Genomic DNA, 72,089 nt, shown 5'->3' with positions numbered 1-72,089 from the left:
TTGTAACTCGATCCCTCCTCTCTCTATATAGATGGGCTATGGTACATTGCAATGTATAGCCATCTTTGTACATTGGACTATAAATTACGTGATTCAAAGTCCAAATAACCGATTCAAACCGTTCATCTTCTTGTCCATATTAATATGTGTTTGGAGACCAAATTTTATATTTTTGAAATTTTTTTACTATTTTTTTAGATTTATTGAAAATCACTGTTTTCAGACAAATCTGGACTATAAAAAAATAACGATTTTCAATAAATCTAAAAAAATAGTAAAAAAATTCCAAAAAATGTAAAATTTGGTCTCCAAAAACATATTAATATGGACAACAAGATGAACGATTTGGATTGATTATTTGGATTTTGAATCACGTGATTTATAGTCCAATGTACAAAAAATGCTATACATTGCAATGTATCATAGCCCATCTATATATATAGAGAGAGAGAGTAATGCTACACTACTTCGCGAATTAAAATGGCTATTTTAATTCGCGCTCATATCTCTAGTTTTGAAGGCCAAATAGCCGATCCAAACCGTTAGATGTTTAATCTATATTAAAATGTGCTTGGAGACCAAATTTTCCATTTTTTTGAAATATTTTTACTATTTATTAAGATGGTTTGAAAATTGTTGTTTTTATTAAAATTCTGCACCATTAAAAAACAGCGATTTTCAAACAATCTTAATAAATAGTAAAAAGATTCCAAAAAATGTAAAATTTGGTCTCCAAGCACATTTAAATATAGATTAAACATCTAACAGTTTGGATCGGCTATTTGGACTTCGAAACTAGAGATATGAGCGCGAATTAAAATAGCATGTTTAATTCGCGAAGTAGCGTAGCCTTACTCTATATATATATATATATATATATATATATATATATATAAACAAGTATGCGGTAATGTACGATATTATACAAATAAATATGTTATAATATGTGGCCAAATTTTTAGTTGAAAATACAGAACTGTATTATTTGACCAAATACAAATTTTTTATTCATATTGCAACTGAATAAGAATATGTAGCCACATAGACAAAATTTTAATACACTGCCTATATATACCATACTTGTTAAATTCACGAAAAAAATTATTATCCATACTATGTCTTATCGAATACAATACGGATCGATCGAGTAAACACATAAATGGGTTTGGTTGACATTTCTAAACACGCATCGATCAATTTTTCTTTTTTTGGTAAATGTGTTGTGTTAGAGTACATTTAGTTGTTTATTTTTGGATATTTACAAATATTGTATATATAAACAGGTAATTAGTTGTCTTTAGTTATGTTTGATATTTAGTAATAAAAAATGATTAGATAACCGTGTGTTTTTAAATTAAATATGTAATTCTAACAAAAAGAAAAGTATTGAACTGAATACGAAAAACAAAATACAACAAATCTTTAAAAAAGAATGAACTAAATACGTTTAGAAATAAACATATGATGAACAAGGTGGCCCGTTTATAAAATTTTCATTGTCTTGAGCCTTTTGTAGATGCGGCACTCAAGATATGGCCCATTATAAATAGCTAGAAAAAACATATCCACTATAAATACTCAAGCTCATACCAAAGGAGGAAGTATCTCCTCCATCAGTTAACCAGATTTCACTCATCTCTTGACCACTCACTCATACTCTGTTTGTCTCGGCAATTAAATATATAGATATGAATTCTAACTGCAATTCCCTTCTTACATGCTTGATCCTTCTAATGGCACTACTAAATTTTCAATTGGTTTCCTTTAGTCAAGCTAGGCCACTTATAGAAGGAAACCATAGCATTAGTAGGAGATCGTTATCTGTACAAAATAGCTCTGTTTCGAGAGGTGCACTAGAAGGCATGGTTTCACCAACTCCATTTGTCGGTGTAGAGGATGCTCGGCCGACACAGCCAGGCCACAGCCCAGGTGTAGGCAACAGAAGAAAGTGACAGAGACAATAGTTAGTTCTTTGTATGTTGAAAAAAGAAGGCTTACAAATTAATCGTAAATTATGGCCATGAAACTTGTGCTCATAGTACATTTTTTTTTAAGCCATCCCGGCACTTGATGGGTTGAGAATGAGATATATTTTTGTGCGGAAAAAATTGCTTTGCCATTATGGTCGTTTGTAATGCTGTTTCCGTCGGACTTAAATGCAGAGTTCCTTAGCTTCTTCGTTTGTTATATTTCCTTGGGTAAAATTGTCTTTGTTTTAGATAGCAATGAATTCAATTTTTTTTTTCTGATCAAGTTGCCTTTGTGTTAGATACCAATGAATTCTGTTTTTCAAACTTTCACCGCAACATATTGCTTTGTTTAGTATTTTGCATTATTATCAGTTAATATTCTCCATTAAAAGATCTAGAATGGTGATAAAGGAACTATTTCATTTGAGCAAAGCTAGAGTGTGATGTGCTCACCAAAAAAATTTAGTGAGCACAACTCTAAAAATATATCGGATCGACTTCAAATGTAAAATCCAAACGTTGAAATTCATGTACTTCATCAGTGATGCATGTACATGCGAAATTTGAAAGTTTTAAATTTATTTGCTACAAGGTCAAGCAGTCAAAGAAATAATTTTTGTATAAGTTAATTTATAAGTTGTTTTATATATTCAAGTTTTATCATTTCTTTGACTGCTTGACCTTGTAACAAATAAATTCGAAACTTTTAAAATTTTGCATGTACATGCATCACTCATGAAATACATGGATTTCAACGGTTTAAATTTAGCGTTTGAAGTCGATTCGATATACTTTTAGAGTTGTGCTCACCAAATCCTCTTGATGAGCATATCACACCCTAGCTTTACTCATTTCATTTTATACTTATATAGTGTGTTATCAGCAAAACACAAGCTGTGAAGTGCATGTGCCATACTGGTCCATGGTATGGATTGGTACTACCTGGACGGTTATCTTATGATAGTTTTGTTCTTTACTTATTCTTTTATTTGATCATTCAAGTGGCCACTTGTGTGTCTGTTAGCACAAAAAGAATATCCACTTCTTAATGTAAGATAATATATAAATGTCCTCTGTCCTTTTCATCAATCCATCTAGCCAGAGACATTTGTCTTTGGAACAGTTCGGCTTAAATTAATATGTTGAACCTGAGTCTATTTATTTCTACAAATAAAAATTGGTTCTTCATTGGAACAACTATGCATTTTTTTGGATATATAACTAATTCCAATTCGGTTGCTCATGATCACAATACATGAGGTTCCATTGCTGCCCATTAGCCAAATTTAAATTCATCACTCTGTCGTACTTCAGACTTGGAATGAGTGGCGCAATGCAATTTTAACTATGGCAGTATGGCATGCACCTTGTCATTACAAAAAGGGTACAAGACTGACTTGCTAACAACGGCCTGTACCTAGGGTCAGTTTTTCTAAAATATCCCTGTACCTAGGGTCGGTTTTTCTAAAATATCGATCCTGATATTAGTATTAGGGTCAGGACCGACCCTGATTCTAATTGAATAATTTCGAAACTATATTAGTATTGGGTCAGATCAGATTTTGGCCGAGCGGATTAGGCTGATCCTTCTGGTCGGATCAGATTTTTCCACCTCTACTGATACCGGTGCTGATCACAAATCAATAATATTGAAACTATATTGGAAGTTGTAAGCTGACAATAATAACTCACAATATACCAGAGTTATTTGTTAAATATTAGTTAAACCTGAACTGCCAAACTTTCAGAAAAAAATGCAGATTAGCAGAAGTACAGTGAGCAGGATATCAAATTATCAATACAGATTCCCATGCTGGAAGATTAATTAAGAGACTTCGAGAAACCAAAGCCGTTGACTGGTACAAAATTGGGAGAGTGACTAATATGCTTTCGGTAGCATATGGGTTGAAGTGTTACCAATCTAAATTTGAAATTTCAAAATTCAAAAAGTCGATATGAACCATTAGATGTGATCTCTATATTGAAATGTGCCTGGAGACCAAATTTTACATTTTTCTAAATTTTTTTACTATTTATTAAGCCACTTTGAAAATCGCTAATCCAACGGTGGCTTCTGATTTTACTGTTTTTTTAAGCCACCGTTGGATCAGCAATTTTCAAAGTGACTTAATAAATAGTAAAAAAAAAATTCAAAAAAATGTAAAATTTGGTCTCCAAGTACATTTCAATATAGATATCACATCTAACAGTTTAGATTGACTTTTTGGATTTTAAAATTTCAAATTTAAACCGGTAGCACTTTGACCCATATGTTACCAAAAACATATTAGTCACTCTCCAAAATTGGTACTTTAATGCAACCTTGTACTGTTGTAAATTTATAGATTTATATAGAGCAGCGTGTCTTCTGTTGTAAATTTTAATCCCATGCAAAAAAGATCACAGACATGTTACAATTTAGAATTTAAGTGGAGCAGAGTGTCTTTTGTTTTTTACAATAAATTCTAAAGCCCGTTGAAGCCCAAATCAACTCTGAAATGATCCAGGTATAGCACCCGCTTGATTTGGGTTCAAATAACGGTTCCCCAGGAGTGGGCCGAACACCAATTACCATGCCGACAATTGGATAACAAACTAATAACTGTGGTATAATGATTAATGAACAGTTTTTTTTTTTTTGGGCTTTCTAGCAAAGGGAATATTTTTATGTTTCTAAATGTAGTTAGAACAATTGTCATATAATTTGCAGAGAGTGTTAATTTATGTTATACGGATTTTGAAATAGTGAAAATAGTGGTTGGATTATATAATTGGAATAATACGGAAAAAATAATAAAATAATAAAATAATAGTATATAATCGGGTATTTTTCAATAAAAAAATTGGATTAGTGAAATAACCAAAGGTTTAAATAGCATTTATCGTGTCATAGCGGACTGGCTAAAAAAACAGTGCTATACCCTAATAGCGCCGCTATAGCACAGAATAGCGTGCTATAGCGCTGATAGCGTCATAGCTTTTATGGTCTGGAAACGCTATAGCGCACTAGAACATTGGAAATAACACTAACACAAACTATTATCATTTTTTTATCAGGTGTTTGAGTTATAAATAATTTGTTAATCAATGGAGTTTTAACTATCATGACATTGATGTTATTTTAGCTATAGTGACACTGATTTTAAAATCTATTAAATAGACTTGAAACAAAAAAATCAAACTGTTCAAACCAATTAACATTACGAGTAAAGCTTTCACATGCGAAATTTATAAATTTTCAAATTTATTCAGTATGAAGTCCAGTGATCAAAAATGATGAAAAATGAATGCATTAAAATTAACTTGAAAACTTTCTTTTTGGTCCGCTTGATTTCATATGAAATGAAATTGAAAATTTATACATTTTGCATGTAAAAATCACTTGTACCGATTTTTTTCATAAATATCCAAAAAAATAATTAAATTTCAAAAACTAACCAAAGTTGCGGAAGATTTCGAAATCTACCCAAACTACAAAAAAATTTTTTGCTGTAATTCAGTCTAAAATCGCAATTTTTTTTGCGGTTTTAGAATTCCAAAACCATGGTTTAAAAAAAAAATTTGGCAGTTTTAGAATTCCAAAACCAGCTGTCTAAAAAAACAAAAAATTTTGCTGTTTCAATTTTTTTTCATTTTTCAGATATTTTTTAATAGAAATATTTATAATTTTTATTGACAGATTAGAAATACTTAATATATTTCTTGGAAAATAGATGGAATACTAGATAATTTGATTTATTAGAAAGGCTGCTACAAATAACCCAGATCAATATTTTTCGTGCTGGATTTTTTGCAGATGTAAGAAAATTAATATATTTCTTTGTGTTATTGGAAAAAAAATAAAAATGCTTCTATTCTCAGTTATTGATCCATGTTCAAAAGTCACTTCTAAGTAAATATAAAAAATATTGTGATCCTTCTAGTGCATTTAATTTCTAAAATGTTATATCTATTTTTGAAAAAAAAATTTAAGTTATTTAATGATTGTTATTAAAAAGATTCTCAAAATAGATACAACTTTTTATAAATTAAATGTACTAGAAGGATCACAATATTTTCTGTATTACCTAGAAGTGAAATTTAAACTGGCATCAATAACACAGAATCCAAGCATTTTTTATTTTTTTTCCAATAACTCATAAAGAAATATATTAATTTTTCTTACAGCCGCAAAAAATTCGGCATGAAAAATGTTGATCCGAATTATTTGTAGCAGTCTTTCTAATAAATCAAATTATATAATATTCCATCTATTTTTAAAGAAATATATTAAATATTTCTAATATTTCAAATTAAAGAAATAATAAATTATAAATATTTCTATTTAAATAAAAAAAAATTGAAAAATGAAAAAAAAAATTGAAACTGGAAAAAAATTTGCAGCTTTTTTTTATTTTTTTTTATTTTGGAATTCTAAAACCGCAAAAAAAATTTGCGATTTTTTTTTTTTTTTTAAACCGTGGTTTTGGAATTCTAAAACCGCAAATTTTTTTTTGCGGTTTTAGATTGAATTTCTGCAAAAAAAATTTGCGGTTTGGGTAGATTTCAAAATCTTGCACAACTTTGGTTAGTTTTTGAAATTTAAATATTTTTTTTATATTTATAAAAAAAATCGGTCACTTGTAAGATAGATCGGTTTGAATTCATTATTTAAAGTATATTTTGGAGTTAGTGATGCTACAACTGAAATAATACTGATCTTATTAAATAATATAAAATGAAATGAGAAGAAGAGAACATAGTGAGGCTAAAGAAAGAAGAGAGAAGTAGATGATGTTTAATTAGATGTTATTAATTGTATGTTTTCCGGTAAGGATAAATCTAAAAGTAAAGTGGTCGATTCCCCAAATAACTAGTACCCTTTGAAAGAATCTACCAATAATTAACTTATCATCGGATATATGCTTTTTTTGACCAAAATGGTTCTCATTCTCATTTTGTATTTTTTACATTTTTTTTAATGATTTGATTTTTTTTATTATAAAATTCATGGACAAAAGATGCGAACAACCTTTACATCATTGTTATATTTTCAGTCTTTGTCAGTGATCCAAATGGTGCTTTGCGTTCATTATCTGCAAATTTTCTAATTTTGAAATTTACACAATTTTTCGTTGTTGATTTATTATTTTTTATTTCACTTTATTAAATAAAAATGTCTCATCGGGTGTAAATAGAACAAATCGTGCTTGGTTTTGTGCCCCAACCATACTCTACGTCTCTTTCTCCGTTTATAAAGTTCAAACAATTAATCTGAACCACTCAACATGATATACATATTAAAATGTGCTTAGAGACCAAATTTTATATTTTTTGGAATTTTTTTACTATTTTATTTAGATAGGTACAAAATCACTGTTTTTGGATGATCCAGATGCAGTGAGTTTGTACCTATCTAAAAAAATAGTAAAAAGTTCCAAAAAATATAAAATTTGGTCTCTAAGCACATTTTAATATGGAGATCATGTTGAACCGCTCGGATCGACTGTTTGAACTTTGAGAATAGAGATAAAGAGGTAGAGTATGGTTAGGGCACAAAATCAATGGTGCATTTTAACCCTACTCTTTGATTAAATCAGTTATACATTTTTTTTTTATAAAAATTCGAGATGAAAGTCACCTGACTATTTAATATCTCTTTTATTATACAATAAATAATTTCTTTCATTTAAATTTCTAAATCATAGTCTCCTGCATTAAAGACCATGCTACTGGATCAAAGACTAAGCTATACGTATTTATTTACCGATGTTTCGCATTTACTGAGTAAGGGAATTGACCGATTCAGCTTCTTGCTTGTATATGTGACACATGTTTATCAATTGCAAATCCCTCCTGATCAAATTATTCGTTGCAAGTATTTTGTTAAGCAAAGCCAACCATGCAAATAACTTAATTAATTCTTAGAGGCGAATTAAATACTGAGATATAACCAAAACAAACAAATTTCAGAGTAATTGCAAAAAGATGAAAAAGTAGCATGAACCCATTACCCATACTTTGACAATTCAGGATTACTTTGAGACTTTCGTCAAAAAAGAGAGAAAAAAAAAAAAGTTGCATCTTTATATTTCAGGAAGAAACTACTGTTGCGTAGAGTTGAAGCCATAATATTCTAAAAGTGTTCATTTTACAGAAATTAATAAATTATAAAGACTAAGTAACGAAATTAATTGGTTTGAAGGCCACGATAGACACTAATTAGGTCCACTTAGGAATAATACTTTATCAAATTTACGAAGGGCAAGGCCTAAATAACAAACGAATATATACCCCGTTAAATGATTTAACAGTAATGGCTGAAAAATAAATATGTTGAAAAATGCTGATATATTTTTTATAGTTTAGAGTTTAGACAATCCGTATGTTAAATTTGGTGTATTAAAAACTATTTAATCCAACGAAACATTTTAATTAAATATAAAATTTAAGTTTTCTAATACTTAATTTGTAACAAAAACAATTTTAAATTGTAAAAGTTTTGTTAAACATTTTTTCTAATGATAAACTACACTTATATAATTTTATATTTTGGTCTTATGACTCTTATCGATTGATGTCAGTTAATTGTCGTGAATTTAAATGTTGTTTAATTTGAAATACATTTTTACTGCGAAGATGGGTGCATTTCTTATGAAACATTTGGCGAAATTAAACTTAACAATTTTAATATAATATTTCAAGAAATACACGTTTTAGGTTTATATTTTGAAATTTTGGACCATTATACTTGTTAAATAATGAACATCTAAATTGTTGTTGAGAATGATAAATTAAGCTTCAATTTGAGAAAAACTATTCAGGAGGATAGCTTTGTACGGATATTAAATTTCAAAAAGTTGAAGACTGCGGAAAACAAAAATTAATACATCCAATTAATTTATTTGTACGACCTCTAAGTGTATTCAAAAGGAACTCGAAAATTTTTTAAGTTTGAAAATAAGCTTTGGCATCTAAAGAAGATCAAATCATGAACAACTTGAATTCATATATTTTCAGTCAATATTTTTAAGTTAAAGCTCACAAACCTCTCTTCCTAACTTTAATTTATTTTCATATACTTTTTCATTAATTAAGTAATCTTTGTGCTGAGCTGACACGAAAGCATGTTAAAGCTCTCCCTAACTTTACTCCATTTTCTTTCATATACCTTTTCATTAATTAACCTTAATATGTGGTGAGTTGAGCCTTCAGAGAAGCTATATATGCTGCACTATATGACCATTATTTAATTGGAAAAAATGAGATGTCTATTTTAAGTCTCTCCATCTATGAACAACTCCATGCCAGTTACAATAATAGCACATCAAATATTAGGAATAACTAAATATTAAGTACGGTTAGTTAATTACTGAATCATCCAATGAATCCATCAATTATATAGTAGCTTAAATTTATGACTTTAAAATCATACGTACTAAGTAAAATAAAAAATTGTTGCTAACATCAAATGACTATATGTGTGTAGTAATTAGGGGGTGTTCAAACGGTTTAATTTCTTTGGTTTTCAACCAGATTGAAAATTTTTGGTTTAAATGGTTTGGTTGTTCGGTTTAAATGCATAATTTTGGTTGATTTTTTTAATTATTTCGGTTTAAATGGATCGGTTCAGTTTAGACTTTTTAAAACCGACTAAACCGAATCGACCAAATTATAATCGTTCAAGTATGGTTTATATTTTGTTTGGTTCAACCATTATTTTCTTCCTTCTATTTTGGTATGTTTATTTTAGAATATACACAAATTTTGTATGAAATTGAATAATATGTGCAATATTATATGAGGAGGGATCCGATTACCACAATTTTGAGTTACCACAATAATTTTTTACATTTTCAAAGTCCAAATCGTCGATTCAAACCATTCAACATGATCTCCACAATAAAATGTGCTTGTAGATCAAATTTTACATTTTTTTTTTAATTTTTTTTACTATTTATAAAGTAATTTACAAAAACTAGTCAAATTCATACTATTGAATTTTGTACCCATCTTAATAAATAGTAAAACAATTCAAAAAAATGTAGAATTTCATCTGGAAGCACATTTTATTGTGGAGATCATGTTGAATGGTTTGGATCGACGATTTGGACTTTGAAAATGTAAAAAATAGTTGCGGTAATTTTGTGGTAACTCAAAATTGTGGTAATCGAATCCCTCCTCATATTATATTGTTATTTATTTATATAAAATTACTAATGTATCGAATTTTGACTTTTTGAAATTTAATCTTTAATCTCTCTTATTCGGTTTAACCGAACAAATCAAAATTGGTCTGTCTATTTGATTTTGGTTTCAACCGAACTGGTCATTTGAACTAGTGTATTGATTAAACCCGCCTAGGGCAGCCCGTGCCCGGTCCGCCCGTGCCCTATGCCCGGGGTACCGGTGCCCGAGCCCGGATATAGGTCAGGTAAACGGGTACACGGATACGGGAAAAAACCCGACCATACCCGGACCATACCCGACCATACCCGGACCGAATTATACCCGTACCCGACCATACCCGTGTCCGTACCCGTATACCCGTGTACCTTTTTAAAAAAAAAATTTCAAAATTCAAAACAATTTCCCCCCACCCCCTACAGTATATGTATTATAGATATATGTATAGGTATGATATATGTGATATATGTGATGCAAGTCCAAAATAATAAAATTTAATAATCAAGTCCAAAATTACAAATTAATATTATAGGTATGATATATGTGATGCATATATATTATATCATGTTTATAAAAATAATAAAATTTGATGTGTGTTTTACTGTTTATAAAATGATTTGAATCTTTCAATGATATAAAATTGATGGTTGTTATTATGTCACCTAAGGATACTTAAATTGTATAAAATTTGATCATGGAATTATTTATATGTCATAACATATTTCACTTATTAACATATAATATTTTTTTTCACTTATAAACATATAACATTAGCATTCATCTTATATGTATATGTATATACATATATTATACATGTATTATATTATATATACATATACATATACATATACATATATTATATTATAGGAATATGCTAGCATGCTATGCATAGCATAGAACCCCTCCATGCAACGCTTTGGATTTCGAGTTTTCAAAATCCTAATGGTCGATCCGAACCGTTCATCTTGTTCTCCATATTAATATGTGTTTGGGGAACAAATTTTACATTTTTTTGGAATTTTTTTACTATTTCTTTAGATTTATTGAAAATCGCTGTTTTCAGCAAATCTGGACCATAAAAAACAGCGATTTTCAATAAATCTAAAAAAATAGTAAAAAAAATTCAAAAAAATGTAAAATTTGGTCTCCAAACACATATTAATATGGAGAACAAGATGAACGGTTCGGATCGACCGTTAGGATTTTGAAAACTCGAAAGCCGAGCCGTTGCATGGAGGGGTTCTATGCTATGCATAGCATGCTAGCATATTCCTACATATACATATATATATGTATTATATTATATATACATATACATATATTATACATATATTATACATATATTATACATATATTATACATATATACATAGCGCATGCGTCGGGCATGCGGCGCATGCGGCCGCATTTTAAAACAATGAATATATGTATATGTATATGTATATGTATATGTATATGTATATCAAATTTTAAAACACTGAATATATTGTACAAAAATATAAGTTATATATAATTATATGTAAATATATTATATATACATATATTATATTATACATATATTAATTAAATTTATGCAATTTAAAGTAATTGATTTAAGCAACATTGTTTTAAAATAATTAGTAATTAATTTAACCTATTAAAAATAAAATGAACGTTTAGAAAATATATTATCAATTTAAAATGTAAACTAAAAATTTCGAGATATAATTAGAATCTGACCTACGGGGTTTCAATAAAAAAAATAGTACGAATCTGTATCACCCCACGTGAGGTGCAAGTACTAAATTCGAACCGTTCTTTTTATTTGACACAAATCTCAAAGCAGACACCCTACAGACTCCATATACACCGGATTGAGTTTGACCCAGCTGAAATTAATCTGAGCCATCGGTTTTTTTAGATTGAGCCACTAGTTCTTTCTATAACTCTGTATTAAATTATAAATGTAATATAATATTAGTTCAAATATTAGATTAGTATTAAATAAAATATTAAATTAGCATTAAATAAATATAATATCAGATTTAAATAGATTAGTATTAAATAAAATATTCGATTAGTATTAAAAAAATATTCGATTAAATGTAATATAATATTAGTCTAAATATTAGTCTAGATATTAAATGTAATATAATATTAGTTTAAATATTAGATTAGTTTAATCACTATTTTATTTATTCTCTCCATCGCTATTCCAAACATACAATCCAAACGACATTTTTACTAATCTGAATAGTCCAAAAGTTAGTGTTATTCTCAAACCATTCGGGTTAGCACTATTCTCAACCACTAATCCAAAAATCACTATTCTTGCACTAATCCTTGCTCGATCCAAACCTACCTAACAAGCGACTATTTAGTCATTAAAAAAACCAATATATTCGTTAATAACATATACGTCTCATTTTTATTAGTACAACTTTTGAAGCTGAGCATTGTATTATTATAAATAAAAGGTTAATATTTTTAACAATTAGTTAATTGCTCCTTTTTAACATTTAATTAGATAGTCTTGGCATTTAATAAGTAACAATATAATATTGGATAATCCTCAAATAAACAGACACTTGTTTAATTTCGGTACATGCAGAAGCAGAGACATACTTTCAACTTAGAGAGAGGGGGGAAGGCATAGCATTTTACTTTAAACTATATAATAAAATTATGTCCAAGTATTGTATTTTTAAAATAAATAGAGGTCACTTGACCTTCTTACCACTTAAGGTGAATCCGCTCCTGAGTACATATTCCAGGTTCTATGTCCTATTATCTCAAAGAAACATATCATGAGCCTAAACCCCTCTATAAATAGCCATGTTTATTAAGGGAGACCAAACAATCTCTTGCACTAATCTGTTTGTCCCTCTGAAATATTAATTAGATGGTAGATGACTACTATACATTTTCCTTCATCATGTGCTCCCTCCTTCTATTGGTCTACTAAATTCTCAATTAGTCTTCTTTAGTCAAGCTAGAGCAAACGTAAAAGAAGGATTTATATCTGTGAATTTAGTAGTGCCATTAGAAGGATGGAGCATATGTCATGATATCCAATGGAGCGATCGATCAACTTTGTCTTGTTATAGGAACCATACAAATGATTTGAAGAAGAGGATCCATGTGACCGTGTAAGTGTGAATATTAATTAATTACATGGATCGATGAGCTAATAAACCAGAACTAAATTAACATTCACCTTCCCTTTATTATATTTTGCTTATTTACTTTATCTTATATTTTTTTATTGAGGAAATAATAGGGATGTTGATCTTATGATTAATGAAACCACCATCATCATTTAGTACTCTGAGAATTTGAACTTCTTAAAAAAAGAACAAATTGAAAACCCAACATAAAATCTGCATGCTTTTGTTAATTACTTAGAAACTAGAAATAGACAACCAACCGAATGGATTGAACCTAAACACCCTTCTTTCAACTATATACTGTTAGCATGCATGTTGCCTGGCAATTGTGTTGGCCCTGAACTATTAAAATAAATCAAATTTATAGCCAGTCCCCAAATGCCCAATCAGGATCTCCCTATATATGTACCAGTCCATCCTCCTTAATTAGGCTTGCACTAATAGCAGTGAAAACTGAGCAGAGTTCCGAGCTATTTTCATTTGCATAGCATCTGGTAGTATGCCTATCCAGATAACATGCTAACAGTAGCTCTGTTGTGTTCTTCTTCCCTTCCATTATGTGTTCTTAATTCTTTCCATATTCCTACGAAAACATATAGTTGTTTTTCCTAAGAAGAGCAATTTCTTTGGGATTGAACTATACCATTAATTGTTATCTTTCTCGCTTCATCATTCTAAGCCCGAATATAATTTTGAGGAACCCTGCAAATGCAAAGAAACTTAAAAACCTTCCTAAAAGCGGGCCGATCAGTATTCAGACAATAAATTGGGTATCAAAGAGGTCCTTTAATCAAAGACTAATAGGCCCGTTTACTATTTTCAGCCTTTCGTAATATTCAATTGCTTAATTAGTTAATTGCTGATTGCTGATTCCAATCCCTACTGAAATACATTTTTTTTCTTAGTTTTTGATAAATTAAATGTAATCCAAATTACCAAATTACCTTTTTATTCTAGTCTCTTGGATTTTAAATTTGTAGTGAGCATATCTCGCTATCATATTCGGTTAGGCACTGAAATAAATTTAACTTTTCGGTACGTATTGGAATATACGGATATTACCTTTTTTGGTATGCTGCGATAGTGTTATGTAAACGGGTCGGTTCTGTCCGATCCGGTCTAAAATCTTCCTGTTCACGGGTTCTTTTGGTGTACGGATATGTACTGTTCGGATTAGGCGGACCAAATTTGAAGAAAATATCTCAAACTCGGGTCAAAAACCATGGTCTAGACCCGTCTGGTCCTAAACGGGAAGGATCCGATCTGATCCTGAGTGGTCCTACAGGTGGTCTGGTAACTCTGGTTCAAGACAGGTCGGCAGGTGATTCGATTCAGTCCTGGACTGTCTGGGTTTTTTCAATACTGCGATATCGCGATGCCAACTATTTTTTTTGACTGGTCGTATTTTCTTTTGCGTTCTCGACGTCAAAGACGCCCCCACCTAGTTTACTGATTAAACAGTTTTTAACAATAACGATAATGTAAATAACAAATTACGAAATGTGAACAATAAAGCGCTTTAACTCAAATAATAAAACACAACAACCAGATTTGTACTCTGCAACAAATTTATCTTCGTACCAGACACGTACCAAGTTATCAAGAACCTAGCTATAAACTTGTTTATTTTATTGATTTAAGATATTTACTTCAAATATATGTCTTTAAATTCTTCAACATAAGCAAAATTACCCACGACAATGAGTACCAAGATCGAGGATTAAAATCAACAACAGACTTACTCCGGTGATTGTTTGTTAATATGAATAACAAATGGAAGTAATGAGAATAAATATGTATTCAACATGAATAATAAAACAAAGCAATCAATGTAAAAAAAAATAACAAGGTGAAAAATAAAATACAAATTGACTAATAAAATACTTTCATGTGAGAGATCATGCATGAATTCATCAAAATCTGGATAGAAGAAATTCTCTGTTTTAATAACAGTGGTTTTAAAAAAGAGTGTTGTTTGACTTGACTGCCAGTCAGAGACGTAGCTTATTTCAAGCTCAAGGGTGCTAAGCAATTCCAACATTTCAAAAAAACTTTTACTAGGTCTGGAAATTTATCCTGATTTTCTTTTTTACATGCATTATACCCCCTATAAATAATATAATAAGCTTAAAGGGTTGAAAGGAAAAAATTAAAATCAAAATCGCGGATGCTACTTCATTAATTAAAGGGTAATTATAATATCCCCACCTATCAATCTCCAATTTCATCCCTCAACTAACTTTCTATTTTAACTATAACTATAACTACTATTTTTAACAACCTTTATTTCTTTCCTCTTTCTCCCTTTCTCTTCCACCTCTATTTTTCTCTTTCACCTCCATCTTCTTCTCCCACCTCCGCCTCCCACCTCCCTCTCTCACCTTCACCTCACCTCACCTCCGCCTCTACCTCCCTCTCTCACCTCCGCATCCCACCTCCTCCTCCACCTCCATTTTTCCATTGATAAGCTCCCCTCCCTCTCCCACCTCAAAATGATAAATACAATAAGCTCCCTCCTTCTTACACTTTCGCCTCGGTTTTTTCCCTCTATGCCTGTTATTCCTGATCTAGCGAACGTTCTGCCGGAGATCATCCGTCACTCCATCCCAATCAAGCACGCCTCTGCCAGGAATGAATACTTCAACGTGTATGAATGAATACTTCAATGTGTTTGAATGAATACTAGAGACGTCTCTACCGGGTCAGATCCGTCACTGTCGATCGTATCAAAATAATTTTGTATATGTATATGCAATTAATCTTTTTCATGTTTATGTTTCCCTTCCTCATGAAGTAGCGAGTTTTGCAAAGAACAAAGCTTTATTAATGGTGAATTAGACCACTGCGTATTAAATAAATGACATAAAAACAAATTTTGAAAAAAATAGAGATATATGAATGAATACTTGATGTCTTAGATATGAATACTTCAATGTGTATAAATAAATACTTAATATCTTATGTATGAATACTTGCGTGACAAGATATTAATACTTGTGCAACAGACAACTCGAAAGTATATCATCATGGATCTCATTTGAAAGATAAAATTGTGTAGAAAACGTTTGTGGTTTTAGATTTGCAAAATTCTTCCCAGATCGTCAGAAATATTGGTTAGATTGAACGGAGAAAAAAAAATCCACCTCTAAAAACATGTAAAAAATGGATGAGTGATGTGTCTAGTTTTTATATTTACACTTACACGATGAGGATTAATACTTTCTCGATAAGAGATGAATACTTGTATAACGGACAACTCGAAAGTATGTCATCATGGATCTCATTTGAAAGATAAAATTGTGTAGAAAACGTTCGTGGTTTTAGATTTGTAAAATTCCTCATAGATCGTCAGAAATATTGGTTATATTGAACAGAGAAAAAAAACCACTTCTAAAAACGTGTAAAAGATGGATGAGTGATGTGTCCAGTTTTTATATTTACACTTGCACGACGATGATGAATACTTTCTCGATAAGGATGAATACTTGTACAACGGACAACTTGAAAGTATATCATCATGGATCTCATTTTAAAGATAAAATTATGTCAAAAACATTTATGGTTTTAGATTTACAAAATTTCTCACCGATCGTCAGAAATATTAATTAGATTGAACGAAGAAAAAAAATCCCACCTCTAAAAACGTGTCCATTTTAAAAAAAAAATACTTGATATATTAGGTATGAATACTTGATGTGTTATAGATGAATACTTGATGCATTATAGATGAATACTTGCGCGCGCCAGTTGTAAAATCTTTCAAATATTATGTGGTCCCCAAATAGTAAGTGGTCCCCCTAAGTAGTTAGTAGTTATTGAAGTAGTTAATGACTGGAGGATGGGATGGGAGATTGTTACTGGGGGATAGCTAGATGCTTTCTTAATTAAAAGGAAAGCTAAAACTCGGAAGAAAAGAAACAAAAGTAAGAATCAGGGTGTTTCTAAGTTTATCGAGAGTCTTTGTGAACTTTATTTTAAAATCTATCATATTTATTTCAAATGGAAAATTTGAATTGTTGAAACCCATCTACTTTACGAGTGATGCGTCTACATACAAAAAATATTAAATTTTCGAATTAATTTTATATGGAGTCAAGTGGTGAAAAGACGTTCAAAAAATAAATGCATTAAAATTAATTTATGAACTTTTTTAAATTTGACCGCTTGGTTTTATACTAAATTAATTCGAAAGTTAAATTTTTTTGTATGCAAACGCATCACTCGTAAGATAGATGAGTTTCAAGTTTCAACTGATCGAATTTGTTATTCAAATTCAATAATAGATTTTAGAGTTTTAGTTTACTAAATTTTTCTGTTAAATTAGGAACATCCTAATTCTACTCAAAAACAAAATATCGAAAGTGGTGAGTGTCCACAAAAATAGAAAAATGTCTAATTTTCATTCTCCTTCACCACAATGAAAAAAAAATATAAGATATTCAATTCTCCACAGTTCAATGAACAGGTAGTAAAGTAGCAAAATAGAAAACAATAAAAAAAAGTGTCCAAAGAAAAAAAAAACATCTTCCTTCAGCAAAAATAGTATCTCCAGTACAAGAATGTGAAATTTACATACTCACCTTTTAATATTAGTTTACTTTTAATATCAATTCACTTTTTAAATTGAAGTTTGTATTTATTTGTAAACTATATTTTAGTTTGAATAATAATTATTATTCATTATAATTTTTAAGTAGATTTCACTTTCAAGCTAAATTAAGAAAGATTGATTTCTCAGAGACTATATAATATTTTTGGTCTATTCGGCCGAATATTCGGTTGAATATTTCTATTTGGTTGCAATCCGAATAGAAAATTTATATTCGGTCCGAATATGCAGTTTAGACCATATTATTGGTTTAGAGTATATTAACAGTAATAAAAATACTGGTTTAGAGTATTTTTAAAATCCGCATATGCAGCCTACATACATGCGCGCAGTATGCGGTGGCTTTCTGCATATCGCATATAAACTGAATATTAAAACACTGCATACATGTGTATATTGAGAAGGAGATAACTCATATATGACACTTTAGATAACTCATATACAACGCATATATGAACTCATATATAAGATTATTTTAGATGAGATTATTACTGAATTCTTTTTTTTTAGGAAATTATATGTCAAATTAAAATACAAATATGTGAATTATGTTTATAATTAATTTTGATAAATATGACACTTTATTGATATTAGTTATCTATTGTATTTTTTATTTTTTTATGATATTGAATAGTGAAAGATTCTATTATCTTGTGTTATATTGTGTAGAGGAGGGTTCAAATGCCTCCATGTTTTTGTGCCTCCATCATGCCTTCATCTCCCTCCATCATTTTCAAAGTTCAAACAGTCGATCCGAACTGCTCAAGCTAAACTCCATACTAAAATATGTCTGGAGACCAAATTTTATATTTTTAGGAATTTTTTTACTATTTTTTTAGATAGGTAGAAAAATACTGTTTTTAGATGGTTCAGATTTACTGATTTTGTACCTATCTAAAAAAATAGTAAAACAATTCCTAAAAATATAAAATTTGGTCTCCAAACATATTTTAGTATGGAGGTTAGGTTGATCGGTTCGAATCGACTGTTTGAACTTTGAAAATATTGGAGGGAGATGGAGGCATGATGGAGGCACAAAAATATGGAGGCATTTGAACCCTCCTCTATTGTGTAATATAAAATTTATCTTTCATTAAATAATTTAAAAATAATATTTAGTCTCCTTATTCTAAAATTCTGGTTCCGGCCCTCACTCCAATCCTCTCATTATAAAAAGAAAAGGAGAAAAAATCCAATACAAATCAAAGCCGTAGCAATAACGAACTTCTCTTCAAAGTTCAAACTAAACTGGTACCAAGTCGTCAAGGATATTTAAACTTATTTCTTTATCAATCTAAGGCTGTTTTTTTTTTTTTTTTTTTTTTTTGTGATTCAAAGTAGAACAATCTAAGGCTGTCATTTAAAGTAGAACAGAGTTACACACAATACTAGATTGATAAAAAAAAAATCTCTTTAGATTCAAACAAAAACTTTTAGTTTCTAATGCTTTCTCTCACACTAATTTTGATATTCGTTTTACTAGACAATTAACAGACATTTTTTTAACAGAATTGATCCATCTCTCTAACTCTTTAGTTTATAGCAATTTATTTACTGATCCAACCTCTTCCGATAAAATTTCTTAGCGATGGACTAATTCTGGTTTATTCACTGTTCACTCTCTTTATTTGTAGTTGTCATTTACAGGTATTTCAAATAAATCGTATTTTAATTTATGGCATTAAAAAATTCCACTAAAAATAAACATTTTAATTTGGTTGCTTAGACAAGATAAAATATTCACTAAATATAACTTAGCTAAAAGGGGCTGGCAGGGTAGTGTTAATTGTCATTTCTGTGATGAACCTAAGACCGTTGACCATCTTTTCTGTGACCTGCCATTATATTTCTTTGCTTTGGTCATGGATAGGGAATTACAACAACTTTCATTACAATTGTCGTACTATTTCTGACTTGTGGCTTTTTGATAACTGAATTCATTTATAGAATTCATTACTTTTTGAATTAGTTCGTGTTGCCACTTTATGGTTGGTGTGGCTTACCAGAAATAGGTTCTATTTCCAACACGTACCAGTCCCCAATGTTAGTTCTGTAGGTTTCGCTATTATAGCTTTAACTTCTTATTAGTGTAAGGCGAGACTTGATGATTCATACTTTAAATTAATTCTCAATTTATCTATGGATACAACTTATTTGAATCAGGCAGGTCCTCTGATTATACTCTTGGATACAAGCACTCAAGAAAGGGGAAGCTCCATGGGGGATTCAGACGATGACGTTTTTCTTGGTTTAGAGGAGTTGGCCCTATCTAACTATTTGCGTGATAGGACCGAGTATGACTATTGATAGTTTCCTCAATGATTCTTCTAATGATGTTTTCTAGTTCTATGAGTGCTGTGGTTCAAAGTGATACGTCTTAATTGCTTTAGTTGACTTAGTTGTTATTAGTTGTAAATAATAACATGTGTGACACAATACTAACATGTGGCTTGACCTCCAAGTCTCCAACCTTTGAATAATGAACCAAACAATGTAAATAATAAATCATCTCAATAATAAAATAAAATAATTAATGTGAATAATAAAAGCTAACAAACTAAATAATAATGCATTCAATATAAAAAAATAAAATTGAATCAAATACAGATAAATACAAAGCAATCAAGATGAATATTAAAAAAATAAACGAGAGAGATGAGAAAAACAAAAACAAAAAGTTATTGCTTGACAAAATGAGAGAAAAGTGGTTACCGGTGAAGAAAAGAGAGAGATTGTATTCTAGATATATAACTGAAGATTTCAGTTTATCTAAAGTCAGACCATATTCAATTTAGTGTCAATTCAGAATATACGGACGATATTATTGTTACTTTGTAATTTGTGAATAAAGAATTTGAACAGTCTAAAATTTTCATAGATTAACTCGAAATTTGAGATATCTCAGAGGATGCGAATTCATTGAGAAATGGGAGAACAAATGATGGGTCAAAAATTAAAAAATTGGGAAAACGAAAGAAAAATTGCCCGGTCCAATTAATAATTCGATTCAAAATAAAGACAGCATAATACTTTTCCTTTGAATTTCAAGATCGGAGTTGTTATTGTCAGATATATTTTAAAAGATCTTTTTATCCTATTTGAGTTTGGCTGTCGGCCTTGTCTCTTGGATTGGGTTACAACCGTGCTTCTAGAAGAAAGAAATATTGTGGATAGAAAGAAACACCGAAGCTAAGATTTCCAAATGCCATCGTACAAATTTATCTGGAATTATCAAGGTTCTAAATAGCGTTTATCGCGTCATAGCGGGAAGCCGAAAAAAAAAGCTATAGCGAATAGCGTCGCTATAGCGAAAGCTATGCCACATAGCGTTTTTTTATTTTTATAAAAATTATATCATATATTTGTACTAAATATCAACATTATCTAAGTCTCATAGAATAATAAATAACATCAAATTGATTAAAAAATTATAGTATTCATATTGAACCAATACAAAGTCCAAATTGCCACTCAAAATATCCATAGTATTACTAATATCATAAACTATCGATCTTTTTCTATTCAAAATATATTCAGCATCATGACATAATCTATCTTTTTTCTATTTAAATTTCAAAATAACCTAGACATCATGGCATAATTAATTATCTTAATATATTCAAAATATTCAAACTACCATATAGTAAGTATCATTTTGTTACTTCAAGAAATATATTAATATATTTAATTTGAGCCTTTATTTAAAGCCCATATAAATTAAAAAAAGAAAAAAAAAACAGCTCATGTTGCATAGCGCGCTGTAGCTTCCTTATTTGATCTCATTTAATAATTAATAATTTTTTAATCAAAATAATAATTAATAATTTAATATAAAGCTTAGTATGTCAATTATAAAAAAAATCACGGTTAAAATCCAATCTGAGCCTTTATTTAAAGCCCATATAAATTGAAAAGAAAAAAAAAACAGCATGTTGCATAGCGGACGCTATTTGCGCTACACGCTATGTGCTATAGCGGACCGCTATTACCGCTATAGCGTCTGTAGCTCAAATAGCGTGTTTTAATTGTATAGCTTAGCGTTTTGAGTCCAAAAACGCTATAGCGCGCTATTTAGAACACTGGGAATTATATAAGCAGGATCTAACAATAATTCAAACATGGTGACATCACTTGACTAATCAATCTGTCCTTTTTTCTTTTTTTTTTTTCTATCAATCTGTCCTTGAGTGAGAAAACTTTCTAGCTTTTTTTTTTTTCGGCTGTATTTGGGTTTAATTAAGACAGCACATAGATGTGACAATATGTGCCAGGTCAATAGCAGATTGAGTTGGTAGAATCTATATATCAAGATAGATTGAAAATTATTTTCTCATCCCATAATTAACATTTTATTGTCTGTATATTGTTCTTCCCTCCAATACAATTGTTCAGAGCTGTATGTTTCTTATTCAACTATTAATTTATTTTTTTCAAAAAAGAAGTTATAATTAGACAATTCACGATTTGTTATCTCATCATTAAAATTGTAACTAAATTAATGCTTATGATTATATTAAAAATGATAATTTAATTATTCAAAATGCAATGCTTCGGCCTCTAAATTTACTTTTTCCTATAAGTGGGCCGAACAGTATTCAGACAAAAATTTGGGTATCAAAGAGGTCCTTCAATCAAAGACAAATAGGCCCGTTTACTATTTTCAGCCTTTTGTAATATTCATTTGCTTCTTTGCCCGATTTTTTTTTTTTTTAAATCAATATCCTCAATTAATTAAAAAAAAATACTGAAATGCCCTCGATACTTTTTTTTTTTCTTTTTTAAATACTCCAACTGCGGATATCTAGTAGTTGTAATCCCTAGTGAACAACAAGGAATCCTGACTGTTTTATTTTTTTTTCTTGAAATTATTAAAATAAAAACACTAAATTAAAATTTTGATAAAATACTAAACTAAATCTCACCGATTATTTTCCTAGATCTAAATACCAAAAACGATAAATTAAATTTCAAAATAGAAACTTTTGAACTAAAAAAATAAAAAACATAACGAAAAAAACTCTAGAACTTAGAATTTATACATTTACATGAACAATGTGTAAGAAAGAGTATGGTAGAGAACAAGAAAATCGAAAATTAGATCGAAAAAAACTTAATCAGAAACTTCAACTGAAGTTTTGAGGCTCTTCCCTTTATTTTGTACAATTCAGACTGAGCCAAAGCGTCAAGATACGTCCGTTTGAAGTTTCTTCGTCAGAGATTGCCTTCTCGATGAAGATATCATCTATCTTGCCATATCCCTCGCCCTAGCCTCGTCCGTTAGGAGGATTGTCTCAGAGAAATACGTGTACAACTAAGATGATTTATTATAACAAGAATGTACGAATCGATGATGTGCAAAAATTTATATATTTTTTTTTATCACACACGGATTATATAGTAAAATCATGTACAATTATTAGAGCATTCATATACGCTCATATGAAAGAATGATGCTCCTCATTGAAATAATACATTATTTCTGTTTTGCCTGTCATTTAGTCAGAATTTTATATCGCGAGTTGTTATTAATCTTTAAACGTTAATTGCTGAATAACGTTACTCAATTACCTTAATTTTTTTTTAACAAAAAAAAAAACTGAATTGTCAGGATTCGTGGCAGTTCTGTGCTCGGGACTGAACCGTCAGAATTCTTGACGGTTGGAACATTTTTTTAAAAAGAGATTCGTGGGCATTTCTATATTTTTTTAATTAATTGAGGATATCAATAAAAATCGGCCTATTTGCTAGTTTCATACCCTACTGAAATTCTTTTTAATAGTGATATTCTGTTAATATTTGTTAGATTGAACGTAATGCAAACTAACTTTTCTTACTTTAATCCGTTGGAGTTTGAATTTGTAGTGAGCATATCTCGCTTTCTTATGCGGTTAGGCACTGAAATAAATTTAACTTTTCGGTATGGAAGCTGATATACGGATATCACTTTAGATATCATATTAATTTGACCTGTCAACTTCACTCCCGCACGATTTCATTGGTATGCTGCGATGCCAAATATTCCAGTAAAATTGATGCTTATTGGATCCATCTCTATATATACGTTTACGATCTAGCTTGACGGTCATTATAAAAATATGAAAAGTAACTGAATTTTAAGAAGACATGATTTATAATTTAATTATGACTATTTAAATCAGAGATATAAATTGATAACGGATGGATCGGAGGACAGAAATTTCTGAATCCGTATCACCCCAGCCCTCAGGTGCCGGAGGTGCAAGTTATAGATCCGAACTGTTCATTCAATGTGACACGAATCTCAAAGTAGACCCCCTACAGTCTCAAAAGTGTTCGGATTGAGTTTGAACTAGTTGAAATTAATCTGAACCGTTCGTTATTTTCAATTGTAACTCAGGTACCTAGGGGACACGGACTTGAAATTTCTTACCCACATATGAGCAGAAAATTCTGTTCGTCAAAGATGCCCTCACCTAGTTGACTGATCATGTGTTTGTAACAATACTGATAAATATGAAAAAAAAAAAAAAAAAAAAAAAACACTTAACTGGAATGATAAAATACAACAATCTGATTTGTAGTCTGTAACAATTTATTTTCGTTCTGGATTCATACAGGTCATTGAGAACTCTAGACTTGTTTCTTTACTGATTTAAGGTATTTAATCCAAATCTATGTCTTTCAATTCTTCAAAATAAGCAGAATTACACACGACAATGATGAGTACTGAGAGCAATGAAATTTCAAGCTGGTTGATGATGAGTATTTTGGAGTTATGAAATTGTGCTTGACGTATACTCTTTTTATCTTTAAATTTATTACATTTTATACTCAAAGAAAAGTTTGTTGTAAGCGCATAACCTATCAATGTAGTACTTAGAGTGTCAAACCACAGAGAGTGTGGTAAATACTTAGCTTAAACTTTGTCAATTAATTTCAGAAAATAAAATAGAGTAAAGTACAACAGAGTAAAATCGGGGGGTTTTGTTCTAATGATTCTAGACTTGGGTTCAATACCCGAAAGAAAAGAGTTTTAAACAATAAATTAAAATAAAATAAAGAAAAGAAATATTGGTTTCCTTTCAAGTTGAGGAGATCTAGGGATATTCGGTCTACAATCTCTTGATAATTTTATCTATTCGGTTTTGTTTAAATTCATGTATGATTTGATGAGGTTTCTAACCTAATATGTCATTAATAGTCACTTTCATGAATTAATAACGTGTCTAAGTAATTCGGACTTCACAGTTAGGTCATTCACCCTAGCTACCTATATCATAAGCTCTTGTTAGTCTCTCATCTCCTCAAATATTTGTACTTCACAATTAAGTCCATCATACTAATATCCGATTCGATTTGAGAAGTCCTAATTAGGATTTGACTTCACGGTTAAGTCCTTCACCAAATCCCTAATCTTAATTTCTATAGTTCCGGCTTAGATTACAAATTGGTTAGATCCTAATCTAAACCTAAGGTATTTGCATTTATAATTTAGTATTCTCCTCTCATCCTAGCAATATTGGTTCTTTTGAATCCAACACGGGACTAGATCGATTTCAAATACCAATTATGTAATTAACACAAATGATAAATCACAGAAATTAACAATCAAATTCCATAAAACAATTATAATAAAAATAAATATCCAAATAAAATAGAATTAAACAAGTTCATGCATTGACCTAAACCCCTAGAGAGAAATCTACTCTCTCTTGGAGAGATCTAGTACAAAAAATTGGTAAAAATAAGAAGAAATGAAATAAAGATGATTACACCATTTCTTGAATCAAAACTCTCAATCTTGCTGACTTCTTGCTCGGATCTTCTTCTTCTTCCCCCTTGAAAAGCTTCTTTAGCTGCATAATTTTTCGCTAACTGTGTGGTGCCTTGAATGGGAATGAACCCCCTCTTTTATAATAGAAGACCATGTCCAATTTAGAGGCTTGAATGTGGGGTTAGTGGGTGCTATCTTTATATTATTTCTCAGACTGTCATGTCTAAATTTGGCCTTTAAAACGCGTCCCCGATTGCGCCAGAAATAGAAAAATTGTCGAAAACGCATTTTTTTGCTGTCTACGGGTCCAGTGCGGATGCTCCGGGCAGCACTGGAGGTGAGTGCGTCCGCACTAGACTCGGACTTTTTTCTGTGAAGTGCTAAGATGCTGAAAATTCATCTAAGTACTGAGTGCGTCCGCACTGGTTCCCAAATTTTCTTTTTTAGTTTCTCATGTTATAGATCATCTCGCTAGCTTTCCAAAAAGTTGTCATATGCCCAAAACGGAGTTACGAGTCAAAAGTTGTGGCCATTTTAAGTTCAAGCTCCATTTTTGTTGGCTGCTATAGTGCTACAGTGCGTCCGCACTGGGCTCATTTTCTTCGTTTTTTCTTCATTTCTTGCAAATTAGAATTGAGTAAACTTAGTAACTTGATTCTAGATGTATTATATTCACTTTATATTCAAAATACAAAATATTTGGTGTTATTTTGTGATAAAAACTAGATCGAATATGTATATAATTTAGGTCTATCAGTTGAGGATTAAAATCAACAGCGGACTTACTCCGGTGATTTTTTTTAGAGACTTGCAAGTTTTTTCAAAAAAAAAAAAATGTCAATATTGTAAAAAAAATATCAATGAATATGAATAACAAATGAAAATAATGTGAACAAATATGTATTCTAACATGAATAATAAAAGAAAGCAATCAATATGAATAATAAAAAATAACAAAATGACTAATAAAATCAATAGTTTAAATAATACTAATCGCGTCATAGTGAAATGGTTAAAAAAACAACATTATATTCATATAGGAGTTAGGCTGGGGTGCTATGGATAGCATAGTGGCCTCTATGCTACGGCTCAATATTTGAGTTTTCAAAATCCAAACGGTCGATCCGAACCGTTCATCTTATTCTCCATATTAATATCTGCTTGGAGACCAAATTTTACATTTTTCTGAATTTTTTTACTATTTATTAAGTATTTTACAAAATTGTTGATCCAACGGTGGCTGCACAAAACAGTAAAACCGTTGGATTAGCGATTTTCAAAGTGGCTTAATAAATAGTAAAAAAATTCAGAAAATTATAAAATTTGGTCTCCAAGCAGATATTAATATGGAGAATAAGATGAACGGTTCGGATCGACCGTTTGGATTTTAGAAACTCGAATATTGAGCCGTAGCATAGAGGCCACTATGCTATCCATAGCACCCCAGCCTAACTCTTCATATAGTGCCACTATAGTGCTAAATAGTGTTGGTAGCGTCATAAATTTTATAGTCTGAAAACATTATAGTACCGCTATAACGGTGCTATAACATGACTCTAAATAAAATACAATAATTAATTAAAACCGTAGTAGTAGCAAACTTATCTTCATACTCAATTGGTACCAAGTCGTCAAGGATATTTGAAACCTACTTCTTTATCAATCTAAGGTTGTTACTTCAAAGGTATATCTTCCAATTCTTTAAAATAAAACAAAGTCACACACTACTAACATGTGAATAATGAATCAAACAGTGTAAATAATAAATCATCCAATATGAATAATAAAATAAAATAATTAATGTGAATAAAAAAGCTAACAAACTAAACAATAATGCATTCAATGAAAAAAATAATATTGAATCAAATACAGATAAATACAAAGCAATCAAGATGAAAATTAAAAACATAAACGAGATATAGATGAGAAAAAAAAAGTTATTGCTTGACAAAATGAGAGAAAAGTGATTACGGTGGAGGGAAGAGAGAGACTTGGTATTCTTGAGATAAGTATAATCGAATTCAAAAATGCACGGAACAATATTATTGTTGCCTTAAAATTTGTGCAAAAATAATTAAACAGTCTGGATTTTTCACAGATTAACTCAAAATTTGAGATATTTTAGCGGATGCGAATTCAGAGAGAAATGGGAGAACAAATGATGGGTCAAAAACTAAAAAAAATGGGAAAACAAATAAAAATTTCCCGGTCCAATTAATAATTCGATTCGATGTTAGTAATAAAGACAGTATAATATTTTTCCTTTGAATTTCAAGATCGGAGTTAATTGTTGTGACTTGTGAGATATTTTTTTCAACCTCTTTTTTAAATCTTATATTTGAGTTTGGCTGTCGGCCTTGTCTCTTGGATTGGGTTACATTACAACCGTGCTTCTAGAAGAAGGAACAATTGTGGATAGAAAGAATCCCCAAAGCTAATTAAGATCGTGGAAAATTATCTGGAATTATATAATCATGATATGACAATTATTCAAACACGGTGACATCACTTGACTAATCAATCTCTGTACTTGAGTGAGAAAACTTTCTTTCCTTCTCTGTATTTGGTTTAATTTTTTTGAAACCTTGGCAGTGGGTGCCAAGTTTGGTTTAATTAATAGCATGTGTGCAAGGTCAATATCAGATTCTGTACAAAATAAAAGTCAGAAAGTTTAGTTCGTAATTTAGTTGGTAGAATGTATCACGCGATTCACGCTACATTATGAATTATTTTATCACCCCATAATTAATATTTTATTGTCTGTATGTTGTTCTTCCCTCCAATACAATTTTATTATATATCAAGTTTCAAAAATATAAGAAGTTATAATTTGGCAATAATTGAAGAGTTCACGTTCGTTAATTTACTGAAATAATGTTAATGATTGTATTAAAACTGAAAAATTTAATCAATCAAAATACTATGCTTTGTTTTCTTAATTTACTTATTTTTTAACTTGTGTTCCATGAATTAATTTATCAAGTAAAATTAAATAAAAAAATAAAGCAAAAGTGATATGACAATCATAATTAAAATACAATAAAGCATGCACACAGATAGTCCTTAAAGTATCATTCTATTTCATTTGGTCCTTAAGCTTCAAAAAATATCATTTAGGACTATTTGTGTACTTTATTATTTGTGTAGAATGGTACTTTAATGACTATTTTTGATTTTTTTTTTTTAAATTGTACCAAACTAGTCTAATAATGCTTAACGTTAATTGAATAAAACCTGATATAATCAGTTGTTAGCTTCACTTTTAGGACCAAAACTAGTGCCGATGTAGTTATCAAGAAACACAAATATAATAAAAATAATATTTACATTACATCAAATAATTGTTCATGATAAGAAATATCAATAATGTTTGTGTCATCATATATTAGTTGATATTAATCTTTAATCTTCATCTAGCTCTTTAACTAGTGATAATGACAAAATTAATTTGAAATTAAATGGAAAATATAAGGACCAAATTAATACTCTTAAAAGTTGAAGCTATAAGAGCCAAAATAATAATCGACCATTTGTATAATTTACGCTTAATTTTTAAATATCAAACTCAATTGTGTATAACTCAAGTAACTCAAAATACAGTCACGAATTCCCAAAATTTTTATTAATACCCAAAATTATTATAAAATTACGCAATCTACCCACTTTTTCGGAGGATTTTGAAAATTGCCTCTTCTGGTTACTAAATAACCGGACTAAGGCATGCTTTCCAGTGATTAAATCACCGGACCAATTTTCTTGGTCCGGTTATTTAGTAACCGGAAAGCATATTTTGGCCTTCAATAAATTCATCCGGTTATTTAGTAACGGTTTTGTTGTTTTTTCTTTTTTTTTTTTACAAAACAAAATTTTTTATTTTTTATTTATTTTTTGTATTGAAATATTAGAAATGTTGAATATATTTCTTTGAAAATAGATGGAATATAATATAATTTTATTTATTAGAAAGACTATAACAAATAATCTGGATCAACATTTTTTAGACTGGATTTTTCTCGGCTATAAGAAAAATTAATATATTTTTGTATGTGTTATTGGAAAAAAAAATGCTTTGAATGTGAGTTATTGTTCGCGGTTCAAAAGTTACTTCTTGGTAATACATAAAATATTGTGATCCTTCTAGTACATTTAATTTCTAAAAAGTTGTATCTATTTTGAGAATTCTTTTTGAATAACAATTAGAAATTAAATGTACTAGAAGGATGACAATATTTTATGTATTTATCTAGAAGTTACTTTTGAACCGGGATCAATAACTCAGAATCCAAGCATTTTAATTTTTTTTCCAATAACACATAAATAAATATATTAATTTTTACAGCCGTGACAAATTCAGTCTGAAAAATATTGATCCGGATTATTTGTTGCAATCTTTCTAATAAATCAAATTATATTGTATTCCATATATTTTCAAAGAAATATATTCAACATTTATAATATTTCAATAAAAAAATTAAAAAAATTAAAAATTTCTGTTTTGTAAAAAAAAAAAGACAAAACAACAAAACCGGTTACTAAATAACCGGATGAATTTATAGAAGGCCAAAACAAAGATCCGGTTACTATATAACCGGACCAAGGCATGCTTTCCAGTTACTAAATAACCAGATCAAGAAAATTGGTCCGGTGATTTAATCACCGGAAAGCATGCCTTGATCCGGTTATTTAGTAACTAGAAGGGGCAATTTTTGAAATCCCCTGAAAAAATGGGTAGATTGCGTAATTTTATAATAATTTTGGGTATTAATAAAAATTTTGGCACGAATTCAGTATGAACGAATTTTATCACATAATACCACACGATGTAAATTAACAGAAGAACTATGGTACGTTTAGAGTTAGCATGTGGCACTCGTTTAATCAAATCTGCACCTGACATTTGTTCTATTCTTCTTTGTTTATCTTAAATCTCCCCTACTCTACTCTGTCTTAAACGGAAATAAATCTGCTGTGATTCCAATGGGATGACAGGGTCCTGTTATTCCGATCTTAACCATTCAAAGTTTTTCATATGAGAATCTCAATGAAAAAACTTCCTCATACACGAATCTCAACGAAGTTGAATGGTTGGGATCGGAATAACAGGACCTGTTATTCCATTGGAATCACAGCAGATTTATTTCGGTCTTAAAAGTATCTCATATCTATCTCCCAACTAATTAACTCATCCCAACAGGCAAACATCTCATGATAGCCTCCAAATTTGAAAGCCAGCCACCTATAATCCTATTTGCTCTCACTATCAAAGCTCTCTATAATTTATTCATTAATTAATCCTCCTATTCATGCACATTGGTCAATCATTTCACCTCTCAATTCTCATCCTACCTTCCTTACACTTTCCTCCCATCCCACCAACTCACTACTCATGCCTTATTTCCTTTTCATTCTCCCCCAAATGATTTAAAACTCTCAAAAAGAGAGAGCTAGAGAGAGAGAGAAATAGCAAGAGCAAGATGGAAGTGATGGTGCCTACTGTGGCAAGCCAAAGCGTGCACTACCTAAGTGCTCCTTCTAGCCCCAAAAGATTCGGTCATTCATCCTCCGGTGAGGATTGCTACTATTACGCAAGCGCTCCGGCGAGCCCATCACGCACAGAGTTCTCCTTTGATAAGGCCTTCGGTTTCAGTGGCCAGCTCAGGAGCGATGACTCCCAGCCAGCATTTGCAGCTGCTGATGAGCTTTTCGAAGGTGGAATGATCCGACCAATGATCACCAATTCATCCCAATTTCATCAGCCATCTTTGTCTTCTCCTCTGCTTGATTTAGGAGAGGAACCAAGGAGTGAAGAGAGAGGGAGATCTGCTTCACCTCTCTCTGCCAATCATCGCACGGGAGCAAGATCTCTCTCGCCGATAAGAGGAAATGCCCAATTTCATCAATCACAGGCTCCTTCTCAGACGAGATCACTCACAAGGGACGGTGGAGGTAGCAAGAAATGGAGGCTAAAAGACTTGTTTCTTTTTCGGAGTGCATCAGAAGGTCGAGCCACTGGTGGAGGAAGCAAGGACCCGCTACGCAAGTATACTTTACTTTCCTCTACATCATCGTCTGACATCAAGTACAGCAATACCAGTAATGGATCCACGGGGAAAGGAATACGTGAGAGGCACTATATGATGAACCGAGCAGCTACCGAAGAGATGAAGAAGAAAACTCCGCTGCCGTTTCACCGGAACACACTGTTTGGATACTTGCGGTCCAACCCGGCAATTCATAGCATCAGTCGAAGGTGGAACGGTTGCTATTCCAATCAAAGCCGGCCGTAGGAGATGAACTAGTAGCTTTTGTTGATATTTTCAGTAGATATAGAGAGAATTTCATTGTCCTTTCTTGTTTCATACACAATATAAATATGTCAAAATTTTAAAATTATTCTTTACTTTTTTTTTTATTTGTATAAAACAGAGTGTGAAATCAGACACATCTCTGGCCATCCTGTTTATGAGTTATGACTGTATTTTTGTACTTTTATAATCTTGAAAATCTATAAATGAAATAAATGATTATACCAAGGCACTTCTTCTTCCTAGAAAAATACAATTGATTTACTTTTCACAAAGATATCATTTGGGCGCTATGATCTATCAGGATTCCCTGATTTCTGTTTACAATTAATTTTGGGCCTTTTACATTGAAATAATTGCTTAAATACTGGACATCTTTTTAATTTTAATTTTCAAATATTGATTTAAAGTATATGAATATCTTTCTATTGTATTGCCAATAATCTGGACGGAGCATGTATATATATAATATCTAACTAGCAAATAGCAAGACTATGTTTCTGCTCACGCAGAGCAGTTTGTTCAGTAAACAATTTTTTCTTTCAAATTGTGCTAATCTTTTTCTGAAATTGGTATGTAAATCAGTAAATGGTATTGAAAATTATATTCTTCCAAACATTATTTGAGAATCTTCTGTAATGGTGGAGTTCTAACTAGATGTGTATATGAGAAAAAAAAAATTATCGGAGAAATTTACAAAATAACCTTCCTCGGTTCCTCCCAAAAAAAAATCTAACAAAATATCCTCTTTTTTTAATTTTTTGACAAAATGATCAAGTGGAAGTGTGGAACCCACTAAAGTAAATGTACTCCCTTCTCTAAATTTACTCCTATCCATTACTTCTCTTGGCCTCCTTCAAAATTTCGATCCAAAATGAAAAGGTTGATGTCAGTGTTAATGGCGTACTAATAGCAAAAAATATGAGAATTTTCAAATTTATTAAACAAAAACGCTTATATAGTGAAAAGATAAAGGGGCTTTCTTAAAGTGATGGATCATGGATAACATAGGAATTTCATGGAATAATATACTATAATTTTGAATATTAATTGTGTCGTGATGATGTTTACTATAATTCTAATAATTAATTTCTTTTCATATTGGATGTTTTGTTAATCACAGCAATATTAGACATTGTTGAAAGACGAACCAATTTTGGTTGGCGACATATGAATAGTAAACTATTTTGTTGATTGTCTAGAATTTAGTAGTTATTATTTGATATTTTTTTAATGTGAAGTTGTCCACTTCATTTTATTACTTTTTAAATGTATATTTTTTATTGCAAAAATTTAGAGAGTTTGAGACAAGAATAGAAGGTTAAAAGAAGGCTACGAAAATAGTTTATATTTATGATTTTAATATTTTGTAGTGATATTTTATGTTTTTGTATTCTTTTTTGTTTTGTTGATATAGTAATTAGTAATATTTTTGGGTTTTATATATATGAAAACAGTTGAAAACGTGACATGAATGCTTACTGTATTTGTCCTATTAATACAATTTTTGTACTCTTCTAGTCTTCTTTTGCTTATAATTAATTATGCGCATGGAGTTGCACCTGAATCCTTCCAATTTTAATACATGAACTAAAATTTTGTGATTCTGCTATATTTAATTTCATTCATAATTAGTCTTTGAATGCTCGTTCTTTATTTAAATTTATTTAAATTTAAGATATCTTGATTTGAGCAAATTAGCTCGAGTACCCTTAAATAATCAAACTCAAGCTAGTTTACAAATTTGAAAATTAAATTTTATTTGGGCTAGCACGATTGGATAAAATTATGAATCAAACTAAAATTGATCATGCAAAGATAGGTTTATATTAGAGCTGACAATTTTGAGATTTAAACATTTAAAATCAACGGTGAAGATATTGCTCACCATTATAGGGATGCGAGTCGGAGAACACTGGAACGGATTGGAATTTTTTTTTTTTCTTTCTGAGGAAGAACATATTGGACTTCATCCTTTGCTGGGGAAGGCGAAGAGAGAAAAGAATGGAAGTAAACTCAGGGGAGGAAATACTTTTATTTTGGTGGATTTTACAAAGTTATTTTGTCAAAAAAAAATTTAAGAGAGGGTATTTTGTTAGATTTTTTTGGAAGAAAGGTTATTTTATAAAATTTCCCAAAATAATCCGCTGTTCTAGGGATGTAAACAGATACAGATAATCCGCTCCGTATCCGGAGATTATTCAAATCCGGATTAAACATATACAAATAATTGCGGATACATATACGGATATTTTTTTGCATATGGTGAAATAATAGCAGATACAGATACGAATAATTTCATGAAAGTGAATATCCGTATCCGCAATTATTCGGATCCGAAATTGCTCCTAACCAGTTCTGACTTTACTGCTTTGGATAGAAGTTGTTATATAATTATCACATATTCATTTCAGTTTTGGTTGTGGGATAAATGATAATACGATACGGTTTCCAATTTAATTTATTTTTCGTTAGTGATGGTGCTACAATAACGCTATTTTCTTTCATTTTTACCTCTATTTTTTCACTCTCAATTCTTTTCTATTAAAGACTTTAGCCCATGAATGTAGTATGTTTTTAGTCTCTGTTAAATTAGTTTTAGCCATTGTTTCAAAACAACAACAAGACACTCCTTTGTATCTTAAAATGTATAACTCAATTATCCGACAATTATTCGTTTCGTATCCTTATTTGTAGATTATTTACTCTGTATCCGTATGCATTTAAGACGGATTTAATTTTAAATTTTGATATCTATTTACTATTGTATCTGCTCATTGAAAGATGGATATAGATATGACATTAGTATTATTCGCTCCGAATCCACTCCGTTTACACCACTAGCTGTCTCTGTTATCCTAAATTTTGAGAACTATATCTAACTGTATATCATGGCATGTGTTTCGCGTTGTTTACTTTATTGGAGCGTTAGCCTCAGGCCACTGTTAAGTGGAGCAGAGTGCGTATCCTCTGCATTAACTCAAAAAGGAACCTTTTGAGTTAATGAATCTCAACCGTCTGATTTTAAATGGAGCTAATTCGGTCCTTGCTCATGATATATGGAACCTTTAATATTAGTGCATATCTTATTTGCACGAATCTTAAAATAGATCGAATGGTCAAGATTCATTAACTCAAAAGATTCCCTTTTGAGTTAACGCAGAGGATACCAATTCCTGTTAAGTGTTAGTTGTTATATCATATTTTTGGGGAAAAATGCGTTTAACGGCCGAACAGGGGACGATGGAAGCAGAGGGAAAAGGATGGTTAACTAATTTTATAAATTAAAAACTTGCATTTTTATTCTTTAATGTTTTAAATTTTTACAATAATTAATACCAATTTATTTTTTAATAAAGAAAAAAATATTAAATTTTCAATCTCGCTTCATAATTAACCCGTGCTTCTTCACTTCTAATAATATTTCTATTGAGGGGGTTTAGTAAGTAGTTGGGCCCACCTACCAGAAAAGGATAAATATTTTAGCTGGTAATTATGAAGGTACTTGCTTTAATTTCTTCAATTTAAAGCTCTGTTATTGCCGACATTTTTATTTTTACCCCATTAAAAAAATATTTTAATAATAATAACCAAAGTTTAGTAATAATTTTAAAAATACCTCACCCGTGGAATTTTAATTCCAATTTTTTTTTTATAAAACAGATTTTTTTTTTTTGTATTGAAATATTAGAAATGTTGGATATATTTCTTTGAAAATAGATGGAATACAATATAATTTGATTTATTAGAAAGACTGTAACAAATAATCTTGATCAATATTTTTCAGGCCGGATTTTTCGCGGCTGTAAGAAAAATTAATATATTTCTTTATGTGTTATTGGAAAAAAATAAAAATGCTTAGATTCTGAGTTATTGATCCCGGTTCAAAAGTCACTTCTATGTAATCTAGAAAATATTGTGATCCTTCTAGGATATTTAATTTATGAAAAATTGTATCTATTTTTGAAAAAAAAACAAAAACTTTAAGTTATTTAATAATTATTATTCAAAAAGAATTCTCAAAATAGATACAATTTTTTATAAATTAAATGTCCTAGAAGGATCACAATATTTTCTAGATTACATAGAAGTGACTTTTGAACCGGGATCAATAACTCAGAATCTAAGCATTTTTATTTTTTTTCCAATAACACATAAAGAAATATATTACTTTTTCTTACAGCCGCGAAAAATCCGGCCTGAAAAATATTGATCCGGGTTATTTGTTACAGTCTTTCTAATAAATCAAATTATATTGTATTCCATCTATTTTCAAAGAAATATATCCAACATTTCTAATATTTCAATACAAAAAATAAAAATAAATTTCTATTTTATAAAAAAAAATTAGAATTAAAATTCCAACCCGTGAAAAAATTCCACGGGTGGAGTATTTTTAAAATTATTACTAAACTTTGGTTATTATTATTAAAATAATTTTTTAATAGGGTAAAAATAAAAATGTCGGCTGTTATTGTGATCGTATATTTTTAGTTCTCGTAGAAAAACAAAGATCTGCTCTTCCTCTATCACACTAGCACCTAGATAGACGCCATAATTAAATAACAAACATCAGATTCAGACCTAGTTTTCTCCTTCAAATATATCAGACGAAAGAAACTGCCTAACCTTAGAAAAACAAGGTCAAAAGGCTATCATATGCTGGTGAACTTCATGTGCCTGGGTCAAAGAGCAGAAATTTGACAATAAATTATGGATCTTTTCATCAACTCCTAGTCTCCTATTTATCTGCAGAGTGGTATCATTTTTCTGCCACCAATATACGAAGTAGATGCCATATATTCTCTCAAAAAGAAAATGCCATTTATTCAATTGAATTTTGTAAACAATAATATAATATTTGATAATATTATATATAAACTTTCTTCTTCTCTTTTTTCAAAGCCTTTATTTTCAAACAAGTTGGGTAGGTTAGAAATGAAACACAACCGGAATTAGCAACATATGGACTTCTTAGAAGGTCACTCATCCTATTATTACTCCTACCCAATTCGTGAGGATTTCATTTCCATAAAGAGGCTATTTTTTTTACCACTGGCTCGTCAAGTCTATCACGAACTCTCCTTACTTTTCATGACCTGGAATAGGTTGTGTAGAAATTACACAGACGGAGTTAATATTATATATAACTTAAAAAAAAAACGTTCAACCGTTATGACGGATCAATTAAAATTGTTTTTTTACAAGTATCAAATGATGAAATTGAACGCATGCTAATAAAATTCTCTAAAAATATGTTCAGACAGAGACAGTTCGTTTATAGGCAATGCACGTGTTAAGATTTATTTTTCATTTAATACTTAGAAGCTTTTTTTTCATGGTCTTAACGCATGCCAACTGAATGCAAGAATAATTTACCAAGTCCAATCTACAAGTCTCATTGAAAAGTAGATTTTTGTGGTTATAAAAAGGACAAGGCTCAGTAGTTGGATGTACAAGGTGAGAAATATCTCAAAATGTATCAAATAGAAAAAGAAAAAAATAAAGTAGAAACCACATTATTCTAGAATGTAGATTGTAGATGAAGCAGAGATATTGTGATTAATGATTAGGACATGGAAAAGAGCAAATCATATGAAAAATATTTAAATAAAAGTTGTTAGAATGAGTGAGATAAATAAAAGTTTGCAGGAACAATTTTGACGAATTGAGGTTTATCTTCTTCTTCTTCTTTTTATTTTTTTATTTTTTTATTTATTTATAAGGTTAGTGTTCTAACTAACGATTGTATTAAAAAATAATTTTTTTTACTGTACTCTAAATCTGCTAATTACAAGTTGTCTATATATTAAACAGAATAATTGAGGCTGCCCTTATTAAGGAAAAATCCGCGATATGATGAGTCATTTTTAATAGTTATATTTTTTTTACTCGTTATAAAGGATGAAACTGAATACTAAGTAGTACTCACAATCCGGCCTCGTAATTTGAAAAAAAAAATCATAAATCATCTCTTTGTCAAAAAATGTGTGTGTGTGTTTTTTTTAAACTTATGAGCGGACCTACAAAGAGATAAGCGCCTACTCTTAATTTTCAATATCATATTACTTTATATTTAACAAATTTAAATTAATAATGTTAAATGATTGTGATTATTCGAACACAATTATGAAATTAAATTTTAATCTAGGATAAAGAATTCATGTTCGGTTATTTTATTTGTGGGTAAAGTCTAAAGATATTTATATAATAAAGATACAATTCAGACATAAACTAAAATTTCAACCGAAAAATACCTAAAGAAATTTAAATTAGCGTTAAGGAATCGGTTTTCAAAAAAATAAGCAATTAAAGAAACTAAACAAATTTACGGAAGTTAAAAGAAAATGTTAACGAACAACATCTCTAGCTAGGCTTAAATATCTAATGAAAAAGGAAACGAGCCCATTCTTAATTTTGTGCACATATTTGCATGACTTTCTACATTCGAACTCTTCAATAGTCTAAAAAACCTATTAATGTCGGAATTGTCCCTCCCATAGTTAACCTCTAAACATGCACCTCCTAAGATGCAAACTCAGCCCAACTCTAGAATTAAATTTTAAATCAAACTGTCAATTACAAATTAGTACGAATCTTAAAGCTATCCATTCCTGTTCAAGTTGCCTCATGAATTTTAACCACACTCCTTGACTCTTACTGCCCAATTTTAAACCAAATAAAAAAAAATTGAGTTACTTTACCGGATCCGAAACATGGCATTGACAAAATAATGCTTTGGTTGTGAAAGCGAAGGCAGGTTGTTACAGAGCAGCATTTGTGAGAGAAAGTCTTTTATTTAAGCTGAACTTAAGACTGAAAATTGAAAATTGGAGCCCACATTAAATGTACAACTTTGGAGACGAATGATGGTTTGAACTTTGAAGGGGAAAAGTCCTGTTACGACTTACGACAGATCTATTCTCAGTTTTCGGCCCAAAGCGAAACCTAGCAATACACACTAATCGTATCTATTTGCTAAATCTATAGCATTTAATTAGGATTTGGTTCTGCCTTTTTCCTCTTTCTCGTGTGTAATGTTCTAAATAGTAAATATTTACAATTATTGTAAAGTGATATATTTTAATTTGTATTTGTGAGCGACAAAAATATATTCGTTTACGTAATTTGTCACAAATAATGAAGGGAAGGTATGTTAATTATAATTTTTGAATTTTAAATTGTTCATTGAAATTTTGAATGTTAATAAGTTATGGAAAAATTGTATAAATATTGTAAACTGAAAAAAAACATAGGGGAATTTTTGTTATGTCATTTCAAAAATTATAATTGTAATTTTTTTTGTAGGAATTTTGAATTAGTGATTGAAAAATTGGAATTTTTTTATTAAATTGTAAAAAAAAAAAATTCTAAAGTGAGAAAAATGTTGAAATTTTGTTTGTTATATTTTACTTTCGTAAAAAAATATAGAATTTTTTTGTTGAGCCAAAATTTGAATTGTATGACAAAATGTATATAAAATTTCGAATGTGTTTTTAAAAATGGTGAATTTTATAAAATAATGGTTAGCTAGCTGTGACGTTCATTTTAAACATTTTTTTTGGAAGAACTATTCATTTTCAAACATACCCACCTAATAAATTTATCATGGTAGGGATAGGGGTCGTCCATTAAACAAATCTGCATCCTCTGCATTAATGTACTGGTTATAATTCAAACAAATCTGCAGCATGTTTATAATGCATGGGGCCTTTGATATTAGTGTGGATTTAAACTGAACGACCCAAATTTAAACTCAAAATTTGTGTTGATGCAGAGGATTCAAATTCCCATTAAACTAGGTGTCCATAGATGGCCATATTGTCCCATGCACTTTTTGTAAATTAAAAGCCGAAAGAAACATATTCATATGTTTTAGAGTAAAGTCAATATATATTTAAGTTCATTGAGAAGATTTTATAAGCTTAATTGGGTATTAAACAAAGAACTCGACTTTCTAGATTCAAGCTCACAAACTAAGTGTTTCAATTTTATTTTATAGGAGATCAAAAGATTGAAAATTGAATTATTCTGCTTGATTCCATAATAATTAGTTCAATATATAAATTTAAATTTATCATTTAAAACCAATTTAATGATATTAAGGTTAAGCATATGAATCATTTCGTGAGCTTGCTATTAGTTTTACTTTGTGGGCTTAATAGTTAATCTTTTAATGATCCAAACGTTGGGCTTTCAAAAGAGTTGGTTTCTGCTTTGGTTATGTTATTTGTTCTAGGCCCATTTGTTTTGCTTCTAAATTAGTATCAATGCTAAAACTGATAAGTCTATATATGTTTTTTCACTTTGAGATGTGGGAAAAAAAAGGAAAAAGATGTGGATTATGGAAAAAGGTGGAATTTCGTGAATTTAATCTGTTTCGGAACTGATGATTTTCTCTTCAAATTCTAAAAATCATATTAAAGGTTGAGTGTTTTTGAGTAAATAAAAGTTTGAGGTTTTTCTTGTATAAATTCTAACTGGTACCAGATTTCGAACTTGCATCTACATTGTCTTAGCCAACTATGCTAAACTTAGCCAAAACTATAAAAACACAACTTATAATCCTTTAAATATTTGTCAATCAACTTGTAAACCTAGCATAATAATTTCATCCCATCTAATTTTCTTTTGGCTCTCGCCTTTCTTCTCATGCACTCAAGCTCCCAATTATAGTTCTTCTTTAAATAATTATTATCTTGTGCCTCTCACTCAACGCATTCTCCTTAATTTGTACAACTATTAATGGGCTCAATCAAGACATGTAATTAGTACATGGCCGGGCAACAAACCTGGGCAGGGCACTGGACTCGCAATAGAGAGTATAGGTGCCAATGTTATCCATGTACCTGATCCGTACCATATTCGATAAACGGGTACGGGTAAGAATTTTCTCATTAGCTTATTGTGTACGGGTCAGTATATAGTTTCTTTCTTTAATTTAACGGGTAAGTGTATGATAATACTTTCACCCGATTCATATCCATTGACACCCCTAATAGAGAGCACTGATCAGGGTCATAACCGGTTCGATCAAAATTCATGGGGCTGAAAGTTTTGAACTTATCAGAATGATTGTTTCACACAAATCTATTCATATTATATATCAATTTAAAGCTCTCTCTTAATTTCTCTCAACAATACACAAAATATATCCAAACTTCCAAGATAGTGATTACAGAGAAAGAAACAAGAGAGAGAAACAAATATCTTATTTGATTTCAAGCGAGAGAATCAGTTCTTTAGTCGAGATACTAGATTGCTAAGGAAATTTGAGTTGCATGGGCAAGGAACCGCAAAAGATCTTAGAAAGACGATTTTCACTGAATTCTCGATTTCTTACACTTCTAAAAAATAACCACTCTGATTTATCTTGGCTGCTTTAATGCTGCCAACTTTATATCTGGGAGGTTATTAACTATACCACTGTAAAAAATTAATGCCTCTGAAAGCAGACAGAAACACAAACACACACACACACACACACACATATATATTTTTTGAGAAAAGCCCGTAGGTAGAAACATAAATATATAGGTTTTCTTTAATGAAAGTCACAAGTACAGTACTCACAATGTCCAAACACAGCTGTTACCTTAATTTAGAGCAAAAACACACGCATAAATATGAAAGGAACAACTGAATCCCACAAAAGAAAATCCCACAAGTGCAGTACTCACCCTGTCCAAACACAACTGTTACCTTAATTTAGAGCAAAAACACACGCATAAATATGAAAGGAACAACTGAATCCCACAAAAGAAAATCCCACAAGTGCAGTACTCACCCTGTCCAAACACAACTGTTACCTTAATTTAGAGCAAAAACACACGCATAAATATGAAAGGAACAACTGAATCCCACAAAAGAAAATCCCACAAGTGCAGTACTCACCCTGTCCAAACACAACTGTTACCTTAATTTAGAGCAAAAACACACGCATAAATATGAAAGGAACAACTGAATCCCACAAAAGAAAATCCCACAAGTGCAGTACTCACCCTTATATCTTGCTGTTCATTTTTTTAATCCTTAGCTGTCTCTCGCTGGACAATTTCTTGGCCAATTCCTCAAGTGCTTTTTCATTTGTTTCACGACCGTCAGCTGGCTGGTATATCCCCGTCCTAACATCGACTTCAGCCACTTGCGACTTCAAGAGTTTTTTCCCAACTTCGATTAAATTTTCCAAATTCGTTTTAGTTGAGTTGTCTACAGATGCAGTGTCACCCGTCAATGCATTCGTCTTTAAAAATGAATTACCAGAATATAAGGTCAGATTCTTGCTTTTATAAACTCCTGTATATTCTTTGTGGAAGATTAATATCACTTGAATTAAAAATAGATACCTGTATGCGTAGGTAATTTTTGTAAGAGTCAACTTTTGAGTTGTCTACAGATGAAGTGTCACCTGTCAATGCATTCGTCTTTAAAAATGAATTACCAGAATATCAGGTCAGATTCATGCTTTTATAAACTCCTGTATATTCTTTGTGGAAGATTAATATCACTTGAATTAAAAATAGATACCTGTATGCGTAGGTAATTTTTGTAAGAGTCAAGTATTGTAATGAATACAGATAAGTTTGCATCAACAAGAGCGGAGCTTGCATGCAAAAAGGAGTCGATCAAGGGGTTCTTTCCGTTGTGGTACAGCCATTGAAGTTGACCCCATTTGGCAGTATCGTTTGCATTGTATGTACCCTCCTCCTTAGCACTGCCTGTACCAAGTGAGATGATAATGAACTTGCCGTAATCCTCGGGTGTGATGCCAGCAAAGTAGGGATTTTCCATGAATATTTGTTGTGAAATGTGAGAGATTGCTACTTCTGTCTGTAATCGTGTATTAGAAGCTTAATTAATAAGTACTTAAGTAATTCGAAACAATTGATTTTGATAGTAATATATATAAATAACACAATAAAAGCTCTAACAGTTTCAAAGTATGGTTAATCTCCCTTAATATGAAATTAAATAGAAGCATTTGAGTTATCAAAATTATCTACATCATCTAAATTATATAGATGTAACACAAATTAAACATCTGATAAGTTTATTAAGGCCATGTTCGGATGTTCTTAATCATTATATATGCTTGATAAATTATTTGAGTACCATTTTTTATTGTAAAGTGTTTCAAAGGTAATGAAGTCTTAATTAATGCTGTACGTAAGGTTAAGTTCCACGGGTGTGTTAAGTTGCATATACAGAGAGTGTCTACTCTGAGAAAGTTGTATTCTTGAGAAAATTGAATTGAATAGTGCATGCATGTTTACTGACAGGATTATTAGCAGCTACGCCACCATCAATAAGATTATAATCTTGAGTATTCCCCTGATAATCCCTTGTCTGGAAGTAGTGTCCTGGAAAAAATGTCGGTGCTGCAGAAGTACCGATACACACATCCGATAGGAGTGCATTCTTCAAGGAATTTTCCTTTCGTCCCTGTACGTACACAATGTATATATTAAATTGGATATTAATCAGGTACTTGTTCTTTTTCTGTTTGGATTAGACATGAATTTTGCTTATCATGAGTCAATTTGGATCAATCTGAGATATGGAAAGGAAAACAATTGAATAAATACACTCACATCGATGGTTGTGAAGATGACTTGTTCAAGATCCTTGATGTCAAATGTTGGGATGACTAAGTTGGTCAACGTTTCACTTATGGTAGTTTCGTTCAATATTTTTTTTTATTTCTGAATGCAAATCAGTGCCATCATATTTTGGCCCTGTGAATTTTCTTTTGAACGGATTTTCTATAAAAGAAAAGAAACCCCTACATGTAAAAAAAAAAAACAGCATGATATTTTATGCGTGTCTTTTAAAGATATTTCATTGAAAAACTTTTTGGAAGACTAGTATGTCTCAAGGTATGCATGTCTATTATCTTATTCAAGTATGGAACGCCAAATTAGATGAGGAAGAGAAAATTGAGTTAAAACTTTCTAACATTTTCCAATTGAATGGTACCCTGCTATCAATCATGACTGACCCATTTTATTAGACTATGAAATAAAGTAGTACTAACAATTTCAAAGTTTCATAAACCATGCAAATTATGAACATACGTCTTTTCATGAAAAATGGAAGGGCCTTTATCGACATAAAACTGGACGATTTCATCTGCAGTGAAAAGGGGACGATTTTCCTTGTTAGGGACTGTCAACATTGTGGCGATCAAACCTCCGGTGCTTGTGCCAGTTATAACATCAAAGTAATCAGCTAGCCTTGCACTTGGTCGACCATCGATCTTCTACATATGTGACATGTTGCATATTTAAAGGAAACATTAAGAAGTCATTCCTTTATCTAAGGTTGAAGCAGGTACAGTTATGTACTGACAGTTCCAGACATTTACCTTAATAGAAAATTTGCAATGGAGATACAAGATGTTCTCTAATTTAGATTAAAAAAAAAAACTGGCAGCATTTTACTCTCATTCTAAAAGCAACTGGTGAAAGTAGCTCCAAATAATTAGTAAGACTGAAAGAGATTGGGAGTTACTAGTACGTCAAATAATTTATTATACAATAATTAATAATAGCAAGTCAGAGATGTATTCACTATCCTTGGTTGTTCATGAACACTTTTACATGTACATATTCATATTATTATGGACTCAAAAAAAAGAATAAGCTTATACACTAACAGAACCAAAACAAATATTCTGATAACTGATATCCACTGAACTGGTTTCAGTAGTGATTGATATACCTGGAGCTGAGATTCAAGGCAGACAAGAATAGTGGCTGGAATAAGTCCTCTAATTCCACCTCCATCAATGCTTAGTACTGTGACTGTACTCCCCTTACAAGGCGGCGGCATGCTGTATTTCTCCATAAGATTATGTTGTAGATTAAGAAGAAGATAATTTAGTTCCTGAGAAGTTGTTTCTGGAAATTATATTTTCTGCTTCTTGCTTTATTTCTTCATTTATGGATGGCATTTATAGATCAAAGAGTTGAACAGTCATTAGGAAGGCAGCTGTAAACAATTTTTGTGGAAAGTTTAATATAATTGGTTAGTCATGTTTGTTTATTCAAGTCATCCTGTTATCCCGGCCCCACCTACAATACAAAATCCTGGCTAAGATAGAATTGTAGTATACTTTAATAAAAAAATTAGTAAAACGGCCTTCACATAATGTGAGCACATTCAAACTTGTATGATATATGTGTCCCAAATTGTAGTAATTATAATAACTAGAGCATAAAAAAAAAAAAAGTTTTTTGTGTGCACTACACTGAAGATGACAAATGTAGAACAGTACTCCTGGAAATTATGGTGACATGTGTCTAAATTGTAATGCGACCAGTTTAAAAAGTTTTACACATTAGGCCATTTCTCATTGGCAGAGTCTCATGATCTCTAGTGGGATTTTTTACCCTAACCAATTGACCTATCGTAGTTCCAAAACTACAAGTCATTTATCATTTATTAAATGTATTTGTTCAAATAAGAAGTCGTTAAAAAGTTTCTTTACACATCAGCAATTTTTTTTTTTTGAAGGTTGACGGAAATTACATGTCCTTAGATTACATTAAGATTATTTGCTAAATAAGACTGTACACTCGCATGATCTGGCACTACTTTCCTACCACTTTTCGTAAGTAAAAGGTTCTCAATTGGGAAATAAATCTGCTGTTATTCCTTGGGAATATCAGGAACCTGTTATTCCTACCCCAATCATTGGTCTTTGTTGGGATTCGTGCATGAAAAACATTGTTGTGGTTTTTGCGCATGGAAAAGTTTGAATAGTTGGGATCGGAATAACAGGTTCCTGTTATTCCCAGAGAATAACAGGTTCCTGTTATTCCCAGAGAATAACAGCAGATGTGGATGTCCGTTGTGGGATTTATGAAGATGAAATATCCAATATTGTTTTCATATGCTGTGGATCACGCAATTTCCTTGAGAGAAGTAATACAAGTTCATCAGATAACATCACCTTTCACCACCAATTTATCTTCAAGGGCAGTATTGGAATTTAGGGATATGGAAGAGGAGGTAAGACAATGGGTGCTGCTGTGCTGCAACAAGGATATCAGGAGACTCTGATGATGTGATATGGAAAGGTAACAAAGGTGGGGTACTGACAGTGAATTTAGTATATTAATTACACAATAAAAAACTCCCCTTGATTGTGTCGCACATTCATAGACTATGGAAGCTGCAAGTTCCACCAAGAGTAAAATTTTTGCTTGGCTGCTAGCTAGCTAGCTAGTACTGAACAAAGTACTAACAATCGTTAATTTGGTGAAACGTGGATGACAAATACCAAATATGTGTATGACAGTGAAACAGTGCAGCATCTCTTCTCTTCATGTTATGTGATAAGAACATTGTTTGGTTTGGTACTTGAAAGATTTTCAATACAAATTGGATCATTGCAAGCAATACATGGTTTCTTCAGTGGATTATGTGCTGTACCTCTCCGAACTGATGATGCATATCTGAGAACAATGGAATTATTTGCATTGAGATACTGGCAAGAGTAAAAAGGATCTGCTGAAGAGTTTTATTCCTCAAATTTAATCTTCTGTTATTTTCTAAATTTATATTGTTTTAATGTTTGGTTCTCTCTTTAACTCTTTTGAATCGTCTTTTAAAAATTCTGTAAACGGGTCTTAGTTCAAGACTTGATCACCTCTGTATTTTTTACCAGTTCTAATATACAAATAGGGACTTGATCCTCATTTATTCTCAAAAAAAAAAATCTAATCACAGTTTAAAGCAGATGTAAATGTAGGATTGTTTAACAAAATAAAAATACAGTATTGAGTTAGTTTTACTGGTTATATAATATATTTTTTTAATTTTTCTATATTTTTTTGGCTAAAAGAATATTAAACATTAGTGGCGTGAATAAAATATATTCTAAATTAAACTTATTTGACTTGTAAAAACGAGACATTAACATATATTTAATTTAGTATCAATATTTTTATGACTTGTTGGAAGGGGTATTTTAACTAAGGATAACTTATTGAAAAGATGATGGAGGTTGCAGGCTTGAAAGTCGGAAGGTACAGTTCTTTGTGGATATTAAATAGTAGTCCTCGCATTTCAGTTCACACAGTAATGTTCCCACACCATAACTATTATAACTGTCTGGGGGGCCGCAAAAACTCCAGCACTAATTTTTTTTTTTCTAAAGTACTAATATCTTTGCAAAAAAGTATTTATATATATGCACGGAAGTATTTATACCTATGAGGCGAATAGTTTTAACGTAAACAATGGTCCTCCAATCAAATCCCCCAAATATTCTCGCACCATAAATATCTGTGGGGGACCACTCAAACTAAATGAGGGGGAATCATACACGTTTCTAAAAATATTAATATTGTCATAACTATTTGGCGGGACCGTGAAACTTGATATTTTTTTTTTATATATGGCGTTGGATGATGTCTGATGTTTGAAAGTACCAATATCAAATCTGCAAGTATCTATACCTATGCACTGAATTATTTATATGTATATATATTACACAAAGTTTAATCTTTAGGCTTTTGATTATATCAAGTTATAGATCAAGTATTAATATCGTATCTTAAGTATTTATACCTATCTACTGAAATATTTATTCCTATGAAGGTAACTACTTTTGTTAGAGGAATGTTGATGCAGAGACGATTGGCGAATGTTGATGCGGGGATACATGGTCTCCACTACTTCACTAGAGAAATTAAGGTTGATGCCGAGACCATTGGAGGACTGAAAAATGAATGATTATAATAAGTTATTCATCAAAGTATTAATATCTTATTTTCCAAATATTTATACCTATGAAGGTTGATGCGGGAACGAGTGCGATCGAGACTGGAAAATGAGGGACCATATAATTAGTGTGAACTATAGTGCAACCTTTCTCTAATATTATTGCGGGGACAAAGATGAAACTACAGTACAAAAATAAAAATAATTATTCTTAAATATTTGAATAGCTTGATCTTGAATCTTTAGTCGAAAGAAAAAAAAAAGAATGAACTGGCGCATGTAATTGCACGTTTTGCCATAATAAATTTCAGCAACAGGGTTTAGTCGTGGCATTATTTAATTTGAACACAAATAATATATGGACATTGACTGCAGACTTAAAGCTTTATTTATATTAATGAAATGTTCTTCTCAACATTTTATTTTATCTTTGATCCATTGTCCTTGGACAATGAATACAATTTTAAATTATTTTTTCTCAAAGAATTTATACATTTATATAGAATTTTTAGAGGGGAGATTAGAATGATGAAATATTGTTTATTGATTGTTGTTGTTGAATTTACAAGCACTATACATGAGTATTTATAATCTAATTTCTACTAACTGTTAGACTCTTTTTAAAATTAAAGTGGCTGAAATATTTACTTTAATTGTGCTTTAATATTACAATGATTTACAAAAATTAAGCTAGGTAACAAATATGACTTGACAGCTATACACGATGCTAAGCTTATATATTTTCTAGACTATGCCGATGATGATATTTACTAAGATTTTATTCCTCAATAATTTAACATAATATTAGTTTTCTCGAAATAAGATAGGATTAAACCTTTGACTGGTGTGCACGACGCAACCAAGCACAAGAACACGTGATACAACAATGGAGTTAAAACAAGTTTGAGATAGAACTAAGAAACTACAATATAATTCGCTAAATTTGACTCCACAGATCGCCTCTAGATTTACAGCTGATGCTATAGACTCAGCTGACAGATCAGCAAATACACTGATCTACCATACAGCTTTCTTCAATAGAACGCCTCTGTTGCTCTCCGTTTCTCTCCTGGCCTTCCGTCTCTTCTAATGTCGCAGCACCAACTCGCAATGGGTAATTAAGAGTCCTCAATGGTCGTGGGCAGATTAATTCGAGTGGTCCTCTTGACCGGGCGAGTATTGACTGAGTCAAAATAAACCCGTTCCGATTTTCCAAATGCATCGACTTATGAAGATTAATGCATTAGTTATCCAGAAAGATCGGATAAGTCAATAGACGTGCACGTCATATGCATGTGACAATAATTGTTTAGAGAAACTTTAGAAATTTAACACCACAAACATTTAAATTTTAGTGAATAATACTTAAAAGGTGAGGAATATTTTTATTTTTTCTAATGAAAAAAAATCCGGTCAACAAAGAGTTGAACATCAAAGTCATATCATATTTAACGTGACATGTCATACCCTTTTTCCGTCAATTTTATCCCAGGTCATTTAATCGTGTTAGAACCCTATATTTAGTGTCACAAACAAGTGTCAATTCTATCTCTTAAAAGTGTTAATTACTAATCTTGGTTAAAGTTAGTTCAGACAAAAGTCTAAATCATTTAAACTCACAACTAGAATATATATCAAGGGAATTTAAGACAAAAAGAAAAATGCATTAAGCAGGCACACGACACATAATATTGCTTTCTATTGATAACAAACCAGGGAATAAAATGACAGTGAAATTAACACCTTTTATATTTTTTAAGGTTTGTGATGCAAAATTAACAGCTTTGATTCGGACGGTGTCAGAGAAAATTAAAATCTTAATTGGGTATAAGAACTTGAATTTCTAGATTCAAGCTGCTAGATTGAAAATTAAATTATTCTGCTAGATTCCATATGAATTAATTCAATATTATATACTCAAATTTATCATTTACAATCAATTTGAGAACCAACATTTAGTGTGGTGACAAAAACAATGCTTTCTATCAGTGTAATAAAATGTGGTTTCTATACGGTATGCAGAAGATCACTGCCCGCATATACGGTATGCGGCTGCATATATAAATTTTAATGCGGACGTATATATGTGAGTTTTAGAATAAAACATGCAACAGTAACATCCCGGTTAACAAATTATGCGGCCATATATAAATACAAGGAGGGATTGACTATCATCATTACACTGCATATATAATTACACTGTTTTTGGTGACACATCATTACACTAAACCATGTTCGTTGGATCCGCTTTAATAGGCATGTGGATTGACTATCATCATCAGCGAAAATTTACATTGAAACACTACTCCAGTAACTGGAGGAGTCCAGTTCTCTTTTATTCCCAGCATCCCCCATCTCATGCGATCCAGCCCCAGCCTCCTCCCCCTCTCCCCTCTCCCCTCTCTCTCTTTCGTGAGCCCCTCTCGCTAGTCCCTCACTCCGCCAGACCCTCCTCTCTCTTGTTCCACCACCTCTCCCTCCGCCAGCCCCTCCTTTCTTTAGCTCCACCACCTCTGCCTCCGCCACCTCTCCCTCCGCTATTGCCTCGTGCCTCTCCCTCCGCCAGTAGTGCCTTCTTTCTGCTACTGAAGGTCAGCAATACAGTCTTTAAACTATGATATTTTGGTAAAAAATGAAAAGTTAATTTAAATCTTAATTTTTGAAATTAACAGGTTGTATTCAAGTGTAGCTAGAATAGACTGACTGGAGAACAACACTAAAATAGGATTAGCAGCTCTCGGATCACAGAGATACCAGTACAGGGCGTGTACGGTTCTGATCAAACCGTGTGCGATTCTGACTGGAGTTGAAACCAGACTTTGTATTGTTTACCCAGAACATGTGCAGATGGTAACAGAGCCGCATGCTACCGAGTAACTCTACAACTGACAGGTATTAACAGTAGCATGCGGTTGGTGACAGACCATGTGCTATTGTTATGACAACCAGAACTTAGATTAAACAAGTTTGAATGATAGAATGTCTGATTCCCTAGAAGCCCATCTTTATAACACATAATCTACTACTACTCCTATGTTGTAATTCAGTATAATAACTGAGCAACCAAACAAAACACAATCAACCAACCTAAAAGAAGCGATAACCTAGACCTTAGTTTACATCTTAGATCTCTTAATACACCATCCCTACAGATCGACATCCCAATCTATACTATACGATAGATTCATACGCTTGTGAATCAATAGTAGAGTAGACATTAGGGTTATAAATATTATTAGCATTAATTTCCGCCCTATCAAGCTTTTTGGCGCCGTTGCCGGGTATGGTGTAAAAATTCTCAAATTCTTACGAATTTTTACATTGTCATTAAGGTGTCTAATCTCTTGTTTTCTTACGAATTTTTAGTTTCTTTTCTTAATCTCTTTTCTTAATCTTTCCTAATATCTTGTTTTCTTCTTGTAGGTGCATACACTGGCTGGATATACGAGATGTAGTCTAGCTCAAAACTCAAACAAGAAGTTAACCCTCCTCTCTCAACTTCAGCCAAGAGGAAGTACGTAAGGAAGCAATACCTGTCGAAGGAAATTCTGCCCAAGCCTTCCGATATGTCTTCCAATGATGGAGTTCCACCGAACCCGCCACTACATCACAACCACAACCAAGTTCCACCCAACCGAGTGGAAGCCAATGCAGAAGAGAGACCTATCAAGGACTATTCCATGTCAACTGGAGAACACAACCGAAGTAGTATGCCCTACTATCTTTCCATATAGAGACACTACTAGAGAGCTCAAAACACCTTCAATTGGAGTGTACTATTAGGGTTGTAAATTCCCTATTATCTTGCCAACTGGAGACACTACTAGAGTGCTCCAAACTCCTACAATTAGAGAGTGTCGTTGTGGGGTTGTAAATGCTCTGTTATCTTGCCAACTGGAGACACTACTAGAGACCTCCAAACTCCTTTAATTGGAGTGTTGTAATGGGGTTGTAAATGCCCTGTTATCTTGCTAAATAGAGACACCACTAGAGTTCTCCAAATGCCTTCAATTAGAGTGTTGTATTACGGTTGTAAAAGCCCTACTATCTTGCCCTATAAGGACACTACTAGAGTGCTCCAAAGACCCTCAATTGGAGTGTTGTATTCGGGTTGTCAATGCCCTATTACCTTGCCTTATTGGGACACTAGAGTGCTCCAAACAACATCAATTAGAGTGTTGTGTTAGAGTTGTAAATGTCCAATCATCTTGCCATATAGAGACACTACTAGAGTTCTCCAAACACCTTCAATTGGAGTGTTGTATTAGGGTTGTAAATGCGCTTTTATCTTGCCTTATTGGGTCACTACTAGAGTGCTCCAAACACCTTCAATTAGAGTGTTTTCATAGGGTTGTAAATGCCCCATTATCCTGCCATATGGAAAAATTACTAGAGTGCACCAAACAACATCAATTGGAGTGTTGTATTGGGGTTGTAAATGCCCCCATTATCTAGCCATCTGGTGACACTACTAGAGTGCTCCAAACACCTTCAATTGGAGTGTTGTATTGGGGTTGTAAATGTCCGATTATCTTGTAATATCGAGCCACTACGAGAGTGCTCCAAACACCTTGAATTGGAGTATTGTATTAGGGTTGTAAATGCCTTATTATCTTTCAATCTGGAGACACTACTAGAGTGCTCCAAACATCCACAATTGTAGTGTTTTATTGGGGTTGTAAATGTCCAATTATCTAGCCATATAGAGACACTACTAGAGTGCTGCAAATACCTTCAATTAAAGTGTTGTATTAGAGTTGTAAATGCCTCATTATTTTGTCATCGGGAGACACTACTAGAGTGCTCCAAACACCTTCAATTGGAGAGTTGTATTAGGGTTGTAAATGCCCTATTATCTTTGCCTATAGGAACACTACTAAAGTGTTCCAAACACCTTCAATTGGAGTATTGTATTAAGGCTGTAAATGCCCTATTATCTTGTCATCTTGAGACATTACTGGAGTGCTCCAAACTCCTTCAATTGGAGTGTCGTAGTGGGGTTGCAAATGCCCTGTTATCTTGCCATCTGGAGACACTACTGGAGAGCTCCAAACACCTTCAATTGGAGTGTTGTCTTAGGGTTGTAAATGCTCTATTATCTTTGCCTATAGGGACACCACTAGAGTGCTCCAAATACCTTCAATTGGAGTGTTGTATTAGGGTTATAAATGCCCGATTATCTTGCCATATAAATACACTACTAGAGTGCTCCGAACACCTTCAATTGGAGAGTTGAATTAGGGTTGTAAATGTCCTATTATCTTGACATCTTGAGACATTACAAGAGTGCTCCAAACTCCTTCAATTGGAGTGTCGTAGTGGGGTTGTAAATGCGCTGTTATCTTGTCATCTAGAGGCACTACTGGAGAGCTCCAAACACCTTCAATTGGAGTGTTGTCTTAGGGTTGTAAATGCTCTATTATCTTTGGCTATAGGGACACTACTATAGTTCTCCAAACACCTTCAATTGGAGTGTTGTGTTAGGGTTGTAAAAGCCCTATTATCTTGTCATCTTGAGACACTACTAGAGTGCTCCAAACTCCTTCAATTGGAGTGTCGTAGTGGGGTTCTAAATACCCTGTTATTTTGTCTTATAAGGACACTACTAGAGTGCTCTGAACACCTTCAATTGGAGTGTTGTATTAGCATTGTAAATGCCCAATTATCTTGCCATATAGAGACACTACTAGAATTCTCCAAACACCTTCAATTGGAGTGTTGTATTAGGGTTGTAAACGGGCTTTTATCTTGCCTTATAGGTCACTACTAGAGTGCTCCAAACACCTTCAATTGGAGTGTTGTGTTAGGGTTGTAAAAGCACTATTATCTTGCCTTATTGGGACACTACTTGAGTGCTCCAAACACCTTCAATTGAAAGTGTTGTATTAGGGTTGTAAATGCACAATTATCTTGCCAACTGGAGACACTACTAGAGACCTCCAAACTCCTTTAATTGGAGTGTTGTAATGGGGTTGTAAATGCCCTGTTATCTTGCTAAATAGAGACACCACTAGAGTTCTCCAAATGCCTTCAATTAGAGTGTTGTATTACAGTTGTAAAAGCCCTACTATCTTGCCCTATAAGGACACTACTAGAGTGCTCCAAAGACCCTCAATTGGAGTGTTGTATTCGGGTTGTCAATGCCCTATTACCTTGCCTTATTGGGACACTACTAGAGTGCTCCAAACAACATCAATTAGAGTGTTGTGTTAGAGTTGTAAATGTCAAATCATCTTGCCATATAGAGACACTACTAGAGTTCTCCAAACACCTTCAATTGGAGTGTTGTATTAGGGTTGTAAACGCGCTTTTATCTTGCCTTATTGGGTCACTACTAGAGTGCTCCAAACACCTTCAATTAGAGTGTTTTCATAGGGTTGTAAATGCCCCATTATCCTGCCATATGGAGAAATTACTAGAGTGCTCCAAACAACATCAATTGGAGTGTTGTATTGGGGTTGTAAATGCCCTATTATCTTGCCATTTGGTGACACTGCTAGAGTGCTCGAAACACCTTCAATTGGAGTGTTGTATTGGGGTTGTAAATATCTGATTATCTTGCAATATCGAGCAACTACGAGAGTGCTCCAAACACCTTGAATTGAAGTATTGTATTAGGATTGTAAATGCCTTATTATCTAGAGTGCTCAAACGACGAGAGTGCTCCAAGCTGAAGACACCACTAAAGTGCAACAAACATCCACAATTGTAGTGTTTTATTGGGGTTGTAAATACCCAATTATCTAGCCATATAGAGACACTACTAGAGTGCTCCAAACACCTTCAATTGAATAGTTGTATTAGGGTTGTAAATTCCATATTATATTGTCACCTAGAGACACTATTAGAGTGCTCCAAACACCTTCAATTGGAGTGTTGTATTAGGGTTGTAAACGCGCTTTTATCTTGCCTTATTGGGTCACTACTAGAGTGCTCCAAACACCTTCAATTAGAGTGTTTTCATAGGGTTGTAAATGCCCCATTATCCTGCCATATGGAGAAATTACTAGAGTGCTCCAAACAACATCAATTGGAGTGTTGTATTGGGGTTGTAAATGCCCTATTATCTTGCCATTTGGTGACACTGCTAGAGTGCTCGAAACACCTTCAATTGGAGTGTTGTATTGGGGTTGTAAATATCTGATTATCTTGCAATATCGAGCAACTACGAGAGTGCTCCAAACACCTTGAATTGAAGTATTGTATTAGGATTGTAAATGCCTTATTATCTAGAGTGCTCAAACGACGAGAGTGCTCCAAGCTGAAGACACCACTAAAGTGCAACAAACATCCACAATTGTAGTGTTTTATTGGGGTTGTAAATACCCAATTATCTAGCCATATAGAGACACTACTAGAGTGCTCCAAACACCTTCAATTGAATAGTTGTATTAGGGTTGTAAATTCCATATTATATTGTCACCTAGAGACACTATTAGAGTGCTCCAAACACCTTCAATTGGAGTGTTGTATTAGGGTTGTAAATACCCTATTATATCTTTGCCTATAGTGACATTACTATTGTGTTCCAAACACCTTCAATTGGAGTAATGTATTAAGGTGGTAAATCCCCAATTATCTTGTCATCTTGAGACATTACTGGAGTGCTCCAAACTCCTTCAATTGGAGTGTCGTAGTGGGGTTGTAAATACCCTGTGATCTTGCCATCTGGAGAAACTACTGGAGAGCTCCAAACACCATCAATTGGAGTGTCGTCTTAGGGTTGTAAATGCTCTATTATCTTTGCCTATAGGGACACAACTATAGAGCTCAAAACACCTTCAATTTGAGTGTTGTGTTAGGGTTGTAAAAGCCCTATTATCTTGTCATCTTGAGACACAACTAGGGTGCTCCAAACTCCTTCAATTGGAGTGTCGTAGTGGGGTTGTAAATGCTCAATTATCTTTGCCTATAGGGACACTACTAGAGTGCTCCAAACACCTTCAATTGGAGTGTTGTATTAGGGTTGTAAATGCCCTATTATCGTGTCATCTTGAGACACAACTAGAGTCCTCCAAACTCCTTCAATTGGAGTGTCGTAGTGGGGTTGTAAATGCTATATTATCTTTGCCTATAGTGACACTACTAGAGTTCTCCAAACACCTTCAATTGGAGTGTTGTATTAGGGTTGTAAATGCCCTATTATCGTGTCATCTTGAGACACAACTAGAGTCCTCCAAACTCCTTCAATTGGAGTGTCGTAGTGGGGTTGTAAATGCTATATTATCTTTGCCTATAGTGACACTACTAGAGTTCTCCAAACACCTTCAATTGGAGTGTTGTATTAGGGTTGTAAAGGCCCTATTATCTTGTCATCTTGAGACACAACTAGAGTGCTCCAAACTCCTTCAATTGCAGTGTCGTAGTGGGGTTGTAAGTGCTGTATTATCTTTGCCTATAGGGACACTACTAGAGTGCTTCAAACACCTTTAATTGGAGTGTTGTATTAGGGTTGTAAATGCCCAATTATCTTGTCATCTTGAGACACTACTAGAGTGCTCCAAATGCCTTGTTATCTTGGCATTGGGATTGCAAATGCCTTGTTATCTTGGCATCTAGAGACACTACTAGAGAGTTCCAAATACCTTCAATTGGAGTGTCATATTAACGTTGCAAATGCGCAATTATATTGCCATATAGAGACACTAGAAGAGTTCTCCAAACATCTTCAATTGGAGTGTTGTATTAGGGTTGTAAATGCCCAATTATCTTGCTATATAGAGACACTACTAGAGTTCTCCAAACACCTTCAATTGGAGTGTTGTATTAGGGTTGTAAATGTCATATCATCTTGCCCTATAGGGACACTACTGGAGTGCTCCAAACACCTTTCTAGAGTGTTGTATTAGGGAGATTAAAGACCTTTTACCTTGCCCTATAGGGACACTACTAGAGTGCTCCAAGCACCATCAATTAGAGTGTTGTATTAGGGTTGTAAATGCTCTATTATCTTTGCCTATAGGGACACTACTAGAGTGCTCCGAACAACTTCAATTGGAGTGTTGTATTAGGGTTGTAAATGCCATCTTATCGTGTCATCTTGACACACAACTGGAGTGCTCCAAACTCCTTCAATTGGAGTGTCGTAGTGGGGTTGTAAATGCCCTGTTATCTTGCTAAATAGAGACACAACTAGAGTTCTCCAAACACCTTCAATTGGTGTGTGGTATTAGGGTTGTAAATGCCCTATTATCTTGCTCTATAGGGACACTAGTAGAGTGCTCCGAACACCCTCAATTGGAGTGTTGTATTCGGGCAGTAAATCCCCTTTTATCTTTCCCTATAGGGACATTACTAGAGTGGTTCAAACACCTTCAATTGTAGTGTTGTATTCGTGTTGTAAATGCCCCATTACCTTGCCCTATTGGGACACTACTAGAGTGCTCAAAACACCATCAATTGTTGTGTTAGGGTTGTAAATGCCCAATTATCTTGCCATATAGAGACACTACTAGAGTTCTCCAAGCACCTTCTACTTGACTGTTGTATTGGGGTTGTAAAAGCGTTATTATCTTACCATATAGCGGCCATACTAGAGTGCTTCAAACACCTTCAATTAGAGTGTTGTATTAGGGTTGTAAATGCCCTGTTATCTTGCCATATGAAGAAACTACTAGAGTGCTCCAAATAACTTCATTTGGAATGTTGTCTTGGGGTTATAAATTCCCGATTATCTTACAATATCGAGACACTACTAGAGTGCTCCAATTGAATTGGAGTATTGTATTAGGGTTGTAAATCTTTCCATCTGGAAATACTACCAGAGTGCTCCAAATACCCTCCATTGTAGTGTTCTATTGGGGTTGTAAATACCATTTTATCCTGCCATATAGAGACACTACTAGAGTACTCTAAAAACGTTCAATTGGAGTGTTGTATTCGGGTTGTAAATGCCCCATTATCTTATCATCTGGAGACACCACTAGAGTGCTCCAAACACCTTCGATTCGAGTGTTGTATTAGGGTTGCAAATGCCTGATTATCTTGCCATGTAGAGACAGTACTAGAGTGCTCCAAAAACCTTCAATTGGAGTGTTGCATTAGAGTTGTAAGTGTCCTATTATCTTGCCCTGTAGGGACACTACTATAGTGCTCCAGACACCTTCAACTGGGGTGTTTTATTCGGTTTGTAAATGCTCTATTACCTTGCTCTATAGGGACACTACTAGAGTGCTCCCAACACCTTCAATTGGAGGTGTTGTATTAGGGTTGTAAATGACCTATTATCTTGTCATCTTGAGACACTACCAGAGTGCTCCAAACACCTTCAATTGGAGTGTTGTATTGGGATTGTAAATGCCCGATTACCTTGCAATATCGAGACACTACTAGAGTGCTCCAAACACCGTGAATTGGAGTATTTTATTAGAGTTGTAAATGCCTTATTATCTTGTCATCTGGAGACACTTCTAGAGTTATCCAAACTCAATTGGAGTGTTGTATTAGGGTTGTATTAGGGTTGTAAAAGCCCAATTATCTTGTCATCTTGAGACACTACTGGAGTGCTCCAAACTCCTTCAATTGGAGTGTCGGAGTGGGGTTGCAAATGCCCTGTTATCTTGCCATCTAGAGACACTACTAGAGTCCTCCAGACACCTTCAAATGGAGTGTTGTACTAGGGTTGTAAATGCCCAATTATCTGGCCATATAGTGACACTACTAGAGTTCTCCAAACACCATCAATTGGAGTGTTGTATTGGGTTGTAAATGCCCTATTACCGTTCCCTATAGGGGCACTACTAGAGTGATCCAAACAACTTGAATTGGAGTGTTATATTAGGGTTGTATATGCCCTATTATCTTGCCATATAGAGATACTTCTAGAGAGCTCCGAACACCATCAAGTGGAGTTTTGTATTTGCCCTATTCTCTCTCCATATAGAGACACTACAAGAGAGCTCCAAACACCATCAATTGGAGTGTTGTATTATGGTTCTTAATGCCCTATTATCTTGCTATATAGACACACTACTAGAGTGCTCCAAACACCATCAATTGGAGTGTTATATTAGGGATGTAAATGCCCTATTATCTTACCATATAGAGACACTACTAGAGAGCTTCAAACACCATCAATTGGAGTGTTATAGTAGGGTTGTAAATGCCCTATTATTTGCCATCTAGGAACACTACTAGTGTTCTTCAAAGAACATCAATTGGAGTGTTGTATTGGGGTTGTAAATGCACTATTATCTTGCCATCTGGAGATACTACTAGGGTGCTCCAAACACATTCAATTGGTGTTTTTTATTGGTGTTGTAAATGCCCTATTATCTTACCATCTGCAGACACTACTAGAGTGCTCCAAACACTCAATAGGAGTGTTGTATTAGGGATGTAAATACCCGATTATTTTGCCATATAGGAACACTACTAGAGTTCTCCAAACACCTTCAATTGGAGTGTTGTATCAGGGTTGTAAATGTCCTATTATCTTGACTTGTAGGGACACTATTAGAGTGCTCCAAACACATTCTATTGGAGTGTTCTATTAGGGTTGTAAATGTCTTATTATCTTTCCATCTGGAGACACTACTAGAGTGCTCCAAACATCTACAATTGGAGTGTTGTATTGGGGTTGTAAATGCCCTATTATCTTTCCATATAGAGACACTACTAGTGCGCTAACACCTTCAATTGGAGTGTTGTATTTGGTTTGTAAATGCCATATTATCTTTCCCTATAGGGACACTACTAGAGTGCTCGAAACACCTTCAATTGGAGTGTTGCATTAGGGTTGTAAGTGTCCTATTATCTTTCCCTATAGGGACACTACTAGAGTGCTCCAAACACCTTCAACTGGGGTGTTTTATTCGGTTTGTAAATGCCCTATTACCTTGCCCTATAGGGACACTACTAGAGTACTCCAAATACCTTCAATTGGAGTGTCGTATTAGGGTTCTAAATGACTTATTATCTTATCATCTTGAGACATTACAAAAGTGCTCCAAGCACCTTCAATTGAAGTGTTGTGTTAGGATTTTAAATGTCATATTATCTTGCCCTATAGGGACACTACTATAGTGCTCCCAGCACCTTCAATTGGAGGTGTTGTATTAGGGTTATAAATGACATATTATCTTGTCATCTTGAGACACTACTAGAGTGCTCCAAACACCTTCAATTGGAGTGTTGTAACCCGAAATCATAAATTAATTATTGATGATGATTACTTGTCCGGATGAATTTTATTTAACGGAGTAGACAATTAGTATTAATAGAATAATAAAAAAAAAGGTCTGTACATATATGATTCTACTTTTTATCTCCCTAGCATGTTAATTACAATATCATTACACTAAAGCATAAATAAGCCCAGGAGTAAATAATATTTAGTTAATAATACTATTAACCATACATAAATTAATCTAGATTGTAACTTAGTTAAGATTATTCTTTTGATTCGATAGCCTTTTCTTAATTTTCCTCTCTTTGCTTGCTACTCTCATATTTTATCATTAGTTAACGCTTCTTGTGTTGTTCATATTTCTATTTTTACATCTGTTGAACATATATATCTTCTTAATATTATTATACCTTGTAAATAATATTGTGTTTATTTTGTTTCAAACGTTTATAAATGTCTATCTTAACTCTCAGCTATTTTATATTTATACTTTACCATCTCAGTCATTGAATCTATGTTGAAGTATGATAAAATAAAAATAAAGGGTAAATTTCGCCATAGGTCACTAAACTTTGTTATTTGTCACGAATTGGTCACTCAAGTTTGATTTGTCCATTTTTAGTCACTCAACTTTATTATTTGTCCTAATCAAATCCCTCTATACTTTTCCATCCAAAATGCTAACGGAATATGCTCATTATGTTAATATTTTGGATGGAATGAGTATATTCCATTAATATATTGGACGGAATGAGAATATTTCGTTAAGATTTTGGATAGTATAGAGTGACTTGAGTGGAACAAATAACAGAGTTGAGTGACTAAAAAAGGACAAATCAAACTTGAGTGACCAATTCGAGACAAATAACAAAGTTTAGTGACCTCAAGCAAAATTTACCCAAAAATAAAATATCCAATTCTAGAAACACTGTTGTCCTTAATTTCCCAACAAATTAATAGACAAGTTCGCTCAAGTGTGATTACTTTCTTAACTAGTGTATATTATTTATGTAATCAAGTTTACACCCGGCTAAGCTCTTTATATAAGTCATGTATTGTAATTTGAAAATGTATTATTGTATATTTATCTTCTCCTCCTGCAGTTGTTTTAAAGAAATCATATTAATTATTACTAAATAACTATATTTAAGGACGTAGTTAAATAAAGTTATGATGCATTAATTATATAATATACCTTTCTGATTTACAACCAACATTTGATTTCGTTTCTGGTTATGCTTAGGAAATAAATTAGATTGCAATCTATACATATATATATTCAACTATTTAATTGTACTTTTACTTCTTAGTTTTAAACGAATGTTCAAGTAGATAAATGACTAAAGAATATTAATATTATAAACAAGTGTTGTCAAGCGATGTTAATTAGAGTCATGTTTGCGTAATTAGGTTCAAATTCTGAAGTGTTAGAAGAGTGAAGAACGAATAGAAATCTACTACAATAACAGGTACAGATTTCCTGGACATTGTCAAATTGTTATTTACCGTTTTGTTTGTATTTATTTATTTATGGAATTATTCATGTTGAATCAAACGATCCCCTTGGCTTTGTTTATAATACTAGGATATGATTATTCGTTTGATCAACAGATTTATAGGATGTGTTGTGTTGAGTATGATTCGTGTGTGATTAATGAAACGAATATGGAATGTAAAGGAAAGGGGCCAATATGCGTTGAACACATGTTGAAATGTATACATTAGGTCTAGTGTCCGACTGGACCCCTCGTTAACGTGGCGTTGGTTGGACTTCCCGTCACGGGTCAATGTCTTGCGGTGGTTCGAGTCCCCCTAGTGAGACACCAATAGCTGGGGTGGTTCGAGTCCCCCTGGTGAGGTGAAGAAGATCTAGCGGTGGTTCGAGTCCCCGTCTAGTGGCACAGCCAAGATCTAGTGGGGTTTAAGTACCCCTGGTGAGGCAGTTGAAAACATGAAAGATAACTAAAGAAATGTATTTGTGCTTGTGTGTGTGTGTGTGTGTATTTTAAATATTCATTAGTAAATTGTATGTGATGATATAATTTCAATATCCTGTTTGTGTTAATAAGTTAATTTGACAAATTTTGGGACTGGAACTAAATCCTGTACTGAGAGATTGTTCGATCTCTCACCCGTTTCACTTTTATGTGGGTTCCAGGAAATAATTAGGCCAACATGGAGCACAAATAGGAGGGATACAGATCAAGAGGTCAACGAGTAGATGACTCAAGTGTCTTTCTAGTTTCTTTTTAGTTGAACTTTAATTCTCTTTAAAAGTGGATACATTGACTCACATTGCAATTATCGGTTTGTTTGCCATGTTTGTCTTGATCTCATGTTGAATGTGTGGTATGTACTAAAATTAATTGTGGTGTTAGAAGACTTGTTTGACTTTTAAATGTTGCATGAGTATTTATTATTGATAATGTATGTGATATGCACATGTCTTATATATAAATACGTGGCGAGTTGTCTCGGAGTGTGACTATTGTAATTACCCAAAAGACACAGATGATAAGTATCTGCTATATATATCACGATTCCTAAGGCAACAATTGCCTTGTGTCAATTTCATTTCTCATGATATTATAAATAGATTCAAAATAGGAATGTGTCATCCTTGCAAATCTACTTGTTTCTTGATTCTAAAATAATTCAATAATTATGATTAACTCTTTAATTATATGTGCACATACTTGTATTATTTCATCAAGGAGCCCAGCGATATCATCGCCATTTTTTATGAGGGATATTGATATTCTTGATTATTACTATCTCTCCACACAAGAGACACATATTGATATTGATATTCTTGATTTTTTACACTTCTAAAAAATAAACCACTCTGATTTATGTTGGTTTCTTTAATGCAATCTACTTTATTTCTGGGAGGTTGTTAACTCTACCAATGTAAATAATTAAGAGTAAGGCTACGGTGCTATGGGTTGCATAGAGGGCTACGGTGCTACGGCTCAATATTTGAGTTTTCAAAATTCTAACGGTCGATCCGAACTGTTCATCTTGTTTTCCATATTAATATCTGTTTGGAGATCAAATTTTACATTTTTAGAAATTTTTTACTATTTTAAAAATAGAAAATAAAATATCTAAATGGTGCAGAATTTTTTAGATTAAGTGATTTTCTACTTATCTAAAAAAATAGTAAAAAAATTTAAAAAAATGTAAAATTTGGTCTGCAAATACATAATAATATGGAGAACAAGATGAACAGTTCGGATCGACCGTTAGTGTTGACACAAAAGTATGTACAAAGTTTCAGTACAGCAAGCTGTACATTTTAACCTTGACTAACTCTTGATTTAGACTGCAAGTGCACAATCCTATCGTTTGTATTGTCAGGTATCGATCCAAGGGACGGTTCAGGTATCAACCAGATTCTACTTAAAGTAGCTAAAAACTAGAAGTTTGAAAGGTTGGTTTTGGTAATTATGTTTCCTAAGTTGAATTGCAATAATTAAATAACATAAAGTAAAGTTTGGTTTTAAATCAATAATAAAAGGCGTTTCCAGGGTTTCAGACTCATCTAAGTTCTGCCTCTCAATCTCTGATACGGGTCGTACAGCTTCCTGTCCGAGTCGTATCAGTTAATACGGGTCGTACAGCTTCCTGTCCGACCCGTACTGACTTCGAGTTAATGCACCAGATACAATTTCTTTGTGTTGTTCATTTGTGTAGGGTTTTACTGACCAGACCTAATGTTCCTAAACCTTAACCGTCGTATTTTGGTTCATTAACTTGGTATGGAATTGCAATATCTGCCCTCGTCGGGTTCTAGACCTCAACTGTCGTATGTTGGTCCGAATTACCTAGTTGCTTGTTTGGTATACTAAAGGTAACCACTTATCCGTCGATAAGAGGAAATGTTCACCTTTCGACTACTACTTGGTTTGACCTTTCAGGTCACTAATCCTACCTCATGTACTTAGTTTGGTCGAAAGATTATAAGGGTTGTAATGCACTACAGACGTGATCATTCATCTATTGGCAAACCCATAATAATCAAACAATTTCTACTAAGCAATTAAAATCAAACACAAATTTCAACACAAAATTTCCAATATCCAAAATGCAAAACAAAACATTCGATTACATCTTAACCCTAGAAACAAAGAAAACTATTCTAGCATAGTTCTAAAACAAATAAAACAGATGAGATAAAGAAAAGTCATGATAAAACCCAAAGAAGAAGAAGATCCGTTGAAAACTCGCGTCTTTCGCTTCTCAACTTCGTCTCCAAGCTTAGCCGCCAATCCAAAAACCTAGGTATGTGTTCTCTGCCCCAGAATTCGCTCTCAGGTGCAAGAATTCCCGTTTATAAGCTTTTCTGGCCGACCTTCCTTCATTAGACCTTGTTTCTAAATTCTGGATCTGTTTCCGGATGTGTCTAGTACGACCCGGACAGGATCCTGTCCAACCCGTACAAACTTTTGCTCAGATTGTAGATCTTCTTGCAGGCTTTCCAAAAAGTGGTCATACACTCAAAACGGAGTTACGAGTCAAAAGTTGTGACTGTTTTAAGTTCGGATACTAAAATTTCAGCAGAAATGTTGTCCGACCCGGACAGAATGTTCAGAAAACATATTTTCTTCCCATTTTCGCCCGTTTCCTGCAATATAAGAATAAAAGTGCAGCAGTACCATATTCTATAGATATTTAATGGAATAAAGATGGTTTCACTATTTTGGACACAGGTTTTGGTACAGAATTCGGTCGGAAATATAGATATAATAGTGTGATATCAGTTAGGATTTTGAAAACTCAAATATTAAGACGTAGCACCGTAGCCCTCTATGCAACCCATATCACGGTAGCCGAATTTTTTATTTATATCCAAAAAATAAATCAAATTGCAAAAAATAACCACTTCGGCGTTGAATTTTGAAAACTACCCAATCCAGTTATCCAGTAACCGGATTTTTTTTCCAGTTACCCAATTCCCGGATTAGTGAGATGGGTCCGGTTATTGGATAACCAGAAATGTGAAATGGGTCCGGTTATTGGTTAACCAGAAATGAGCAAAATGTTTGGTATGGTATATGTCCGGTTAATGGTGCACGGGTTTGTTTTTTTTTTTTTTTTAAAACAGAAATTTTTATTTTTTTATTTTTTTGAATTAAAATATTATAAATGTTGAATATATTTCTTTGAAAATAGATGGAATACAATATAATTTGATTTATTAGAAAGACTGCAACAAATAACCCGGATCAATATTTTTCTGATCGGATTTTTCGCGACTGTAAGAAAAATTAATATATTTTTTTATGTGTTATTGGAAAAAAATAAAAATGATTAGATTCCGAGTTATTGATCCCGGTTCAAAAGTCATTTCTAGGTAATCTAGAAAATATTATGATCTTTCTAGTACATTTAATTTATTAAAAGTTGTATCTATTTTGAAAATTATTTTTGAATAACAATCATTAAATAAATTAAAGTTTTTATTTTTTTTTCAAAATAGATACAACTTTTAATAAATTAAATGTACAAGAAATATCATAATATTTTCTAGATTATCTAGAAGTGACTTTTGAACCGGGATCAATAACTCGGAATCTAAGCATTTTTATTTTTTTTCCAATAACACATAAAGAAATATATTAATTTTTTTTACAACCGCGAAAAATCTGACCAGAAAAATATGTTACTCTTAGGGGCACCTCTAATTGCTCAAAAACTGAAATTAAATTGCAATTGAAAGTAAAGAGATGAGTTTAGAGAAATTTGACACGCGGGATGATAACGGAGTTCGGCAAAACAAAGGCCTACGTCTCCGGGGCTTCGCAACCTTGTGAGGTGCGCCTTCCTATTACCCAATACGAAAGGATTACAACTTGTGAACCGTTGAGCCCTTACACACCAAGCGGGAAGTCAAACGGCCAACTCAAAGAGGTGAGAACAAGGTCTCGATTATCTAGGAACACAAGAGAAACACTCAATAGCTTACTCTAACCTAATCTATAGCTAGATTGGTGAAGTAGGTTGAGGTTGCTTGAGGGATTTTGAAGTTATAGGCTCTCACAACAATGGTGGATTCTAAGCTCTCAGAAAATCACTTTTGAAATAATTAGGGTCGGCTCAGGTGCTTTTGAAAGTGATCCCCTCAATCTATTTATAGTGGCAGCTCAAAAATGAGCTGTTTGATATAAAACGTTACCAACGTTTTATAAAACGTTACCAACGTTTTATTCAAATGCGATTTAGGGTTTTAATTCTCTGACAGCTTAATAAAACGTTGCTCAACGTTTTATAAAACGTTACAACGTTTTATAAACGTTATAACGTTTTCTAAACGTTCCAACGTTTCTAGTTTATACTGAACACCTGTTCTTCAGTTGTTCTGAGCCTGTTAAACGTTACAACGTTTCATAACCGTTATAACGTTTGTAAAACGTTACAACGTTTTATAAAACGTTCTAACGTTATAACTTGGTTTTCTTTTGATATTTTTGAAGCTTCTGATCATTATAAAACGTTACCAACGTTTTGTAAACGTTCATAACGTTTTATCCCACTTTGATCAACCTCACACATACTTTATCAATCTTTTGAATTTACATTTTATATTCTTGATAAAAGTCTTCGTGATTTCTTCAGTCCAAGCATATTTCATCGCAGTTCTTTCTCTTCTTGGACCTATATGTTCTTAAAATAGAAGAAATCGTAAAATTCAATAATTGTATGTTTTTGCAAATTAGTCAAATAGACGTAAAAGATTATTGTACGAACAACAATCTCCCCCTTTTGGCGATTTGCAAAAACATACAATGTGAGTAAGTGCATAAATCGAAAATTTTCAGAAATTAGTTAATCCAGTTTTGATTTTGCATTTCAATCCATTTGTACCAATTTCTCCCCCTTTTGGAAATCGACGAAAGGGTTGAAAATTAGCACTAATTTAAAGTGCTCCCCCTCAAATTATGCACTCCCCCTCAATTTAGTAATATAGCAACAATAATTTACAAACAAAAATAAAGTTGAGGGCATAACTTTTACATGCAAAACAATTCAATTTCAATTCACCATATCAAGTTGTATATATCCATGTGCATAGCTCATGCATATACAACATTTCAACTCATGCAATCCAAGTAATTCAATAAAACTTGTCAAGGCGCCAAGATATCCAATTTTTTGCAATTTTGCAAAGTAGCCCCTTACAAGTTAGCAATTCATACACCATTTTTAAGATATCAATATCTCATACATATCTACACCAAATTTCAAATACCACAATTCAATCAAATCATGCAATTCAATCAATTTAAACTAGTTGAAATTCACCAATTTAACAATTCAAAATATTTCAAAACAACAATTGAACTAACATAACAAAACAACAATTCAACTAACATAACCTAAATCAAAGCAATTCAAACAATTCAAATTAAACATGCAATCAACAAACAATTCATGCAAATAACACACAATTTAAGTTATCAAAAAATACGATTTATTCGTCATTCATGGGGTCGTTTGGTTCTTCGGCCATTTCTTCTTGACTTTCAACTGGGATGTCTTCTTCTTCATCATCCAGGTCTTTTTCCTCAACCAGACGCTCACGTGCTCGTGCCGGGCTTCCAGAGGGACCATATTGCTTGATAAAGCGATTGGAGAGGCTTGATTGTGCTTCATCAAGCGTATTGAGAGCTCGAGCATGTGCTCGCAGTTGTTGCCTTATCTTCATTTGCCCCTTTTCAAGCATGTCGAACCTCCTATTCATGGCTTGATGATTCTGTTGAATCTCAAGACGTTGGTTGTGCATTTGTTGACAAAGCCACATCATTTGTGCTTCTTGACCTTCTGGAGGGACAAACGCACCAGCTTGTGGCACAAATTGTGGTTGAGGTGGAGGTTGAGCCGGTGCAACTTGTTCTTCCGGATCCCAGTATTGATTGGGTAGTGCCTCTTGATGGTTTATCCATTGGTTGATGGCTCTTGCATCGGGTTCATAGCGCCTCAGACCCGATTCTGAATGACCATAGACCCACCCGATTCTTGTCAGGTGGTCAACCAAATTTGTCGGGAAGGATACTTCTGCATCTTCAGGTAGTTGGATACCGTTGAGACAGATGATTTTGTGAATGAGGTGGGCATAAGGCAGAGAGTGGACCGAGGTTGTAAATGCACCATTAATGTGACGAAGAAAGAAGTAGGGTATATTAATCCTCTTTTCATCCATTTGAATGAGATGACGAAGAAAGTACATGGGTCCCCACTCAAGATTGGTTTTGATTGTGGCTTTGGGCATAAGGATGTTGTTGATGAAGAGAAAGAGCAATCGATGTAGAGATGGAAGGTGAGAAGCATAGATTTTAGCCCCGGATATGTAGTTGCGGTCAAACCATTTCTTATAGTCAAGTGAAGTTCCATCGGCATAAAGAGGCCAACTTCTCAAGGGGTAGGTTTCCTCCCCGTCATTCTCAACCCCAAGCCATTGTGCCACAGTATCCAGAGATAGGACAATTTCTTTCCCGCCTACCCAAGAGATGATCCTGAAGGGTTCATCACTAGTTTGGATGTTTGCATAGAACGTGCGGGTAAGAAGGTCATTGTAGGGTTCATAACAAGTGACAATAGGTTCCCATCCCCAATGATTCACATAAGCAATTATCTTGTCATCCTCGGGTTGGGAGAAGGTAACCGCGGCTTTGTTAAACCAGTAGCAATCGGTTATTTTCCTATTCATAAAAGAACCCACATAATTCTCATAGGCCACAATATCCCGGAATAGGTATCTATTTGACCGGTGAATGTTCCAATTTGGTTCCAAATTCCCCCCACTTCCTTGACCAACCTCCGAGTCCACACGTCTTTTCTTACTACCCTTAGGCACTGCATCTTTCTTTGGAGCCATTAGATTAGGGTTAAAGAGAAAGTTTACCGATTGAGAGGTGAAGTGCTAAACCGAGAAGAGGAGAGCCCTAGAAGTGCAGTGGTGAAGCCGGATCGTCAATCCAACGGTCGGATCGCCGGATTTGCTCCTAGGGTTTTGGCTAGGGTTTTGGAGAGAGAGAGATTGAGAGAGGGAAAGGAGATTTGGAGAAGAGAATTGAGTAGTGAGAAGAGAGGAGAAGAGAAATCAAGAAGAATTTCTTGATTTGGTGAAGTAGATGGCTAGAATGGGTAGAGAGAGAGAGAGAGTCGGAGTAGAGGAAGAAGGAGAGGTTTGAAGGAAGAAAGAAAGAATAGAGAGGAAGGGACGGGTTTGGAGGCTTTAAAACCATTTTTCGCTATAAAACGTTACCAACGTTTATCAAACGTTACCAACGTTTGTTTAAAATACATTGTTTTTACCTAAAACGTTATAACGTTTGTGTAACGTTTGTCCAACGTTTTTGTGAAGCTTTCGGACTTTTTGAAGTCTCATAAAACGTTACCAACGTTTGGAAAACGTTACAACGTTTTCACTTGTAATTTTTGCACTTTTGGTCCCTTGTCAGACAAACGTTGCAACGTTTGTATAAACGTTGTGACGTTTTGAAAGCGTTGGAACGTTTGTGTAACGTTTGTCCAACGTTTTTGTGAAGCTTTCAGACTTTTTGAAGTCTAATAAAACGTTACCAACGTTTTCAAAACGTTTACAACGTTTATATTGTAATTTGTCAATATTTTGGCTAAGTATTGGAAGTGAAAACGTTTATAACGTTTATAAAACGTTATGTAACGTTTTTATAATGCTTTCGGACTTTTTGAAGTTTCACAAAACGTTAGGAACGTTTTCAGAAACGTTATAACGTTTTGTTTCTTTAAAACACTCCTTAAATGACCTATTTTGATTGCAAATAATAATTTTGAAATAAGTTATGAATATGACTATTCTCTAAGTTCAAGCATGCCTAATTTAAATCTCAATTCATTGTGTTGTTGTGTATTTAGGGGTTTTGTGAATATATCGGCAATTTGTTCTTTGGTGTCGATATGTATGAGTTCAATTTCACCTTTTTCTATATGATCCCTAATAAAATGATGCCTTATCTCTATGTGCTTGGTTCTAGAATGAAGGACCGGATTTTTGGATATCATAATGGCACTAGTATTGTCACACATAATTGGTACGTTGCGGAAGCGAATTTCATAATCATTTAGGGATTGAATCATCCAAAGAATTTGTGTGCAACAACTACCGGCCGCTACATACTCGGCTTCCGTTGTGGAAAGGGCAACCGAGGTTTGTTTGCGACTTGACCAAGATACAAGTGAACCACCAAGAAATTGGCATGTACCACTTGTGCTTTTTCTATCCATACGGTCTCCGGCAAAATCGGTATCGGCATATCCTATCAAGTCTAAATCCGATTGTTTGCCATACCATAATACCAAATTTAAACTACCCTTGACATATTTAAGAATTCTTTTAACGGCTTTCAAGTGCAATTCTTTGGGATTTGCTTGATACCTAGCACATAGACATACCGCAAACATTATATCGGGTCTACTAGCAGTTAAATAGAGTAGGCTACCTATCATAGCTCGGTATTGAGTGATGTCCACCGATGTGTCATTTGGATCCGAGTCAAGATTTGCATTCGTAGCCATTGGAGTTTTGCTTGTATTGCTTTCGGTCATCCCAAATTTCTTGATCAATTCCTTCGCATACTTGGTTTGGCTCACAAATGTGCCATCCATGAGTTGCTTGATTTGAAGCCCCAAGAAGAAGTTCAATTCACCCATCATGCTCATCTCAAATTCACTACTCATAAGAGAAGAAAATTCCTCGGCAAGTGCCGCATTAGGTGAACCAAAAATTATGTCATCTACATAGATTTGCACCACCAAAAGTGATCCATCTCTTTTCTTAGTGAAAAGAGTTGTATCATTATTGCCTCTAATGAATTCATTGTCAATTAGAAAGGAACTTAATCTACCATACCATGCCCTAGGGGCTTGTTTGAGTCCATAGAGAGCTTTGGTGAGTCTATATACATGATTAGAAAATGTTGGATCAACAAAGCCTTGAGGTTGATTAACATACACCTCCTCATCTATGAATCCATTCAAAAATGCACTTTTAACATCCATTTGAAATAGTTTGAAATTTTTGTTTGAGGCATATGCTAAAAGCATTCTAATGGATTCAAGACGAGCTACAGGTGCAAAGGTTTCTTCAAAGTCAATACCCTCTTGTTGTTTGTACCCTTGAGCTACCAACCTAGCTTTGTTGCGAATTACATTTCCATCTTCATCCTTTTTATTTCTAAAGACCCATTTGGTTCCAATAATCATTCTATCATTTGGCTTAGGTACAAGTTCCCAAACTTTGTTCCTTTCAAATTGAGCAAGTTCATCTTGCATGACACAAATCCAATTTGGGTCTATATTTGCATCTTTAAAATTTTTAGGTTCTATATGAGATACAAATGCACAATGACCAATCATTTGATTTAATTCGGATCTTGTTTTAACTCTTTCCCTAGGATCACCAATTACATTAGAAAGAGGATGAGAAGATACTTCCCTTAGGTCTTGAGGAATTTGATACTCAATTCGTGAAGGTTGCATCTCTTCGGTTTGCATTCCTTCAACTATTTGATCCGTTTCGATAATGTTGGTTGCATCCATTTCGGGTTGAGTTTGCTCGGGTTGATCCTCAATTGTATCGGTTCTTGTCTCAATTTCATCTTGATCAAGAATTGGCACTTCAACACCTACAATCTCAATACCTTTCTCGACCTTTTGATTAGCATTTTCATCAAATTTAACATGCACGGATTCAATTACAATTCTTTGAGATGGAATGTAAATTCTATAGGCTTTACTTGAATTTGAATATCCTACAAACATTCCCTCAATAGATTTAGAATCAAATTTAGTTACTTTGGGAGATTCATCAAGAACAAAGCATTTTGAACCAAATACTCTAAAATGAGATATCTTAGGCTTGTACCCTTTCCATAGCTCATAAGGTGTTTTATTCAATATGATCCTTATGCTTACGCGATTTACCACGTAGCATGCCGTATTTACCGCTTCGGCCCACAAGTGTTTGGGTAAGGAGTATTCATTTAGCATGGTTCGGGCAAGCTCAACTAAGGTTCGGTTCTTCCTCTCAACTACCCCATTTTGTTGAGGTGTGCGAGGAGCTGAATACTCATGTTTGTATCCCCTTTTAGAGCAAAGTTGATCAAATTTTGCATTTTCAAATTCCCCCCCATGGTCGCTTCTAATCCTAATGATTTTTGACCCCTTTTCATTTTCAACACGTTTGCAAAATTCAATGAAGTTGCTAATTGCATCATCCTTGTGTTGTAGGAATAAAACCCA

The 72,089-nt window shown here is 32.8% G+C and overlaps 2 protein-coding genes across 2 annotated transcripts; one reads left to right on the top strand and one right to left on the bottom strand.

The window, feature by feature from the left end:
* The first annotated feature begins 30,953 nt into the window (after positions 1-30,953).
* LOC144553022 (uncharacterized) lies at positions 30,954-32,178 on the top strand. The gene has a single exon (XM_078301090.1). The coding sequence runs from the start codon at positions 31,118-31,120 to the stop codon at positions 31,928-31,930; it is 813 nt and encodes a 270-aa protein (XP_078157216.1). The 5' UTR covers positions 30,954-31,117; the 3' UTR covers positions 31,931-32,178.
* Positions 32,179-41,951: 9,773 nt separating this feature from the next.
* Positions 41,952-44,799, bottom strand: LOC144553229 (patatin-like protein 2). The gene is made up of 7 exons (XM_078301327.1): positions 44,669-44,799; positions 44,019-44,207; positions 43,167-43,390; positions 42,865-42,874; positions 42,476-42,778; positions 42,295-42,372; positions 41,952-42,191 (listed from the first exon to the last, which is right to left on the bottom strand). The coding sequence occupies exons 1-7, from the start codon at positions 44,792-44,794 to the stop codon at positions 41,952-41,954; spliced, it is 1,170 nt and encodes a 389-aa protein (XP_078157453.1). The 5' UTR covers positions 44,795-44,799.
* Positions 44,800-72,089: the final 27,290 nt, after the last annotated feature.

Source organism: Carex rostrata, chromosome 4 (assembly GCF_964058835.1).
Source record: "Carex rostrata chromosome 4, lpCarRost1.2, whole genome shotgun sequence".
NCBI classification, from domain to species: domain Eukaryota; kingdom Viridiplantae; phylum Streptophyta; class Magnoliopsida; order Poales; family Cyperaceae; genus Carex; species Carex rostrata.
Note: the sequence above shows the minus strand (reverse complement) of the source record. Positions and strands in the feature narration are given on the sequence as shown.

Excerpts from the sequence above, each read along its gene's own strand:
- LOC144553022 (XM_078301090.1), top strand. The coding sequence starts at position 31,118 with ATGGAAGTGATGGTGCCTACTGTGGCAAGCCAAAGCGTGCACTACCTA.
- LOC144553229 (XM_078301327.1), bottom strand. The coding sequence starts at position 44,794 with ATGGAGAAATACAGCATGCCGCCGCCTTGTAAGGGGAGTACAGTCACA. Across the intron at positions 44,208-44,668 it reads GCCTTGAATCTCAGCTCCAG|AAGATCGATGGTCGACCAAG; the intron begins GTATATCAATCA and ends TCACATATGTAG. Across the intron at positions 42,192-42,294 it reads AAAATTACCTACGCATACAG|ACGAATGCATTGACGGGTGA; the intron begins GTATCTATTTTT and ends TCATTTTTAAAG.